General features: G+C 36.1%; 2 protein-coding genes and 1 long non-coding RNA gene across 6 annotated transcripts; 1 reads left to right on the top strand and 2 right to left on the bottom strand.

The window, feature by feature from the left end:
• Nucleotides 1-13,143: 13,143 nt before the first annotated feature.
• Nucleotides 13,144-15,711, top strand: LOC128216189 (sentrin-specific protease 1-like). Its single transcript, XM_052922762.1, has 5 exons — nucleotides 13,144-13,262; nucleotides 13,646-13,786; nucleotides 14,379-14,527; nucleotides 15,039-15,156; nucleotides 15,427-15,711. The coding sequence occupies exons 2-5, from the start codon at nucleotides 13,715-13,717 to the stop codon at nucleotides 15,709-15,711; spliced, it is 624 nt and encodes a 207-aa protein (XP_052778722.1). The 5' UTR covers nucleotides 13,144-13,262; nucleotides 13,646-13,714.
• A 5,046-nt stretch (nucleotides 15,712-20,757) lies between these two features.
• On the bottom strand, nucleotides 20,758-24,470 carry LOC128216783 (uncharacterized). 2 transcript variants are annotated; one of them, XM_052923446.1, is made up of 2 exons: nucleotides 22,423-24,470; nucleotides 20,758-21,271 (listed from the first exon to the last, which is right to left on the bottom strand). In XM_052923446.1, exons 1-2 carry the CDS (start codon nucleotides 22,428-22,430, stop codon nucleotides 20,878-20,880), a joined length of 402 nt encoding a protein of 133 aa, XP_052779406.1. In that variant the 5' UTR covers nucleotides 22,431-24,470; the 3' UTR covers nucleotides 20,758-20,877. The 2 variants fall into 2 exon arrangements, with proteins under 2 accessions (XP_052779406.1, XP_052779405.1); XM_052923445.1 differs by having other exon boundaries at nucleotides 23,324-24,470.
• A 21,276-nt stretch (nucleotides 24,471-45,746) lies between these two features.
• Nucleotides 45,747-51,181, bottom strand: LOC128218426 (uncharacterized). 3 transcript variants are annotated; one of them, XR_008258371.1, is made up of 5 exons: nucleotides 50,991-51,181; nucleotides 48,980-49,182; nucleotides 47,604-47,810; nucleotides 47,012-47,124; nucleotides 45,747-46,501 (listed from the first exon to the last, which is right to left on the bottom strand). It is a non-coding gene; the product is annotated as an uncharacterized LOC128218426 (long non-coding RNA). The 3 variants fall into 3 exon arrangements; XR_008258372.1 differs by having other exon boundaries at nucleotides 47,020-47,124; XR_008258373.1 differs by lacking the exon at nucleotides 47,012-47,124 and having other exon boundaries at nucleotides 45,747-46,942.
• Nucleotides 51,182-72,089: the final 20,908 nt, after the last annotated feature.

The raw sequence follows: 72,089 nt of genomic DNA, 5'->3' as shown, positions 1-72,089 counted from the left end.
TGTTAAACACCAATTCCTAGGGTAATGTTGAGTGCTATTCAACAACTCTCCATGATTTTATAACTGAAAATGTCTTGATATTCTATCTTTTAGTATTTGTTGAACATAAGATACACCAACACTAGGTCACAATGCCAGTTTCAGATAGTCTTACAATTATCACGGCCACTCTGATGTCCCTAATGTGGTCTCTGTTAAACACCAATTCCTGTGGTAATGTTGAGTGCTATTCAACAACTCTCCATGATTTTATTACTTAAAATGCCTTGATATTCTCTCTTTTAGTATTTGTTGAACATAAGATACACCAACACTAGGTCACAATGCCTGTTTCAGATAGTCTTACAATTATCACGGCCACTCTGATGTACCTAATGTGGTCTCAAACACCAATTCCTAGGGTAATGTTGAGTATTATTCAACAACTCTCCATGATTTAATTACTGAAAATGCCTTGTTATTCCATCTATTAGTATTTGTTGAACATTAGATACACCAACACTAGGTCACAATGCTAGTTTCAGATAGTCTTACAATTATCACGGCCACTCTGATGTACCTAATGTGGTCTCAAACACCAATTCCTAGGGTAATGTTGAGTATTATTCAACAACTCTCCATGATTTAATTACTGAAAATGCCTTGTTATTCCATCTATTAGTATTTGTTGAACATTAGATACACCAACACTAGGTCACAATGCCAGTTTCAGATAGTCTTACAATTATCACGGCCACTCTGATGTACCTAATGTGGTCTCAAACACCAATTCCTAGGGTAATGTTGAGTATTATTCAACAACTCTCCATGATTTAATTACTGAAAATGCCTTGTTATTCCATCTATTAGTATTTGTTGAACATTAGATACACCAACACTAGGTCACAATGCCAGTTTCAGATAGTCTTACAATTATCACGGCCACTCTGATGTCCCTAATGTGGTCTCTGTTAAACACCAATTCCTATGGTAATGTTGAGTGATATTCAACAACTCTCCATGATTTAATTACTGAAAATTCCTTGTTATTCCATCTATAAGTATTTGTTGAACATTAGATACACCAACACTAGGTCACAATGCCAGTTTCAGATAGTCTTACAATTATCACGGCCACTCTGATGTCCCTAATGTGGTCTCTGTTAAACACCAATTCCTAGGGTAATGTTGAGTGCTATTCAACAACTCTCCATGATTTAATTACTGAAAATGCCTTGATATTCTATCTTTTAGTATTTGTTGAACATTAGATACACCAACACTAGGTCACAATGCCAGTTTCAGATAGTCTTACAATTATCACGGCCACTCTGATGTCCCTAATGTGGTCTCTGTTAAACACCAATTCCTAGGGTAATGTTGAGTGATATTCAACAACTCTCCATGATTTAATTACTGACAATGCCTTGATATTCTATCTTTTAGTATTTGTTGAACATTAGATACACCAACACTAGGTCACAATGCTAGTTTCAGGTCGTCTTACAATTATCACGGCCACTCTGATGTCCCTAATGTGGTCTCTGTTAAACACCAATTCCTGTGGTAATGTTGAGTGATATTTAACAACTCTCCATGATTTAATTACTGAAAATGCCTTGGTATTCCATCTATTAGTATTTGTTGAACATTAGATACATAAACACTAGGTCACAATGCCAGTTTCAGATAGTCTTACAATTATCACGGCCACTCTGATGTCCCTAATGTGGTCTCTGTTAAACACCAATTCCTATGGTAATGTTGAGTGATATTCAACAACTCTCCATGATTTAATTACTGAAAATTCCTTGTTATTCCATCTATAAGTATTTGTTGAACATTAGATACACCAACACTAGGTCACAATGCCAGTTTCAGATAGTCTTACGATTATCACGGCCACTCTGATGTCCCTAATGTGGTCTCTGTTAAACACCAATTCCTAGAGTAATGTTGAGTGCTATTCAACAACTCTCCATGATTTAATTACTTACAATGCCTTGATATTCTATCTTTTAGTATTTGTTGAACATTAGATACACCAACACTAGGTCACAATGCCAGTTTCTGATAGTCTTACAATTATCACGGCCACTCTGATATCCCTAATGTGGTCTCTGTTAAACACCAATTCCTAGGGTAATGTTGAGTGATATTCAACAACTCTCCATGATTTAATTACTGACAATGCCTTGATATTCTATCTTTTAGTATTTGTTGAACATTAGATACACCAACACTAGGTCACAATGCTAGTTTCAGATTGTCTTACAATTATCACGGCCACTCTGATGTCCCTAATGTGGTCTCTGTTTTACACCAATTCCTGTGGTAATGTTGAGTGATATTCAACAACTCTCCATGATTTAATTACTGAAAATGCCTTGGTATTCCATCTATTAGTATTTGTTGAACATGAGATACACCAACACTAGGTCACAATGCCAGTTTCAGATAGTCTTACAATTATCACGGCCACTCTGATGTCCCTAATGTGGTCTCTGTTAAACACCAATTCCTGTGGTAATGTTGAGTGATATTCAACAACTCTCCATGATTTAATTACTGAAAATTCCTTGTTATTCCATCTATAAGTATTTGTTGAACATTAGATACACCAACACTAGGTCACAATGCCAGTTTCAGATAGTCTTACAATTATCACGGCCACTCTGATGTCCCTAATGTGGTCTCTGTTAAACACCAATTCCTAGGGTAATGTTGAGTGATATTCAACAACTCTCCATGATTTAATTACTGAAAATGCCTTGATATTCTATCTTTTAGTATTTGTTGAACATTAGATACACCAACACTAGGTCACAATGCCAGTTTCTGATAGTCTTACAATTATCACGGCCACTCTGATATCCCTAATGTGGTCTCTGTTAAACACCAATTCCTAGGGTAATGTTGAGTGATATTCAACAACTCTCCATGATTTAATTACTGACAATGCCTTGATATTCTATCTTTTAGTATTTGTTGAACATTAGATACACCAACACTAGGTCACAATGCTAGTTTCAGGTCGTCTTACAATTATCACGGCCACTCTGATGTCCCTAATGTGGTCTCTGTTTACACCAATTCCTGTGGTAATGTTGAGTGATATTCAACAACTCTCCATGATTTAATTACTGAAAATTCCTTGTTATTTCATCTATTAGTATTTGTTGAACATCAGATACACCAACAGTAGGTCACAACTGCCAGTTTCAGATAGTCTTACAATTATCACGGCCACTCTGATGTCCCTAATGTGATCTCTGTTAAACACCAATTCCTAGGGTAATGTTGAGTGATATTCAACAACTCTCCATGATTTAATTACTGAAAATGCCTTGGTATTCTCTCTTGAGTATTTGTTGAACCTGAGATACATAAACACTAGGTCACCATGCCAGTTTCAGATAGTCTTACAATTATCACGGCAACTCTGATATCCCTAATGTGGTTTCTGTTAAACACCAATTCCTAGGGTAATGTTGAGTGCTATTCAACAACTCTCCATGATTTTATAACTGAAAATGTCTTGATATTCTATCTTTTAGTAATTGTTGAACATTAGATACACCAACACTAGGTCACAATGCCAGTTTCAGATAGTCTTACAATTATCACGGCCACTCTGATATCCCTAATGTGGTCTCTGTTAAACACCAATTCCTAGGGTAATGTTGAGTGATATTCAACAACTCTCCATGATTTTATTACTTAAAATGCCTTGATATTCTATCTTTTAGTATTTGTTGAACATAAGATACACCAACACTAGGTCACAATGCCAGTTTCAGATAGTCTTACAATTATCACGGCCACTCTGATGTCCCTAATGTGGTCTCTGTTAAACACCAATTCCTAGGGTAATGTTGAGTGATATTCAACAACTCTCCATGATTTAATTACTGAAAATGCCTTGATATTCTCTCTTTTAGTATTTGTTGAACATAAGATACATAAACACTATGTCACAATGCCAGTTTCAGATAGTCTTACAATTATCACGGCCACTCTGATGTACCTAATGTGGTCTCAAACACCAATTCCTATGGTAATATTGAGTGATATTCAACAACTCTCCATGATTTAATTACTGAAAATTCCTTGTTATTCCATCTATTAGTATTTGTTGAACATTAGATACACCAACACTAGGTCACAATGCCAGTTTCAGAAAGTCTTACAATTATCACGGCCACTCTGATGTCCCTAATGTGGTCTCTGTTAAACACCAATTCCTATGGTAATGTTGAGTGCTATTCAACAACTCTCCATGATTTTATTACTGAAAATGTCTTGATATTCTATCTATTAGTATTTGTTGAACATTAGATACACCAACACTAGGTCACAATGCCAGTTTCAGATAGTCTTACAATTATCACGGCCACTCTGATGTCCCTAATGTGGTCTCTGTTAAACACCAATTCCTATGGTAATGTTGAGTGCTATTCAACAACTCTCCATGATTTAATTACTGAAAATGCCTTGATATTCTATCTTTTAGTATTTGTTGAACATTAGATACACCAACACTAGGTCACAATGCCAGCTTTCTGATAGTCTTACAATTATCACGGCCAATCTGATATCCCTAATGTGGTCTCTGTTAAACACCAATTCCTATGGTAATGTTGAGTGATATTTAACAACTCTCCATGATTTAATTACTGAAAATGCCTTGGTATTCTCTCTTTTAGTATTTGTTGAACATAAGATACTTAAATTCTAAGTCACAATGCCAGTTTCAGAAAGTCTTACAATTATCACGGCCACTCTGATGTCCCTAACGTGGTCTCTGTTAAACATCAATTCCTATGGTAATGTTGAGTGCTATTCAACAACTCTCCATAATTTTATTACTGAAAATGTCTTGATATTCTATCTATTAGTATTTGTTGAACATAAGATACTTAAATTCTAGGTCACAATGCCAGTTTCAGAAAGTCTTACAATTATCACGGCCACTCTGATGTCCCTAATGTGGTCTCTGTTAAACACCAATTCCTATGGTAATGTTGAGTGCTATTCAACAACTCTCCATGATTTTATTACTGAAAATGTCTTGATATTCTATCTATTAGTATTTGTTGAACATGAGATACACCAACAGTAGGTCACAATGCCAGTTACTGATAGTCTTACAATTATCACGGCCACTCTGATATCCCTAATGTGGTCTCTGTTAAACACCAATTCCTAGGGTAATGTTGAGTGCTATTCAACAACTCTCCATGATTTTATTACTTAAAATGCCTTGATATTCTATCTTTTAGTATTTGTTGAACATGAGATACACCAACACTAGGTCACAATGCCAGTTTCAGATAGTCTTACAATTATCACGGCCACTCTGATGTCCCTAATGTGGTCTCTGTTAAACACCAATTCCTATGGTAATGTTGAGTGATATTCAACAACTCTCCATGATTTAATTACTGAAAATTCCTTGTTATTCCATCTATTAGTATTTGTTGAACATAAGATACATAAACACTATGTCACAATGCCAGTTTCAGATAGTCTTACAATTATCACGGCCACTCTGATGTCCCTAATGTGGTCTCTGTTAAACACCAATTCCTAGGGTAATGTTGAGTGATATTCAACAACTCTCCATGATTTAATTACTGAAAATGCCTTGATATTCTCTTTAGTATTTGTTGAACATTAGATACACCAACACTAGGACACAATGCTAGTTTGAGGTCGTCTTACAATTATCACGGCCACTCTGATGTCCCTAATCTGGTCTCTGTTAAACACCAATTCCTAGGGTAATGTTGAGTGATATTCAACAACTCTCCATGATTTAATTACTGACAATGCCTTGATATTCTATCTTTTAGTATTTGTTGAACATTAGATACACCAACACTAGGTCACAATGCTAGTTTCAGGTCGTCTTACAATTATCACGGCCACTCTGATGTCCCTAATGTGGTCTCTGTTTTACACCAATTCCTGTGGTAATGTTGAGTGATATTCAACAACTCTCCATGATTTAATTACTGAAAATTCCTTGTTATTTCATCTATTAGTATTTGTTGAACATCAGATACACCAACAGTAGGTCACAACGCCAGTTTCAGATAGTCTTACAATTATCACGGCCACTCTGATGTCCCTAATGTGGTCTCTGTTAAACACCAATTCCTATGGTAATGTTGAGTGATATTCAACAACTCTCCATGATTTAATTACTGAAAATGCCTTGATATTCTCTCTTTTAGTATTTGTTGAACATGAGATACATAAACACTAGGTCACAATGCCAGTTTCAGATAGTCTTACAATTATCACGGCCACTCTGATATCCCTAATGTGGTTTCTGTTAAACACCAATTCCTAGGGTAATGTTGAGTGCTATTCAACAACTCTCCATGATTTTATAACTGAAAATGTCTTGATATTCTATCTTTTAGTATTTGTTGAACATTAGATACACCAACACTAGGTCACAATGCCAGTTTCAGATAGTCTTACAATTATCACGGCCACTCTGATATCCCTAATGTGGTCTCTGTTAAACACCAATTCCTAGGGTAATGTTGAGTGATATTCAACAACTCTCCATGATTTTATTACTTACAATGCCTTGATATTCTATCTTTTAGTATTTGTTGAACATAAGATACACCAACACTAGGTCACAATGCCAGTTTCAGATAGTCTTACAATTATCACGGCCACTCTGATGTCCCTAATGTGGTCTCTGTTAAACACCAATTCCTAGGGTAATGTTGAGTGATATTCAACAACTCTCCATGATTTAATTACTGAAAATTCCTTGTTATTCCATCTATTAGTATTTGTTGAACATAAGATACATAAACACTATGTCACAATGCCAGTTTCAGATAGTCTTACAATTATCACGGCTACTCTGATGTACCTAATGTGGTCTCAAACACCAATTCCTATGGTAATATTGAGTGATATTCAACAACTCTCCATGATTTAATTACTGAAAATTCCTTGTTATTCCATCTATTAGTATTTGTTGAACATTAGATACACCAACACTAGGTCACAATGCCAGTTTCAGATAGTCTTACAATTATCACGGCCACTCTGATGTCCCTAATGTGGTCTCTGTTAAACACCAATTCCTATGGTAATGTTGAGTGATATTCAACAACTCTCCATGATTTAATTACTGAAAATTCCTTGTTATTCCATCTATTAGTATTTGTTGAACATTAGATACACCAACACTAGGTCACAATGCCAGTTTCAGATAGTCTTACAATTATCACGGCCACTCTGATGTCCCTAATGTGGTCTCTGTTAAACACCAATTCCTATGGTAATGTTGAGTGCTATTCAACAACTCTCCATGATTTTATTACTGAAAATGTCTTGATATTCTATCTATTAGTATTTGTTGAACATTAGATACACCAACACTAGGTCACAATGCCAGTTTCAGATAGTCTTACAATTATCACGGCCACTCTGATGTCCCTAATGTGGTCTCTATTAAACACCAATTCCTAGGGTAATGTTGATTGATATTCAACAACTCTCCATGATTTAATTACTGAAAATGCCTTGATATTCTATCTTTTAGCATTTGTTGAACATTAGATACACCAACACTAGGTCACAATGCCAGTTTCTGATAGTCTTACAATTATCACGGCCACTCTGATATCCCTAATGTGGTCTCTGTTAAACACCAATTCCTATGGTAATGTTGAGTGATATTCAACAACTCTCCATGATTTAATTACTGAAAATGCCTTGGTATTCTCTCTTTTAGTATTTGTTGAACATAAGATACTTAAATTCTAGGTCACAATGCCAGTTTCAGATAGTCTTACAATTATCACGGCCACTCTGATGTCCCTAATGTGGTCTCTGTTAAACACCAATTCCTATGGTAATGTTGAGTGATATTCAACAACTCTCCATGATTTTATTACTGAAAATGTCTTGATATTCTATCTATTAGTATTTGTTGAACATGAGATACACCAACAGTAGGTCACAATGCCAGTTTCTGATAGTCTTAAAATTATCAAGGCCACTCTGATATCCCTAATGTGGTCTCTGTTAAACACCAATTCCTAGGGTAATGTTGAGTGCTATTCAACAACTCTCCATGATTTTATTACTTAAAATGCCTTGATATTCTATCTTTTAGTATTTGTTGAACATTAGATACACCAACACTAGGTCACAATGCCAGTTTCAGATAGTCTTACAATTATCACGGCCACTCTGATGTCCCTAATGTGGTCTCTGTTAAACACCAATTCCTGTGGTAATGTTGAGTGATATTTAACAACTCTCCATGATTTAATTACTGAAAATGCCTTGGTATTCTCTCTTTTAGTATTTGTTGAACATAAGATACATAAACACTATGTCACAATGCCAGTTTCAGATAGTCTTACAATTATCACGGCCACTCTGATGTCCCTAATGTGGTCTCTGTTAAACACCAATTCCTAGGGTAATGTTGAGTGATATTCAACAACTCTCCATGATTTAATTACTGAAAATGCCTTGGTATTCTCTCTTTTAGTATTTGTTGAACATAAGATACTTAAATTCTAGGTCACAATGCCAGTTTCAGATAGTCTTACAATTATCACGGCCACTCTGATGTCCCTAATGTGGTCTCTGTCACCTATGAGGCCGTTAACAAACACAGCATTTACAAATATCTTGAAACACTTGTTTATTCGTGCACATCTCCTTTCCAGATGATGTTCTGTACAAGGCCGTGCCTGGCCTCATGAATGGTGTTACTGTGGTAAAAGATGGTTCCAGTGATGCTATCATGAGAGAGTTCCATAGCAGTGCCATTGGTGGTCATAGTGGCTTCAACAAAACCAACAGTGCGATCAAAGTGCGCTACTGGTGGCCGCGGATGACTGAAGACATTAGAAAATATGTATGTAACAGCACAATCAGATAGATATATATTTTGTACTAGTAAAGAACAGTTTGACTGCATCATTGGTCAAAATGTTCTAATGATCTAATATCATTTAGGTTTGAAGCAAATCATACCCTTTACTTAAAAAAATCAAAGATGTAAATCAATAGTGTTCTTAAAGTTTTGCACCAAAAAATGTTATTTTAAATTTGTGGAAATTAAACTAAACAAGCTCTTTCATTTTGGTGCAATATTGTGCTTATATGTTTAGGAAGATCTATTGTGAAAGCAGTTTTTGTTCATAGGACATTAAATATGATCATTGAGAGATGGACGATCCCCAAATTCATGACCCAAATGTCATTTCATCTGCTTATGTTTCAAAAAATCAAAAATTAAAGTCCAAGGAAATGTTGATTGCACGAAAACCATGAATATTCATTCAAAGTCTTTTAAAAGATATAAATCTGTATTTTCTATCAATAGTTCTTTTTTTTTTTAAATTATTTCACTTGAACCTCAGCTCAGTTAAGTTAAAACAAGAACACATTTTATTTCTATATTTTTTGTAACATCTTTGTATTGTTCATACAGGTGAAACTATGTGTTCAGTGTCAGATGTCAGACCCTATGAAACCAGCTAAAAAGCCTGACTTACAGCAAATCCATGTAAGTGCTTGCAATGAAGCTTCGTATAAAAATCTTTTGGCATATAAACCTGTGTACAATAGCCTGTAAAAAAATAAGAAGCATCATGGTTCAGTGAGACCAAGTATAGTCATCACATATACAATTTAGCCTGTTATGTTGATAAGTTTCCAGGTTTTTGATGCCTTTTCATTAATGCTAAATTTTTTGTTGAATACTCATTGCATTATGGCAATTGTTCACTAAAACATGGAATCTTTTCAAGCACTTGAGATCTGTATCCCACCTTTCTGGTCAGTTTTCATTGACCATAAGCAATGTGCTACTTACCATGTCAAAATCCTCTCTTATATCATGTCAAGTTACTGAGCAAACATGAATAAATGGGATTATTCTATATATCAGCTGATGTAATCATACTTATATCCCCTAAAATGAAGTAATGGTTATTTCTCTAGGTCACACACCCATTTGAGCTGGTGGGTTGCGATCTCATGGGCCCTTTCCAAGAGACCGAGAATGGGTTTCGATACATTTTAACTGCAACAGATTACTATACTAAGTGGGTAGAGGCCTTCCCAATCCAGACAAAATCTGCCAAACATGTCTCTGCATGCATCAAAAAGCTGCTCTACAGACATGGTGCAATGAATGCAATTCTCACTGATCAAGGGAGAGAATTTATTAATGAGGTAATGACTTAAGGCTGTGATATCACTGTTCGCTGTGCTATTAAGTGTTAATCTGACATTTACAAAAAGATCTTCCATCACATGGGGATGGAACAAAAACGTGTTATACCGAATATGCACTTGAAACTGTTGTGAAATTATTGATGTAAGAATATAAAATATATAAGAACTACTGAATGCTCTTGACAGCTTAATATAAATAGATATAAATTAAACTAGTTTTATTAGTAATTTAGTAAAAAAACTGTCTTAATTAAGTTCTTGATAAGTTTGAAACAAATTGCCTTAAATTTAATATAATTTGGATCATTATTGAAATGTGAAAAATAATCTCTTAATGAAATCTTGATCAAGTTAATTCAACATCATCATGTTAATAAAGCTTCTCTCTTAAATTTAGATTAACAAAAATCTCTGTGCTGAATGGGACGTTGGTCACAGGGTTACTGCTGCCTACCATCCACAGACCAATGGGCTTGATGAAAGGACAAACCAGACCATTAAACGGTATGCAAAGTACATGTTTTACAGGGACAAAATCTGCCCCACATGACATTGACATAAAGATTTGCAATTGCGGCCATGTGTGAATGCTTGTTTAATGAATTTTGGTAATCATAGTGTGCCAGGAAAATATTCCTATCCTTACTTCAATTCTAGTAGACAAAGAATTATTAGATATTTGGGCAACACTATTGAGGTGTTCACCTGGTTGTTTGGTTTCAGCCGAAACTAGTATGCTGGGAGTATTAGCCAATGATAAAACCAAATAGGCAGGGTATAAGTACCTTGCGTTGCTTATCACATGCAAGCTAAAAGAGTACCCTCGTGTTGCTTATAACATGAAAGCTTGATGAGTACCCTTGCGTTGTTTATAACATGAAAGCTTAAAGGGTTACCTTGCGATGCTTATAACATGAAAGCTTGAAGGGTTACCTTGCGATGCTTATAACATGAAAGCTTGAAGGATTACATTGCATTGCATATAACATGAAAGCTTGAAGGAATGTTGTTTAGTGCAGATGGTAACTTTAGTTGAATCAGTTTGAAAGATAAGTCCATTGCAACCAATAGGCTTGAATTTTGCAACATAAAAAAGTATATCAAAACAAGCAATAAATACTGACACTGTGTGTGACAAATCTCTGTGAAAAGAGTCTAGAAAAAAGTTAACTTTAAATTTTTAGGGCATTGAGCAAGTGTGTCAACGGAGGCCAGACGGATTGGGACACTCGTTTAGACCAGGTCTTGTTTTCCCTCCGGACAAAACCCCAGGCTTCCACAAAATATAGCCCCTTCTTCCTGTTGTACGGGAGAGAGTCACAGTATCCAAGTCAACTGCCTGCAGACTTTGGGTCTGATGTAAGTGTTTTTAAGTTAAAGTTCTGGTAGAAATTTTGCATGTAACCACATTTATGTTAATATCTCAGCACATCATGTATTGCATTGAAATCTAATCCAACAGTGATCTATGCATGTTTTGCCAAAACTTGTCAATCCTTACACTGAAAATGGGCGGAATAGGCGAGCGCGCTGTCTTTGTGACAGCTCTTATAAAAATGATTTGGTTTCTGGGTAAAAAGGTTTTTTTTCTAAGCAGTATCAGAATCAAGGGGTAGATTTGCAATGGTCTGTTGATCTATGGACCCTCAATATTTAGAGTATTTATTAAAGTTGGGCAGCTCACCACTCCAGATCTATTGCAGCTAGAGTCCTTAAACTTGGTAGAATGATGTTAAAGATGCTTTCTTAGCAACCAGCAGTAGTGCATGTTCCCTGTTTTTGGTTCATATTCTAATTTCTGTGCTTATCACTACAAGTATATATCTTCACTTATTTCGTTTTTTTCCAGGAAATCTTCCCAACGTGTCCCCCTGAAGAATTGATCAACATAGGTGTACAGGAACGGGAAAGTCAGCAGGCTGAAACCACCGAAAAGGTTAAGATTAACACTGAAAAGGCCAAATTCAAACAGCAAAGAGACTTCAGAAATACACATGAAAAGAAGAAACGTAGATATACAGATATTAAAGTGGGTGATAAAGTGTTAAAATTTAACAGTGCACGAGCTGGACGGAAAAGCAAAGCCGACTTAGGTTATAACTATTCTGGGCCATATGTTGTTTTGGAAGTAGTTGGACACAGGGTTAAGTTAGAAAAGGATGGTAAAATTCTCAAAAGTCTTGTTTCAGTAAACAATGTAAAGCTAGTGCTTGACGAGACAAATGACAATAATAGCAATCTAGAACAACATGATATGCCTAACAACGCTATCCGTTTGTATATTGACAATCTAGATGCAAACAACAATGTAAATAGTCTCCTCCAAGAATGCGCCGCTATATGCAACACATCTAAATCGCCTGTCAGAATGTTTAGGATTAGCAAACAAGTGGAAACCTGTCCAGTTCTGTCCTTTGTAAAAGAGGTATGTACAATATATACACATTGATATATGTTAGTAACATTGAGCAGAAGAAGTACCCCGGTATACATTATCTGATGGTTGATGAAAATAATTATTTAATCATTCGGATTATTTACAATCTTTGTTCTGATGTTAAGCTCAATATATATATAGCTATATGTTATGTTTGTATGATGAAACCTTGAGTGTTGCATTACTACACATGTGTTTAATTTTATGGAGTTTTCAAGTGGTGAGGCCCCATTAAGGACTGCTATAGATGTACAATGACTGAAATTAGGTTAGTTTAAACCGAAGTAGTTAAATGAAAATGTAACATGTCTATCACTAGGTAACAGCCATGTATGGTGACCTGCTCCCTGATATGGAAGACGCTGTTCACAGAGTTAAAGAAAGTGGGGACCCTGGAACACTACTGCTCACTGTCCTAGCCAAGGCCTACATGGAGGACCTACCTCCTGTTGATGTTCTGGAGACACTGAAAAGTCGCCCAGCATTCCTGTCTGAGTGTCTAAAGCCTGAAGGATTGACAGGATCGGAGCGATTGACAGTTGCAGGAGATGGTTTGGAACAACAGGATCTGAACACACTTGAAGGAAATGAATGGCTGAATGACAAGGTATGATAATTGCTATAGTCAATTTTGACATTACCAGTCAGAGATGACACTTTTGTATTCTTATTTGTATGTGACATTTGAGAAACCCTTGAAAAATTGCGCAACAGTAAATGACGCAACAGTAAATGACGAATAAATGCTGTATGTAATAGTTGCATTTTGATATGATGTTTGCAATGTCCCTGCTTTCAAAACATATTGAGTATTCATTTGCTTTTCACAATGAATGGGTATGAGTTATTATGAAAACTGTTTTCTGTTCAATTTGCAGTTTAATTACTGAGAGCTTTTATGACTGTTTTGTGATATAAGATATAGTAGAATTTCTCACCAGTATTAGTCATTAGCTAAATTTGTCATATCAACCAATTTTTTCCCTTTAGGTGCTCAACAGTTACGCGAAGCTCCTAGCAAGAGAAGCAACTGACTCATCCGAACCCAGTGCGAAAAGGATGTTTGTGATCCCCTCGTATACAGCAGTGTTATGGGATGCTGGAATGTATGATAGATACATGTATACAAAGGTAGAGATTTGCATTAAAATAAGTTTTTATATCTTTGACTCTTCCCAGCAACTTTTATATAATTTATATAACTTTGAGAAAAGTCAATTTATATCTATCAGTCACTTGTTTATACCATGCTGCACATGAAAATTCATATGTAACGTCAAATCTACCATGTGGTATCAAAGATGGTTCCATAACAGCAAAAACCTGATCTGAACGAGTCAAATTTCAATTAAACTTTGTATGCATTGAAACAAAGCATTTCAATGGGAATTAATGTTCCTTTAAATTTTTTAAGTTAAATAACTTATCTTTACCTAAGATCTTTTGAATATCCTTTGCCATAACATGCAAGTCGGTACACACATTGCTTAAAAGGAATCATGTTTAAAATGACAATAAGTTTTACACTTTTGCCCCTTTGAAAGGAAAATGAATTGATTCAAGTTTCTTATGTTCCCGGAGCACACCTTTTTCTCTTAACAAGTTTTAGTCTTGATGTGTACATTTCTACTTCAATATGACATACAATTAGTTTAAGGCATATGATATGAAGCGAGCCAGTCAGCATGCAGCTTGGGTAATAGAATGTGTTTGTCTGTTTCAGGTTGATTTTACCCAGTTTGACTTTGTGGTAGTTCCATGGAACAAAAATGGCAACCACTGGGTAGTTCTTGTGGCTCGGCCTAAAGATTTGACTGTGGCAGTTTATGACTCCCTTGGTGCAGACAACCGTCCTCTCATTGACAGATTCTGGTAAGTTGATTACCACAACTATGATGATTTCAAAAAAGTTAAATCCTTTAAAACCATTGTAGTCACTTGTCATTATTGTGCAAATACTTACAGAATTTGAGTGTGCATTTTAATATGTTGCACTAGACATGATTTTACAATACACAGAAAAGTGTTAGGTGTGAAATGCATTAATAAAAACTAAGTCACGGTAAAGAAAGGAATAGTTTATTATTTGACTCAGTTCGATGAAGATGATTTACATGGTTTCAAGGTATCTTTTAATGAACAAAGATATCTTTGGCTCTTTATAAGTAAGCCATGTACATTTCATATACACTCATTTTATGATTTTATCATTTACTGATCATGAATTCATCAATTGTACAATAATTTACCAACTGTCAGGAATGTTATTATACCAGAGAAGGTCCTGGTCAGAATGCTTCAATACCAAATGAATTTTACATTCTCAAGTGAACATTAACCATTGCTCAAGGGATTATACAATCGGTTAATATTTTATTTTCAGCAATTTTATGAGTGAAAGGTTGAAGATAGTCAATGATGGCCTTCAGCATTGGGAACCAGTTTCTTCCACAACAAATCAACAAACTGATGGCTCGAGTTGTGGGTTGTTTGTTTTGATGGTAAGTGTATGTATAAATTGTCAGTGACATATCCATGGCATTTATTTCTATTAAGATTGCCAAAATTGAATTTAGATTTTTTTTCTTAAATGCACTTTGACTGGCCATGACTATAGCATCATTTCCAGTGATTAGGCCTTTCACTGGTTAGGTTGTTGCAATAGATGATGCTGAGAACCTAAAATGCTACATAAAAGATACTTAAAATGGTATTGTTTATTTTATTATGACATGTTTTTTTATTTCATGGAATCATTTTCCCCCCTTCAGACTCTTGAGTGCCTTGTCAAAGGAAAGGCATCATGGATCCTGCGCCAAGTGCATGTGCCATTGTTCAGACGTTACATCACTGACAGGTTACTATTTAAAGGTCAAAGAAACACATACCTGTGTGATTCTTTCTGGTGCAAGGACCCTAAAGGTAGAAAAGTAAAATGGGTTCAGTGTGATGTATGTTACCGCTGGTGGCACAGAACATGTTGCTCAAAGCCAGATGTGACAATCACCAACAACAATCAATTCCAGTGTGAAGTCTGTGATGCGCAGTATGGGTAATATAAAAAAGTGACAAGAAATTTGTGATAGTGATGGGGATAAAGAGTGTTGTATTGTGTAGAAAATGTGTAACAGTGACACTTATGGGGGTGGGGGGTAGGGAGTGCTGACATGTGAAGGAATTTTGTGACAGTGACACTTATTGGGGGGGGGGGGGTATAGAGTGCCAACGTGTGTAGGAAATGTGTGACAGTGACACTTATGGGGGTGTATAGAGTGGCAACATGTGTAGGAATATGTGACAGTGACACTTATGTAGGGTATAGAGTGCCAACATGTGGAGGAATTATGTGACAGTGATATTTTGGAGGGGGGGGGGGTTATAGAGTACTAGCATGTGTAGGAAATATGTGACAGTGACACTTATTTGGGGGGGGGGGTATAGAGTGCCAACATGTGTAGGAAATGTGTGACAGTGACACTTATGTGGGGGGTATAGAGTGCTAACATGTGTAGGAAATGGGTGACAGTGACACTTATGTGGGGGATGAAGAGTGCTAACATGTGTAGGAATTATGTGACAGTGACACTTATGGGGGGTAAAGTGTGCTAACATGTGTAGGAATTTAGTGACAGTGACACTTATTTGGGGGGGGGGGTATAGAGTGCTAACATGTGTAGGAATTGTGTGACAGTGACACTTATCGGGGGTATAGAGTGCTAACATGTGTAGGAATTGTGTGACAGTGACACTTATTGGGGGGGTATAGAGTGCCAACATGTGTAGGAAATGTGTGACAGTGACACTAATTTGGGGGGTATAGAGTGTTAACATGTGTAGGAAATGGGTGACAGTGACACTTTTGTGGGGGGTATAGAGTGCTAACATGTGTAGGAATTATGTGACAGTGACACTTATGGGGGGTATAGAGTGCTAACATGTGTAGGAGTTATGTGACAGTGACACTTATTTTGGGGTATAGAGTGCTAACATGTGTAGGAATTATGTGACAGTGACACTTATCGGGGGTATAGAGTGTGTAATTGTGTAGGAATTATGTGACAGTGACACTTATGTGATAATGACACTTATGTGGGGGTATAGAGTGCTAACCTGTGTAGGAATTATGTGACAGTGACACTTATGGGGGGTATAGAGTGCTAACATGTGTAGGAATTATGTGACAGTGACACTTATCGGGGGTATAGAGTGCTAACCTGTGTAGGAATTATGTGACAGTGACACTTATCGGGGGTATAGAGTGCTAACATGTGTAGGAATTGTGTGACAGTGACACTTATCGGGGGTATAGAGTGCTAACCTGTGTAGGAATTATGTGACAGTGTGACTTATAAGGGGTATAGAGTGCTAACATGTGTAGGAATTGTGTGACAGTGACACTTATGTGGGGGTATAAAGTGCTAACATGTGTAGGAATTATGTGACAGTGACACTTATCGTTGGTATAGAGTGCGCAATTGTGTAGGAATTATGTGACAGTGACACTTATCGGGGGTATAGAGTGCTAACCTGTGTAGGAATTATGTGACAGTGTGACTTATAAGGGGTATAGAGTGCTAACATGTGTAGGAATTGTGTGACAGTGACACTTATGTGGGGGTATAAAGTGCTAACATGTGTAGGAATTATGTGACAGTGACACTTATCGTTGGTATAGAGTGCGCAATTGTGTAGGAATTATGTGACAGTGACACTTATCAGGGGTATAGAGTGCTAACATGTGTAGGAATTGTGTGACAGTGACACTTATGTGGGGGTATAGAGTGCTAACATGTGTAGGAATTATGTGACAGTGACACTTATGGGGAGTTGTTGTGTGTTAACATGTGTAGGAATTATGTGACAGTGACACTAATTTGGGGGGTATAGAGTGCTAACTTGTGTAGGAATTGTGTGACAGTGACACTTATTGGGGGGGGGGGGGTAAAGTGTGCTAACATGTGTAGGAATTGTGTGACAGTGACACTTATGGGGGGGGGGGGTAAAGTGTGCTAACATGTGTAGGAATTGTGTGACAGTGACACTTATGGGGGGGGGGGGGGGTAAAGTGTGCTAACATGTGTAGGAATTGTGTGACAGTGACACTTATGTAGGGGTATAGAGTGCTAACATGTGTAGGAATTGTGTGACAGTGACACTTATGTAGGGTATAGAGTGTTAACATGTGGAGGAATTATGTGACAGTGACACTTATGTGGGGGGGGGTAAAGTGTGCTAACATGTGTAGGAATTGTGTGACAGAGACACTTTTGTGGGTTGGGGGGTAAAGTGTGCTAACGTGTGTAGGAATTGTGTGACAGTGACACTTATGTAGGAGTATTGAGTGCTAACATGTGTAGGAAATGTGTGACAGTGACACTTATGTGGGGGTATAGAGTGCTAACATGTGTAGGAAATGGGTGACAGTGACACTTATGGGGGGGTATAGAGTGCTAACATGTGTAGGAAATGGGTGACAGTGACACTTATGGGGGTATAGAGCGCCAACATGTGTAGGAATTATGTGACAGTGACACCTAGGGGGGGGGGGTATAGGGTGCTAACATGTGTAGGAATTATGTGACAGTGACACCTAGGAGGGGGGGGGGGTATAGAGCGCCAACATGTGTAGGAATTATGTGACAGTGACACCTTGGGGGTATAGAGTGCTAACATGGGTAGGAATTGTGTGACAGTGACACCTAGGGGGGTATAGAGTGCTAACATGTGTAGGAATTATGTGACAGTGACTCTTATGGGGGGTATAGAGTGCTAAAATGAGTAGGAAAGGTGTGCCAGTGACTCTTGTGGGGGTGTAGTGTGCTAACATGTGTAGGAATTATGTGCCAGTGACACTTATTGGGGGGTGGGTTGTAGAGTGCCAACATGTGTAGGAATTATGTGACAGTGACTCTTATGGGGGTATAGTGTGCTAACATGTGTAGCCATTATGCTACATATTCAATCATTCTTACAGTACAGTTAAGTTAGTCAGTCATTCAGTTAGTCTTGGTATTTATTTATTTATTTATTTACTCATTTATTCATTTATATATTTATTTATATAATTATTTATTTATTTATCTATTTATTTATATAATTATTTATTTATCTACTTATTTATACAACTATTTATTTATTTAGTTATTTATTTATTTATCAATTTATTTATTTATTCATTCATTCATTCATTTCATTCCTTCATTTCATTCATTCATTCATTCATTCATTCATTCATTCATTCATTCATTCATTCATTCATTCATTCATTCATTCATTCATTCATTCATTCATCCTTTCTTTCATTCATTCAATTATTCGTTCATTCATTAGTATTAGTCGGGAAGGGGGGCTTCGGCTTCACCGGGTGTCTTACACACCGACTAAACTTCACATTTTCATTCATTCATTAGTCGGGAAGGGGAGCTTCGGCTTCACCGGGTGTCTTACACACCGACTAAACTTCACATATTCATTCATTCATTAGTCGGGAAGGGGAGCTTCGGCTTCACCGGGTGTCTTACACACCGACTAAACTTCACATATTCATTCATTCGATCATTAGTCGAGAAAGGGGGGCTTCGGCTTCACCGGGTGTCTTACACACCGACTAGACTTCACATTTATTCGATAGGTCATTCATTCATTCATTCATTCATTACACGGGCCATGGCAAGAGCGCCTCCACGTGGTGTAGCCTGGATGTAGATGGATTATGTTCTACTACTTATGCTAAGAAAATTAATCCATCTACAACTAAACGCTCTTAGGTTTTCTTGCATACCGGACGTGTGTTTCTAGCACACCGGATAGGCATTTCCGGTGAATTCAGCCGTGCTGGAAAACTCCATCTGGCATCCCCCCTTGCCAGATGAGTCACGCGCTGTGTCGTAATAATTTCAATTTTTTTTATAATACACTTTATGTAATCATAATTATGAGATTTAAATAGATAAGTTCCATTAACATTAACTTTACAAAAATATACTTAAAACAAAAACAAAAAACATAATCACCCTTAAAAGACGTGATACTGTAGGAACTTCTTGACGTATGCAGTGAATACAAATTACTGCGCGTCATGAAGTCAGTAAACATCATCGCACGCGCTTTTTGGTGATACTTATAAAAATGCGCTTTTTTATGTATTTTCTCCATAAAATTTATGTATGCTAGAACAAATATTTATCATGTGTGTCCGTTCCGGATAGAAAAATCCGACCCTCGGGCACGCTGCGTGGCCGGTAACTCGGCAAGCCTCGTTACCTGGCAACGCGATGCCCTCGGGTCGGATTTTTCTATTCGGAACGGGAACACATGACAGATACTATCATTCCGGTCATGTGACCAGTGCTGGAAAACCCCATCTTACATACCCCATGTAAGATGAGTCACGCGTAACAACGCGCCACTTCTTATTTCATTTATTTCAGTATGGTTTATGAAAGATATAGTATGCCATTTCAATAAAGCGCAATCAAATATATATGTTTGCAAGACTTTTATTTAAAATAAAACATAATTCATCGTAAAAAACGCTATTTTTAGTTATTTAAAATTACTGCGCTCTATGACGCTCCTGGTAAATGATCAACTTACAAGGCAAAAATGGTCCCAGAATCGGCACTTGTCAATAAAAATACGCCATTTTGTTTGCCATGAAAATTTTCTCACTTAATGTTTGCCAGAAATCACATTACGTCCTCCCCCTTGAATATAATACATATATCTTAGTATATCTTAATGATTTCGTACCAAATAATAATTCTATTTTCACCAAAAAATAATAATATTTTCGCCCAAAGTAGCCTTATTTTCGATAAAATCATTAATTAATGCTAAATAACCGTCACCTGAATATAAGAATGATATAAACAAAGTTTTTATCTAAAAAAAAATCTACCTTATGACAAACATTTCTAATCTTATTTTCGTATTTTAGTCAACAAAGCTATTTTCGCGAAAATAGACTATTTCGTATTTTAGTCATACCCGGTATGACTAAAATACGAAAACAGTGAATAAGTATAAATGTGTTATATTTGAGTTGAGTTATGGCAATGATTTACTTAAACAATAAGTAGACCAGGAATCAAAGATTATTTTCATTATTTATTCATTCAATTTAAAGCACGTACATCACAATGAAACATATCATGGAGTACAAATAAAAACATTTATATAAAACTTAACATCAGTTTAAACTCACTACAAGTCTATTATCCTCATTCATGAGGACGTTTCGCTTGTCTGCCCTTTGCGTTTTTGCGAATGACCTTAGGACTGTTCCAAGAAACACGTCCATGCCACCTTCCCTTTTGCCCGGGTGAACCAATTAAGTCTCTATCATAATGTCTGGTGAATGTCAGACGCTTCCCCATGTCGACATAATCATCCACAAGAGCCTTTTTAAGTCTTTCATTTACTGATTTTCTGATTTTTGTTGGTGTCATGTTCGTATGTGCCGGAAATCTTCCTCTCTGGACGATGGCAGACACCCACACACGCTCTGTTCCACGCTGCTTCAATTCAGACACTAGCCTCATTATATTGGTAGCGATCTCTTCGGGTCGACACTGCCCATCGATGTCATTTCCTCCGGTGTTCATGAAGACATATCTGGAATAATAAAATAAATAATATTACCTATATAATATAACGAAAACCAGTGCATACTGTTGTATTTATGGTTTTATCAGCACTTCTTAGGGGAATAAAGTCTAATTCATAACTCGGCATTGTGTTCACAATCTCATTTATTTTCCTCCACATGTCCCTCTCCACGCATGCGCACGCATCAAAGGGAAACAACCTAACATTAAACGTATCCATTACAGCTTGAAGTACAGTAGAAAGTTAACTCCCTTCAACTGACAAAACCTGCCTGCTCGTTAAACCCTATATTCACAACATCCCCGCCAAAAAACTAAAATTGAAATGTCAATTTTAACACGAGCAGAAAAGTTTTGTCAGTAATCAACAGTGACTAAATAAGGGTTTAATCTAATTTAAACTACACAAAACAGTCATACACTGATGTATACCAGTCCCAGCTGGCCAGGCAAAGGACATCATTCACCCAAACAGGTATTCAGACAAACATACATACTCAACTAAAATAAACCTTCATCAAAGTCACTAAAGATTCATAACAAAGTTACTCAAATGTAGACCATAAAGCTAGATGATAGCATTTGCCATACTGTACTTATGAACACATTTACTTTTACTTGAGAACAAGAACTATAATTTATAAACTATAACAAAATTAGAAATGAAATAGTCTCGTACACAATGAGTATTTAAGAACAAATAAGTAAAGATCATGTTATAAGCCTATGCTAATGTATGAAAACTCTGTGTATAAATCTTAATATGGAAAACCTAACTGCATAGCACATTTGTAACTATCAAACTCATATCCACAGTAAGCCAATCTTTACCAGAATTATGCATTAATATGAAATTAAGTGCAGATGCTCTCAAGAGCAATCCCTGAATCCTGGAATTCCATTAGGCATGAACATGAATAATGCTGCAGTAAACAGGTTTTTTCCATATAAAGCTATTGAAAGTTAACAAGATGCACGCAGGCTAATACAAACAGACCTAAACTATGCACACAAAAATACTCCTTAAAATTTAAATCAAATCTCAATTAAACAACACCTTATGAAATTGTTTAATATCAAATCTCCATGTGAGATCCTTCAGAATCTTTCATATCAAGGTCCGTCTTGATATATACTAATACAAAAAGTATATCAAACCTTTTCATTTCAATCCAACCTTTGAAATATACCCCCAATTAATAAAACACTCATCTTGTTGACAAAACTGCATTTTGTCAACAAGTCTATGTGATAATATCCAAAAGTGATTTCAACCAAAATTGTCCTGTGCAAACAAAGTGTTAAATGTCTGTAAACATAGTGTTAAATGTCAACACTTTGTTAAATTGTATCTTTAATAGTATTCTGCACAAGGAAACGATGAGGAAATGCACCAGAGCAATTGGCTCCCCAATACATGAACAAATACTCTATATTATACATAATATCTCTATATAAAGCATGAATAACCTGGCAAGATTCTCATATTAAAGCATGTATGGCTTCTACAACATGTGTAAACATCAACTCTAATCAGAGAGCAAATAATACATGAATATTAAAAATAAAATGCACGTTTATATAGGATACACTGTAGAAATGTGTATGGACCCTGATCAAAACATGTATGCAAAAATCAGATCAAAGTATTATAAGTGCAATCTTTAAAATGCAATCACCTGCACAATAATTGCAAAGTCTCTGGCATGAAAATTGTCTTTCAAATTACAAACAGATTTCTATGGTTAATAGAATTATCATGTCTCTGCAAACAATTGTAAATTTCAGATAAAGTAAAGGCAAACAATGTAAACCCGAAGAAGACGGCATCTGGAGGTGTCATTTCCTCAGGATCTGCATACTTTACATAACTTTACGAGCAAAACAAACAAAAACACCAAGACATGGCTTATTTAAGTTTACAATAGCTTAATGTTATACAGATATCAATCAATCAAAATTCACAGAAAAAGAGTTGAAAATATGATGTTCAACTCTGTGAGAAAATACACATTCATGTTCTTGTATATCAATTCTGACTACTGCCAAGTTGCAATACTATATCAATGGTGGAGGGGCTCTGTCTACTCTAGACTGAATTTTGCCCTCCAGACTGGATGCTTGCACCCAAATTGCATTTTGTCCCATGAGAATTTTGTTCGTCATGTCCCTTTCCGTTTTGCCTAAACGGGACCCTTTCTCTAGCACTATGGAATGGAACTCCGCGATTGCTTGGTGAGATTGTAATCTAAGATTATCAAAAGCGGCCGTTTCAGAGATTAGTCGTGGATCATTCAGTACATCACAGTACTCATTACTAAAATCATGTTTTACTGATGTCCATGTTATTTTCATTGGTAGTGCATTGAACCATGTCAGGGCTGGACCCTGCAAATGAAGATGGAAAGCAGCGATTGCTCGGGCACTATCTATACTTGGGTCGATGCCTGACAGCATGAGGTACGATTCGAATTCACTGAGAAACTTGGATGCATTTTCATGCATATAGCCCGCAAACTTTTTTATTATTCTGTCCGACAATGATATAGGCTGAACAGCCGGAGTGTGAAGATACACAGTTGTCGGGCCTGGCTGCGGACTTGGCTGGGATAACACATTTGGCATCGGCTGCGATAACACATTTGGCGACGGCTGTGGCAACACATTTGGCATCGGTGTTAAAGGCGAATAAGTTACAGGACGAATCGGTGCAAATGGTGTACTAGACGACGCTGGTGCCATAAAGGATTGATTGAACATATCATTGTCCTGGTCGAGTTGACCATCCGCCAAAAATGGGTTTAAAGATGAATTCATATTTGCCGGAAATGTCTCAAAGGCATGAAAGAAAACCAATATGGCGGCGACTATCAACACTGTGCCGCACCGCGTGTAGGGGTAGAAATTCTTCTTTTCCGTCGAATACATTGAATGTCAAGCACATGTACTTAGCGTTTCAGATGGGATGTAATTTAGACCATGTTGTATTTATGGTTTTATCAGCACTTCTTAGGGGAATAAAGTCTAATTCATAACTCGGCATTGTGTTCACAATCTCATTTATTTTCCTCCACATGTCCCTCTCCACGCATGCGCACGCATCAAAGGGAAACAACCTAACATTAAACGTATCCATTACAGCTTGAAGTACAGTAGAAAGTTAACTCCCTTCAACTGACAAAACCTGCCTGCTCGTTAAACCCTATATTCACAACAATACTTAGGCGTGATTCAGATATAGGAGTTGAGAGTTTAGTAAATGGAGTAAAAAGGAAAAACTGTTTGTCAAAGACATACCTATTCAAACAAGACTTCATTCTGATTTTGAAACACACCAACAGGACGAAATAGCCAATACATACCTGCGGGAATATCAGGCGACCACCAAGATAGCTATCCGTAGCACCGGTAATGGCAATTGTTTATTCAACGCCGTTTTTACTCTGTTGGTTGGCAACGAGTCACGAAGCATTGAACTTCAAAACAGATGCTGTCTAGAAATGGTGGTCAATAAATACAAATTCCTCAATCATAAGAAAGCAAGATCATTCAAAGAAGTTAGTCCTTATTATATCCATACATACATTTACAAAAAGTAAGATGAATTTGAGCACTGAAAAGTGAACACAGTGATAACATTAATTGCTAATTATATTATTAAGGTTGACGAACTGTAAACTTGATATGTTGACGAAACAACTACCCATTCTGTAAAGTGCTGTGTTCTTTTATGAAAATAACTTAAAGGGTGATCGTAAACATTTCGTAAAACTGCGAGTAGCATTACAAACATCGGTATTACAACTGCTTCTGTACAGCGCCGTAGCCACACTGAGGCACACCGAGGCAGCAGCATCGGTTAAAATTTGCAATGCAAAAATAAAAAAGGTAATGAAAAGTAATAAATTTGCATCTGAATTCGAGACACCACCACAATATAACAGAACTAAGAACAATTATGCACAATGTCGTAGTAACAGCTATAGATGCTAAGGCAAGTTCAGGCACGATCCTCGCTGTTATTGAGCCTTGTCCGACTCCGTTCGACAGCAATTTTTGCGCGCTATTGTTCAAAAGATCCGCATGAATTTTACCCTACATTGGTAGACATCGCTTCGTACAGGTCAAGAATCGGGGTTTGTGATGGACCTGGACACATTTTGAGTGGTTGGCGCAGACGGTTTTATTGATATGATCCTCTGCATTGTCAAGATTTACGGTCATGAACGTAAGGGTTACAAAATCATTACGACTTGCACAAAGTGATACTAAGGTCCAGGTCCGACAATGATTCATTGAGAAGAACTGCATTTAACTAGTATGACCTATAAATAAAACGCCTGTGTGATGCAAAAAAGTCGAAAGCAAGCAGCACCGGTATTTATCACTTCATGTCGTAACTACTTTGCCTGCTCCAATGTTGTATTCCACATTCTTTACAGTTTGTCCGGATTTAGCAGTTTTGGTCATAAACAGTTTTCGTATGAAGAGATATTTAACATTCTTAACTTCAATGTTAAACTGTTCCAAGTAACCTGCAATTAAACAGAGAAAGTTCAACATTTCTAGGGAGACGCACTGTAACTGGCTACGGTATGCCGATAGTGAATTTGTGTTTGCACATGCAGATGTTAGGCACATAGAATTTAATTGTTGTCCATTTAAAGATTGGAAAATGCTGTTAAGGGTTAAAATAGGTATCTTACCAAGTCACAACAGTTCTAAAACACATGTGTATTAAAGAGGTAACCGCTAGTGTGATATTTATAAAAAGTTTGTACAGGAAAAACAGAATCGATAAATGCGTTGTTGAGCACAGCTTATTCCGATAAATTATTCGAAAACAGACATGTTCTTATTGCCATAGTTCACCAAGTTATTATAACACTTTCATCACGAGAAATTCCTCTTAGAGGGAGGTGGTTAAAAGATCAAAACCGCGAGGGTAGCAATTTTAACTTCTTTAACTGGATAAGCAGACATGATGAACAACTTTCTAACCATCTGAAAAGTAGTCTAAAGAAAGCGAAGTATACATCGCAATTCCAAATGGAAACATTACATGTATGGTTGACTATATACGTGAAAAGATTGTATGTGATGTTTCAAAATGCCAGTTTTTTGGCATCATAGTTGATGAAATGACTGATATTAGTGTAACAGAACAGATGAGTGTTTGTGTGCGGTATATTGTTGGTAAGGAAATAAATGTTTTTTTAGAACTGCCACGAAGTGATGCAAGGACCATTTCAAACAACCTTATTGAAAACCTACACAAATGGACTTAGATCTAACGAAGTGGCGAGGGAAAGGGAAAGGGATTGATGTTGCATAGATAAGGAGAGGCAAATCTAATTATGCACTCAGGTTCCACAAATTCACAATTGTATGAGCACCTTTCAACATCTTACTCACTAATCTTTAAAAAGGAAAACATAATCTTAACAGACACATGTCGGGTAAAAGCGCAGTGTCGACCTTTTTAGCCGATGCATCAGAGTGTGAGGAGGAAAACGGGGCTGTCATATTTCAATGTGCCTCGAAACGACAGACTCTCCCAACACTCAGTGTTTCATTAGTACCCTGTTGGTTCATTATGAGCATATGTACGACGCACTAAATGATACTGTTGAGGAATCGTCTGGCAAGTCAGCTATTGATGTGTCAAGTTATTTGTGGTCAATGGAAATAATCGAGTTTATTGTGGAGGCATTTTGACCCAATATATATTGGCATTCATAAGGCCACTACATGTCTGTTAAGCCTGTGACTTGTTACGGCCGGGCTCACATTGAAGCTAACAACCTTGATATCCGCAGAGGTATACGAGCCAAATCCGTCTATTTTAAAAATATCTATGACAGGTCAGTGAGAATAGCTGTACGAAAAATTATTGTGCAGTGTATGTTTATGAATTATAGTTTTGCTCCCCATAGCTTTACAGAGGAAAAAAGGTATATATAGATGAATTTATATAGATTTATCAATATATACTTCTTATTTCAAAATCATGTGGCACGACGGTTGTAAATATTTGAATCAGTTGCAGGCGTACTAATATATGTGAAAAAGAGTGCCGGTGTAACGTTGTAAAGTGACCCCCATAGAATAATGACCCCCCGGTCATTATTTTATATAAAATAATGACCATTTTCTATAAAATACTGACTCCCCTTATAAAATAATGACCCCCCGATTTTATCTGTAAAATATTGACCCCCCCCCCCCCACTTAGCCTGTTACTAACATATCTATATCAATTCAAGTCACTGTCGTGTTTCTATGGCTTTTATATTTGTTGTTGTTGTTTTTGCTTCTGGAGCCGCTGCATGTTACTGCTGCAGAAGCTGCTGTGTCTACATCTATTGAAATGAAATATAAAATTGCTTCCATTTGAATTTCATTTAAATTATCATCAATGTAATACAATATACATAAGTCGCTTTAACGTAGCTGTATATGATTCAACTTCAAAGACAACATTGTTCTACTTCATCTGACGTTAGATAGCCTTTGTTCATACCGTGGAGGCATTGCTTAAAACGAATGTGTTAAAAATGCAAGGCTTTGAGGAGCTATTTAAGCAGTCACTGTTCGTGCCATGACTTACATCAAAGTCCATGATGTCACTGAGCGGTGTTTTTTATGTTTTATGCAGACTGCATCATTTCTAAAAATAGTTCCTTTGATTTACCTCAGAAAAGCCGCTCGTTCAACATCAAAGAAAACGACAGCGACACCGAAAGCAGTTCTACGTAAACGCGTGTATATATAAAGGTCTGTGGTAAGCAGTCAGTCCAACCTTGCAGCATGGACGAGAAAGATTACACAGATGTTGTAGAGTTTGTAAAAAATGGGAAGTATCCCGTTTCTGTAAAAGACAAGAACAAAAAGAGGAATTTTCGTAGAAAGTGCAAACCTTTTATTTTTGATGACGGGTTGTATTATAAGAAAACCAGCTCATCAAAACGTTTGCAAGTTGTTAAGAAAGGGAAGACAGATGACATCATTCAGAGCATGCATGCATCAGATCACGGAGGACATTTGGGAGTTTCAAAAACGTAAGTTTGATATAATGATTTCATTATCATGACCAAAAAGGAACTTGTGATTCCTGTGAGCCTGTGTTAGATATGACATTTAAGATTATTTAAATTAGTACGAAAGCTGAATAACAAAAGCGTCAAAACGTGACTGAACTCGTAATAACGAGATAAATATCTCGTAAAAACGACTAAGTATCTCGTTATAACGAGACAACTATCTTGTTATTAGACTTGTACGGATTATGACGGACACGGACACTGAGAGCGAACAACCGACAGGCAGGGGATACTCTCAAAGTTATTTCATGCTTTAAAACAGTCATGTATGTATAAATAAGGCGTATCAGATGAGTCGTTTTACAAACTAACATTAAGCTCTAGATCTTTGTATCAGTTATGATTAATTTTCGATTATAATAACTGTAAATATATTGTGAGAACAGTCCGAACGCAATATTTTGGTTTTCGCTGACAAAACCATTATACTGAAAAAGGTAAAGAATATATAACGGTACTTGATTTTAAAGTTTATAATATAGGTGAACAGGTCTTTGGATCATTCCATTATTAGATAAAACTGAAATAAAGTGTTTTGTCTATATATTGTCCGCTTTTCATGCCAATAGTAAATGATACTGGTTTATTTTGATATGCAGTGTGCAATATTAAAGTATAGTCCGTTTTAAAAAAGCTGATTATGAGATACGAGTTTATTGTCAATAAATAGGGGTGTAATGATCGGATGACTCCAGGTAAATGTTATTGTTTTGATAAGTATTTTATTTACTTGATGCATTAGCATATTCACTTTAATTTAATTGTCCTCTAAAATGCTCTGTACTTAATGAAATTACAGATATTAATTTCTCATATAGAGTCGCTGGCCCAGTGGTATCGTTCAGATCTATGACGATAGCGGTTGTGGGTTCGAACCTCAAGTGAGGAAGTTTTTTTTATGCCCCCCCCCCCCCCACAAAGTGGGAGGCATATAGTGATTGCACTGTCTGTCCGTTCGTCCGTTCGTTCGTTCGTCCGTCCGTCCGTCCCGTTTCGTGTCTTCGTCATAACTTCTTAACTGTTGAATGGATTCGAATCAAACTTCACAGAATTGTAAAGCACCATGAGAAGGTGTGTCGCGTCCAACTCTCAGTTCCCCAGGTCCAAGGTCAAGGTCACACTTAAAGGTCAAAGTTCAAATCTTTCGTGTCTTGGCCATAACTTCTTTACTATTGAATGGATTTGAATCAAACTTCACAGAATTGTAAAGCACCATGAGACGGTGTGTCGCATCCAACTCTCGGGTCCCCCAGGTCCAAGGTCAAGGTCACACTTAAAGGTCAAAGTTCAATTTTTTCGTGTCTCAGCCATAACTTCTTTACTATTGAATGGATTTGAATCAAACTTCACAGAATTGCAAATTTTGAGTTCAAACATTTCAAGGTCAAGGTCATCCTTCAAGGTCAAAGGTCAAATTAAGGTCAATGTGCTAGGGGGGCATTTGTCTCTTACAGTGACAGCTCTTGTTATTTCATTTTTGGAAAGAATTACATAGTTTGTATTTAGTAATGTTATGTAAAAATCTAAATCACGAGAACCTCACTTATCTCGATTTTGCATGTATAATTCAAATAAGGTCCGAGTACACATAATAAGTAGACAGTATCCTCCAAGTAAACTATAAGAATGCCAGGAAAGTATTTGAATTCCGCCGAAAAGGAAAAGGTTGTATCTGTGCACTTATGAGGATCGAACCCATGATCATAACATGTGTAGTGTTCCGCATTCTTCCATTATACCACTACGCCACAGTCATTGAAAGTTGCTTATGTAAACTCAAAACTAATTCTAATAATTCTATCGTCATTTAGAACATTTAGAACAACATGTATTGGATTTCAACTTGTCTCAGGTGCATCCATGGCTAGCTTTATTTTTAGTAATGATACTACAGTGAAACTTGTAATAGGTGACTTTCCGTGAGACCTTAACAAAAAGGTCACGTATGACTGGGAGTCTTTTAATTCAGGTCCACTAACGTCAAGTGTTTCAATTTATTATTTGTTCTTGTAAATCCTGATGCCTGTCTTTTTCTTGGATTATGGTATTTAAATTGATATAAGATATTCCCTATTTAGAATATGTATACGTATTTGCATTATTATTTGTCTAATTCCTTTTTACTTGTTTTGCAAGCCATTTTGTCTGCCGTGATATCATATTACTGCACATCGGTTGAGTTTTCAAATCCCGCGTTTATTCATCGGGTAATGGATAGGTTTATATGAGATTATATTTCCATCATATTTTATTATTGTTTGGTAATACTAAAAGGAGCAGGGATTTTGAAATTTCGAAATTTTAATTAGGTTGGTAGCTCCAATTCGATTTTCTCACAAGAAAAGTTGTTCGTACGGATTATATAAAATGAACTCGTGCATCCACAGATCGTCCAATTTTGGACATATTAGAAGTTATGGTTAAATTGACTTAACTCAGATAATAAAAGAGAAAAATAAACATTTTTGCCATAGCACACAGTAAAGTTAACACGCTGGTAAGAAATCCAAGATCCGAAGCGCTATATGTTAATGACTGAAAAATGCATGAAATTCGTTTAATTAAGCCATATTATCATCACGGGGTGCAAACATTACGGTCGTTTGTGGCGTCAGACAGGGAGTCTTTTAATTCAGTCAGTGACTTTATATAGATTTTTTTACGTCAGGCGGTCGTAAACAGGGTCGTATACGGCAGGAAGTTGTCTAAATCAGTGAGTCGCTAAGGCAAGGTTGACTGTATTTTGGTAACTTATCTGGACTAATAGTTATGTTTGCTTTGTTTCAGATGGGAAAAGATTTCGACTAGGTTTTACTGGAAAGGATGTTTCGAAGATGTACACACGTTTATACAGAACTGCGACAACTGTCAAAGAAAGGTGAACCTGAAGAAAGCAAAGAAGCCACTGCGACCTATCACAGTTCCCGCCGAGGCTTTCAAGCAAGTGGGCATGGACCTTATAGGTCCTCTAGAAACCTCTTATCAGGGTAAGTTTTGTCTGTCGGTTTGTTGGGCTGCTTTGGTAGACCCTGGTGACTTTGACTCGTAGACAATATATGTCGGGGCATTGTGGTGCCGCATAGCGGTGTTGCTGCATAAAGATGGTCAAACAAAATTATGCGGCGATTTTCAACGCATGCAGAGGGCATGTTTAGGCGGCAGAAAGGCCCCCTTTCGCCGCATAAAGAAACCCATTAAAACATAAACGATAATTACTAGTTACTTCTATGAAGTTTCAACCAGACCAGGATCTAGTTTTATGTACTCACTCTCTCTTCCTCTGAAAAAGTCTTAAGTTCCGAAGGTCATTCCATCTTAAGTGGGGGCATATTTTATTCACTATACATTATATAGGGAAAAAAATTGTGAACGCAACTTCTCCTACACCGCTTGGTGGATTTTGTTCAAACTTTCACAGATGATCAACCTTAATGTGTAGATGATCGTAAAGACAGGAATTTTGGCTGTGATTGGTTTTAGCAAAATTATGGCCTTTTGATGTTTTATTCACTATACATTATATATGGAAAAAAAATTGTGAACGCAACTCCTCCTACACCGCTTGGGGGATTTTGTTCAAACTTTCACAGATGATCAACCTTAATATGTTGATGATCGTACAGACAGGAATTTTTGCTGCGTTTAGTCTTAGCAGAATTATGGCCCTTTGTTGTTTTATTCACTATACATTATATAAGGAAATATTTGTGAAGTAATAATTTTGGTATTAATATACTTATTAATTTCATATTTGAACACAACAAAGCTTTGAACTGGACCTTCAAAAAATTAATATGAAGATAACCTTGGCCTCTGAATGACCTTGACCTTCAAATTTAAAGCCTCATAAGGCCTTTGTGTTTGGAGTGGCTGCCACTATTTTTGTGACTAAAGTATACTAAAGAAATTATATATTTTTCAAGTTAAATTATATAAGAAATAACTGTTTTCTTAAAGCTTTTTAACAGATTTGTATATCCAATAAGCATTATAAGGAAAACAAAATATTTTATTACCTCCCTTAATTCTTTTTACTATATGTTTACATGTAGGATAATTAAAAGTGAGTGTTTCTTTACGTTTTATTGTTGACATTCCCTATTTAGACAAATGTTAAACCCATTTTTAACATAAAAATAAAAGCCTTATGGGACTTTAAAGTTTGAAATTTCCCAAAAGTGACTAAAACTTTGCTATTTATTTATTAGTTTTCTTCATGCTTGAGCACAACAACCTTTTTAAGACAAACTTAATATGCGCTAAAGATCAAATGATATAACATGTTACTAAGCATCATGTAGGGGTGCACCAGTGTCCTATGGACACATATCTAGTTGTTTTATGCGTGGCATGTCGCCGCATAAAGGTGGTCACCCTCTATATGCGTTGAAAATCACCGCATAAACGAGTCCGACCACCTTTATGCGGCAACACCGCTATGCGGCACCACAGGGCATAATAATGTTATGACCCCCGTAATAATACTATGACTGGGGGTCATAATACTATGACCGGGGGTCATAATACTATGACCGGGGGTCATAATACTGTGACCGGGGGTCATAATACTATGACCGGGGGGTCATAATACTGTGACCGGGGGTCATAATATTACGACTCCTCCACACATAGGAAAATGAGTCTCACACAAACCACTATATGAGGGTTATTTTCTGTGTGAGGCAGAGTCATAATATTGTGCCCCCGGTCATAAACTGTGACTGGGGGTCATAATTTTACATCTCCCCTACACATAGAAAACGCCCTTCACATAGTACCAACGGTTGCACTGCTCATTTTTAGTCACTATTATGCATAAAAGTAATGATGCGACTCATATTTCTATAAGGATCAGTTTGCTAAGTTACAATATACTTATATTGATAAAATCACCATGTCCAGTCTTCACGTGGTTTGACGGTGAAGTTAATGCTAAATGATGGTGGAAAACAACCTACTGGGTATTTCACCTCTGTACCACCGTACTCATTTGAAACGTTGTAATACATTGTAGTCAGTTTAACTTGAGATTTTTAGTTACTGGAGCGGTAGAGACGTATCGGTAATGCACCTGTTGAGTGGTGGTAAACTGAAATAGATTTTACGCAGTTTACGATTAGTTACAAGCAAAGCGACCGCCCATGTGAAACAGGGCCATGTGCGAAAGCAACTGCATTTCTTTTTAAGCACTGTAAATATATGTCGTATTTTTACGGGAAAACCATAGTTTATTAAATTAAATTTTGATAGTTCTGTATTTTTACGGGAAAACCATAGTTTATTAAATTAAATTTTGATAGTTCTGTAACTTAAACGCCGTCGACGGTTGCCAGCTGATATGTCAATGTACCAGCTGTTTATGACCTGTCAGTCAAATATGATCAGGCTTATTAGTCCCCTACGAGGACTATAGGAATGCCCTCCGTCAGTCTGTCCGTCCGTCCGTCTGTCCGTCCGTCCGTCCGAAAATCTGGATCCCGCGATATCTTCAAAATACTTAAAAAAAATTCATGAAACTTGGAATAGTGATAAAGGGCAATATGGAGATTATGCACGTCTTTTTATTTATTTATTTTTTTCGTTTTTTGCGTCCGTCTGTCTGTCTGCTTTAAAAAACATTCAACACATCTTTAACCTAACTGGATTCCACTATATCTCCAAAAGTACATTGAATTTTTTTATGGAACTCCCCTACCGGTGTAACCGAGATAGGATTGCCCTCCGTCCGTCTGTCCCGTCTGTCCGTCCGTCCAAATTTTGTTTCCGGGCTATTTCTTGAAGACTATTGGCCAGATTTCAATTATTTTTTTTAAGAGTTATAGCATTTGACTAGCAATTTGCAATTTTCAAGCGAAATGAATGGGGGATTTTTTTCTTAAAGTAGTTTGTATAGAACATATCAACTGTAAACTTGAGAAAGATATTATTAAGAAACAGAGTAGTGCTTTTTTATTTTCCTTCCATTTTTGTCGAGCCCACCTTCGGTGAACTCGACCCTTAGTCGCCAGGTTTTGATGTTCGCTATATGTGCGTGCATGTGTCCGTCCTGATTTTTACGGACCATAACTCCAATTTGAATGAAAATGGAGGAATTTCTGTAAAAACTTCACACAAGTGATCACCTCCATGAGTTCTAGTTCTGCGCGCATGAACTGGGTTTATGGGTCAAAGGTAAAGGTCTTCTTAGAGATCACTGATAAATGCTTGTGCAGGGCATATCTGGTAACTGCATGAAGAGATTTTTTTTACTATAACTTCACACAAATGTTAACTACCATGAGATCTAGTGTCGCACGCATCAACCAGGTCTCCAGTTAAAGGTAAAGATAACAGAGGTCATTAGAAGTGCTTTTCTAGAGGATATCCTATATGCATGAGGGAATTTTTATGCAACATCTTAAAACTGCGATGCTGGCCCGTAGACATGCAGAATGAAATTCTAGTTTCTATGCAAACTCAAACTTGAAAAGAAACATCTATCGGCTGGGGATATACTAGTATTGTCTTTGACAATGCATCGTTGATTAAAATAAGTATTGTAAAATGCTTACATTTATACATTTCAGGAAACAAGTACATTGTCGTTATAACAGAATATTTGACAAAATGGGTAGAGGCAGAAGGGATTCCAGACAAGTCATCTGAAACTGTACTATCAGTATTCACAAAGTTTGTCACGACACATGGTTGCCCCAGCGTATTAATAACGGATCAGGGGAGAGAATTCTGCAACGACTTGAATGAAAAGTTTTGCAAGCAGTTTGGGATAGAACATAGAATTGCATCAGCATATCACCCACAAACAGGAGGACATACTGAAAGATTTAACAGGACTTTGTGCGATATGCTTGTGCACAGTGTAGATTTGTCGCAGAAAAATTGGGACATTAAGTTACCATACGTACTGTTTGCCTATAGAACGTCTAAACATGAGTCGACGAAACAAACACCATTCTATCTTGTGTTTGGAAGGCACGCACGCTTACCAATAGAACTAGACTTAGCAATGCAATCGGATGATAACCAAGACTCTGAATTGTCACTAAAGGAAAGAATAGACTCGTTCATTAAACTGTCGTGCAACAGAAAAGAAGCATCGTCCAATATTAAAACGGCACAATCGAAGCAGAAGAAATATTACGATTCTTCACTACCTAAAGACGATACAGCAGGTTTTGAAGTCGGCGACCAAGTCCTTCTTCATAACACCAGAAAATTGACGAGAAAAGGAGGGAAATTGGGTCTAAAATGGAAAGGACCATTCAAAATAACAAAAGTAACTGGAAAAGGCACTTATTTCCTAGAAGGAATGAAAACAAGTGTAAGTGGGAACAGACTGAATCGCTATAGGCAGAGTAATGACGATGCTGCTACAGATAACACAGAAAAGCGACCAACTGAAGGTCCAAAAGATGACCACAGTCTAATAAACAAAGAAACAGGAACCCAAGCAAACGAGAAAGCGTTTGAAAGACCTGCAAAAAGAAACGATAAATCTGACGACTGCAATCTCCCTCCAAAAAAGAGAAGAGTATCGCGAGAAGATGTTGCAACACAACCTACCAATTCTACAGAATCTACTAATCAAGAACCCCAACCATTTCAATTCAGACCATCTAATCAAGAATGGCAGGAACAAATCTCGAGTGTATTTAAGTCGGCAGTCAAAAACACGTATGCATCCGGTCCAGACAAATATATACGACGAGACGCCAAACCTACTAAAACTGTAAACATGCGTGGGGATGGCAATTGTTTGTTTAGAACATTCAGTTATTTAGTTTTTGGCGTACAAACACACCATAGCTTGATAAGGCAAGCGATTGTTGACTTCATGAAAGAAAACGAAACTCTAATGAAAGGCATTACACGTGATTCGGTTTCCAGATATCTAGACACGTCAATGATGGCCTCCGAAAACACTTGGGGAACAGAAGTGGAGATATTTGCTTTTGCAACTCTCACCAGAAGCGTTGTGTATGTTTATTCACAGTATGGCAGTAAGGAACAGTGGCGTTGGTTAGAATACAAACCGTTAGGCCTCATTGGTGGTAATTTAAGGGGTCGAGCAGTGTACATTCAGAATTCCAGCGACCATTTTGTCCCGGTGCTAGAGGTAGATGGCGAAGAGTTCTCAAGAAAGCCATACAAACGAATTCGGAACCACATTCCAGAAAGATACCACGCCCTTATAAGTGATGACATATTAGATGCTGCTTTAGTGAATTGTTACGCAGACGAAGCCTTGCTATTAAAACTTGACAAAAGTGTAAAGACTGTATATGTGAAGGCTTTTACTAACACGCCTTACAATGTAGAAGGGCTGCGTGGGTTATCTGACGAGGTGGATGCAAATATTTTCAATATAGTATGTGACTGGAGCGATGTCGAAAACATACTTAATTGATAAGTGACACGTGCAAGAATAAATCAACAACTCAGTGGAGAACGATACAATTTATGCTAAATTTGGTTTAACATATTGCATCTGATGAGCATAACAATGCGTGCTAAATATACCTTGTGTGATTTACTAACTAAAATAATAGCTTAAGATATAAACATATGTGACATGTAGTTTTACCAAAGCACAGGTCAACACCCTGGGACGTTTTGTTGGATTCGCCTCTATATTCCATACAGTTTTAAATAAAAAGTCCTTTCGTTTATGAAATTGTCCTTATTATATACCGAACAACACTCCCGAACCACGGATATATAGGATCTCACATGAGTTGTCATATGATATAAGATTTTATTAAACGAGCTCAAGAAAATGTTACATAGCGAGCCTCGGGCGAGCTTTATAACATTTTCTTGAACGAGTTTAATAAAATATTATATTTTTTGACAACGAATGTGAGATTCGTTTTATCACATGACTTAAAACATAAAAATAAAACATATAAAATAAACCCTTTTTAACGCTATGAGTACGCACGCTTTTCACGCCTTTTTTCTATATGGAATGTATTGGCGGAAATGAGTCACGTCAAAGTTATATTACACGTGTTAAATATAAAGAAATTCGTAATGATTATATTACATGAAAAACAAGCGATGTCATGTGATAAAATCAGATCTAGCAAATTCAACGATAATGCTACCAAGACCCGTATCTATATTCACACAAAAGTAAAAACACTCTAGAGGCCACATTTTTATATGAATCTTTATAAAATTTGGTCAGAATGCTAGTTAATTCGAGTGAGTTTAAAACTGAGTCATATTAGGTCAAAATTAGAAGTATGTCCGTCCGTCTGTCCGTTTGTCCGTCCGTCCGTCTGTCTGTCTGTCTTCCGGTAATGTCAAACACCCCCGGGGACGTAGACATGGTTGCGCGTCAAAATCGCAAGAAGGTTTAAAGAGTAGTTTAAAAAGATTTAAAAGAATGTTTAAAAGGGTTAACTAGAAATACATTCTGCATGCCCACGGGCAGATGTCGAGCCCGCTTTGTAGGTTTAAATTTTCACAGAAAGATTCATAATGGACATTTGTGAAGATGAAAGAATGATAATGACCTTGACCTTTGATATTGTGACCCCAAAAACAATAGGGGTCATTTACTCAATATGGGTGATCATCCTATCAGGTTTGGCAGCTGAAGGTTGAACAATAATTAAGTTATTGAGCGGAAACCGTTTTCAGTTTTAAGGTCTATGTAACCTTGAACTTGTTATTTGACATTTGACCTCTAAGTGTGACCTTGACCTTTGCCACAGAGACATAATTTTTTCGCGCGACACACCGCCTTGCCATGGAGAACATTTATGCCAAATTATATTAAAATCCCTCCATCCATATAGAAGTTATGCTCCGGACACGGATTTTGCGCCGACTCCAAGTGTGACCTTGACCTTTGACGAGCGGATCTGGGTGGTGTGCGCGACACGTCTTCTAATTAAGGTTAAAATATATCTCAAGTTAATGTTAAATTCCTTCAAAAAATGAGCGAGATATTTCGTCACGCAATCTGATTGGCACATACGAAATAAACAAGTCTCCGTGACGTCATATGGGCTGGCCACCGCTCTTCCGAATAACGGACGCGATCGTCGTGTTAATAAGATGCAATCGATTTTCTTAGAAGATAATCCAATAAATCGACTATTATTCTTTTGATATAAGTAGAAATAATATAAATGATAATATAAATATAAGAAATGAACGCCTTCTCGCTATAGTTCAACGGGTATATGAATACAACAAGTAGCGTGCATAGTTAACGTAAACCCCTTCGGGGTTTACGAACTATGCACGAGACTTGTTGTATTCATATAATCGTGAACCGACGCGAGAAGGCGTTCATTTCTTAAATATAGCTGCACTGAACTGCTCAGGGGTAGGGAGGAGGGCAACAGTAAGTGGTAGGTTGTTCCAATGGTACACAGTCCTGGGGAAGAAAGAACATTTATGATAATAAGAGGTTGCTGTAATTAACCTGTAACTCAGATCTTTTGCATGAATTGCTTATCCTTTTTGTGCTAAATGATTTCTAAAACCACTTTTCGAATGGTCATGAAAAGAAAAAAGGGATAATATTTTTAAGTCATTCATCATTGCTAGTTCCATTAATCTGTGTGGGACGTTTAATCACTATACAACTTTGATGACTACGAAAATGATTCAAATCACTAACAAACACTTGTCACTTACAGTGCACTTACAGTGATTCTGCTTGTATAATTAATAATTATTTAATTTCAATCGCAGAGAGGTTTATATAGTTGACTCCTAATCCAGTTGCACAGATTCGATTCTTAGGCGAGGAAGCTATCGAAGTATGTTACATCAGATCAGGATTAGACGAGTTCTGGTAAGAAGTCCAACGATACTAGATTGAAATCCAGCCACCCTCGCCCCCTGAAAACTAGCTAGTTCTGTGATTATAAATATTTTTGATTGTTGATATTCAAACAGGCCGTAAATTACAACAAGTAGTTGCGTATTTTGTTGATGGAACGTTCCTATGCAGTCCATCGCCTATGTTTTAAATGATAAACTGAGCAGCGCACAGTTTGTATGCCTGTCACCCATACACGACCCTGGTAGGCGTCGAACTCACAACGGTGAGGGGCAAGTGATTCTCGGTCGGAGACTTTAACCATTTTTTCTTTCCACACAAATAGGCATCGGTAGTGGTAATCCCTGAAGCTTGGATCAATTCCATCTAACTGCGGTCAAAAAAAAACGTGCAGTATGGACGCATGCACGGACGGGTGCCATCTCTCCTCCGATGTCTATGGATGAAGATAATTATGTTGTGCAAGTGTACCTTAGATAGGTTAGGTCAAGGTTTGGATTGGGGGGGGGGGGGGTCCTTATTCTATAGGGGGTCACATTTCTACGTGAGGGGTCATTTTTCTACGTGTGAGGAGTCATAATATAATGACCCCCCAGTCATAATATAATGACCCCCCGGTCAATATTTTATATAAAATAATGACCGGGGGTCATTATTTTATATAAAATAATGACCGGGGGGTCATTATTCTATGGGGGTCACTTTACAACGTTACACCGGACGAGATCGTTGAGGATCTGCTTGAGATATATGGGCAGATCCGCCGTCTCGTCGGGAAGGCGGCACTTAGTAGTGTCGTCGAACTCCTGCCGAGACGTCACGCGTCAGCTGAAGAGCGGCGGCATGTCTTCCTGGTCGTCAATTCCCAGCGGATCAAGACGGCGGCAGTTGTGCCAACCAGGCACATTTCAAGCGACGGTGTACACCTCACGCACGAGGGTAATCGCGTTCTGCTCAGGTGTCTATATCATGCAGTACCGGTAGTTAAGGAATATAACGAAACGGCCCTTTTCATGGCCAATAAAACATTACGTCTAACAATAATGTCTTACAATTGTCAATCAAACACCACCAGTTTTCGTTCTATATTATGTTAATTAAGTCAAGTTTTATTAGATTTGTTCATACAAAATGACATTAAATGGCGATTAATTGGAATATATCAAAAACACTGTCTTTCATATTAATTATTTGTATCCCCTTTTTATACAAAACGGACAAACGCGGACATCATACAATATATACGTCTTCAATAATAATTCACCAAGTGCATTGGATGTGCACAGCGGTCTTACATTTCTCACGACTTACATTTCTCACACCGTAGTCTTGCAAATCTCACGGTCTGATAATTCTCACGCTACACCGTCACCAAGACTCAAGACATTTGTTTAAACAAAACGTAAGTCAATTTTGAAGTTTAAAAATCATATAAACGACTATGAATGCCTATCAATTATATATGTACAGCATGGTCACTAAAACAAAAGTTGTATGGGAAAACTATTTCTTAAGAATCTTAACCAATAAATATTTCAGAACCAGTTGTTTCGGTTTATGAGAAAATCTTCTTTTGTTTTTCAACACTTTGTTAAGAATATTCCTTCAGCCACAAATCTCAGATCATCTGTATACGAAGTTGATGAACAAGAAGGGTAAAAACATTTCACGTTCCCCTCTCAATCCCTGAGGTACCCCTGCCCTGGGGGGGGGGGGGGGGGGGGCGTTGTTACAATTGTCTGACTGGTACATTAACAACTAGAAAAGATATTTTTAAATGCAAACTTGAATCTTACGTTGCAGTTCTGCTAAACTTTAATAAAATGTTGAGGAACTTGACAAACAAACTTTCAAAGTTCATGAACTTAATCAAAAGTTCATCAACTTCAAATGTGGTTCATGAACTTTCAGTTAACTGGTCAAAAGTTCATGAACTAATAAATTATCACAATAATAGTTCATGAACTTCAATACTTGGTTCATGAACTTCACAAAAATTCTTTCAAAGTTCATGAACTTATTTTGAAGTTCATGAACTTATTTGGAAGTTCATGTACTTTTGGAATAGTTCATGAATTTTTGGAATAGTTCATGAACTTCATGAACCTTTTTCGCAGGGGATGGCTTGTTTTTATTGATCTTTTTTAGACATACATGTTTGATGCTTGATAGGCATACCAATGAGAATGATTTGCCCAAAATTGCAACAGAACAATTTCAGGGGCGTAGCCAGCGTTACACACTTATGCACATGCGTAACATCAATTTGAAAAATGAAAAAAATGGTCAAACATGGCATCAAAGTCGAGGGTTATGTTTTGACATCAGAATAAAACCTTAAAGGGAAGCAAAGGAAAGTCGATGGTAGCCGTCCAATGAAAACGCTTCGTGTATTTAAGTCCTAGCCGAGTGCGCGGTCAAGGTCAAAATTGCAAGAAGGTGATTCGAAGTGAAAGTAGAAATACTTTAATAAAAAACGTTCGATTTCGATAAATGCGCGTCTTACTCAACGAATTTTTAACGATAGGAATGATATTTTAAGCTTCTCTTTGTAATACATACGGAAAGTTTGCATGTCAGTCTGTTTTTAACGTGTTTTAGTGGGGGGATAATCAGTTGTTTTTCAACCTCCCGGTTCTTTCGTAATGGCAAATTTCAGCTTCTGGTCGGTGCATTTTGTTTGAATATGCGTAAAGGTCAATCTTACTAGCATAAAAGTTATATTTTTCCTGTAGATGGGAATCTTACCTTATCAGAGCAGTAATCAGTATTATATTATCTCAATTATTTTAGGAACTATGCTCTATTGATAAGGTCCGTATGGAATTGATGATTTTTTGCACATGTTAACCTTATATTTATTTATATATTATACTAATTTTCTTTCATGAAAAATTGCGGAATAATTTTTTAAATGACATGTATTCACTATCTTGACCGAAATGAATAAATAAAAAAAATATTTAAAAAAAGAATGTATTACTATATCCAGGCTATGTGACGAACACCTGTGATCGATAGCGCCAAATTTAAACGCTGTTTTTAGCAAAACAATCGTAATTTAAGAGTAAATAAACACAACATGGTTACAAAACGCTGCAGTTGGGGAACTTGCAAAAGTGACAGTCGGTATAAAGATTTGGAATTCCTACAACGAGTGTGTATATCTAGACAACAAGATATATGGACGACAGAAGTCTCATAATAATTGGAAAGTTATAGAAAAAACAACGGTGCGTCCTGCAAAATATTCCCGAGGGAATTCCCGAGGAATTAAAGGGGCTGTCTCACGTATGATAAAATAGCGATAAAAAAAATGTCGAAAACTAACATAAACTTGGCAATCGATGTGTACAATGCATTGAAACTTACTAACTGAAGTACCACAAAGTTTACAATTTATTTAAGGAATGAATTGCGGGCGTGATGTCATTATCGGGGTATGAACGCAATTGGGCTGGTCGAAGTGCGTGGAGTCCGAAGTTCATCGATTGATGAACGCAATTGCCGAAATGACGTTTATTTAAGGAATGGAAGTTGAGGTGTAAATATTTAAGTTTAGCAGTTACTTCGTATTTTTCCATTAAAAAAGATTACTGGGTATGTCTACCAGGTAGAATTCATTCCTTATGCTTGATTGGCTAGTCGGTGTTATCAGGTGATATTACCGAGGAAAGTGTGTATATCTTAATTATGTCACCCGATTAGAGTAAGCCTTTGTAGCTCAGTCAGTATGACGCTGGACTTCAATTTTGGCGACACGGGTTCGAACCCGGTCTCCGACACATTTTTGTTTACATTTTGGTAGTTTTTTTTTAACAATTATGATATCAAAGCGTAACACATTCTATTAGATTCTGAGATTCGTTACAGAAAAAAAAAACTTTTTTTGGTGCCAATACGTGAGAGAGCCCCTTTAAAAAAGGCGAAGTCGACGTTGAAGGTTTAAATTCTAAGTAAACGAAATTGAGAAAATAGAGGAAATACAGATGTAAACAAAAAATAAATATGCGCGGCCAAATAGTTTGTGCGGGCGCAAACAAGTGGGTTTTTTTTATTGTTTGTTTTTTCGTTTTCCGAATTTTAGTTGCGGCAAATCCGAAGAACAAATGATCAATTTGATGTGGACTACTTTTTTAAGATGCAAGTGTTGAATTTTTTTATTGCTTTTCTGAAAAAAATATGTGCTGGAAATCCGATGAACAAGTTATTAATTTGGTGAAAGCTTATTTCAATATTTGTAATTTAATACATAAGTTTAATAAAAAGTTTGACACTGTGCCTACTATTTAAAAATATCTAGTTTATAAAACCAGTATTTATGGACAGTAATTAAATGCACAAAGGAAAAGTATATACTTCATTACATATTAATGTCAAAATTTGCTTTAAAAAGGCTTGAATTATCTAAAGAAGCTAAAACAATGTTACTGAATGGACAAGAAAATACGAAAAATATAATCGTTTTACAACATTGAAAGCAGCACTCTCACTCATTTCAAGACAATTATTTTTTGCAATCGGTCTACTACAGTGACGAGAATATGCCGTTCCGGGTGTCGCAGGATGACATTGTTAACGAGACTTTAAATTGCAACGCAAATCAACGGGGACGACGAATAAATGCGGTGTCACAGATATTCAATGTTGACGGACATGGCGGGTGCATTCTGCCATGTTGTTTCCCAGACCATGAATGGCTAAGACCATTTCGTAGGCGGCCGACCTATTAGCCGCCTTAAACCAATATTTATTTACAGTAATTAAATGTACAAAGGAATAGCACATACTTTGTAACATATTAATGTCAAATTTTCCTTGGAGATGAAATTATTGCCGAATGATGAATTGCTTTCAAAATGCTTGACATAGCTTCAGAAACTAAAAATATGGTACTAAATGGACATGCAAATGCAAAAAAAATCTCGTTTTACAACCTATAAAGCTGCACTCTCACACATTGACCGATTGCAAAAAAAAAATTGTCTTGAAATGAGCAATAAACCTTTCTTTTCTAACATGACAACATACTACAGTGACAAGGATGTGCCGTTCCTGGTGGCACACGGACAAAGAATCAAAGCGCTGCAAGACTGTCGGTGACGTAACTGAAGCAAGCAAACACTACCGCAAAGTTCTTTCAAATGAAACGTGATCAAATGATTTCATACAAATGATGGACACTCTTTAAGGTAGATGAAGAAGGATAAATGTGATTATAATAAGCACAAATATATTGGCCTTACTTAATCATGTATCCAATGGCCTACAAGATTCTTAATTCAAATTATGTTAAAATTGCTTCAATTTATGACGTCGCTTATAACAGTTTCAGTAAGCAATTACATTCCTTCATTTCATTAGGGTCTGTTGAAGCCAATGTCTTTAAAATGCAAATACAATACAAACTATACCCAGGATTCAAGGGACATAATAAAAATATAACTTTAAAATGATGCTCTTTCAAGCCTAAAAATGCCTCCCAGAACTTCTATCAACAGAGTCCACATATCTACAAAATTTGTGCTCGAGTTACTTTCTTTGATATAAAAGTGAAAACAAATCTGCATGGTGCTGTGGCATCATACCATGAAAAAAACTAATATCTTTAAAATTTGTTTTCTAGTTTGTTTTTATTATAAAAGTGTTAATAAATCTGCATGGTGCTGAAGAAAAAAAACTAATGTCTTAAATTTCAAACCTGCAGCATTAATTAGCGCCATGTTGTCAAGAATATCTGGACAATTGAATGAAATATGCATGGACCGAAATGACAGCTGGTTTTTCATTGACAAAAGATGCCTTTGAGGCAGTTTTAAGATTATGCTATTCAAAGTATGAGGGTAGTTGGTACAGTTTTCACTCGTATTCAGATGATGGCTGATATTTGCTGATAAACATGTATCCTCTTAGCAGCAGGGAATAAGTAAATGACATAGTTTTAATGACCAATATTGGAGATGTGACCTTGACCTCCAAATCCAAAGGGGTCATCTGCTGGTCACCCCAAACCTAAATTTCAAGTTTGAAGGCCATGGGTGCAGACTTTGTCGAGTTGTCACACAGGCAAGCTTTTTGCGTTCAATGGTCTGTGACAAATCAATAGGGCTCACCTACTGGTCAGGCCCAACCCCAAAGTCAAGTTGTTCAAGGGCCATGGGTGCAGGCTTTGTCCAGTCATAATAAGTACAACCTTTTAACATTCAAGGTCACTGTGACCTTGACTTTTGACCCAATGACCCCTTAAATCAATAGGATCTTCTAATAGTCAGACTTAGCCGCCATGTTGAGTTTGAGAGCCATAGGTGCAGGCATTGTCAACTTATCAGTCAGATGTATGGTTTGACACCTTCCTATTCAAGGTCACTGTGACCTTTGACCATATTACCCCTAAAATCAAAAGGGGTCATCTACTGGTTAAACCAAACTTTCATGTCAAGTTTGACAATAGGTCTAGGAATTGTAGAGTTATCACCCAGAGAAGCTTTGGTCTACTGTCAGACAGACGGACGTAGCGGCCAACATGTGCAAAGCATTATACTCCTCTTCTTTGAAAGGGGCATAATAAATTGAAATTGATTAAATATTTTTGTTTATTATGTTAATTAACTTACACTACATACAACAAGTACCATTTTGATATTTTCGAATGCTCATTTGGGCATGTACATGGGTTTTGATCTGACTATGAACATGAAACTACATAGTGATGTTCCCTCCTATCAATTCTAAATTTAAATAACCATGAGAAAAAAAGAATGTTTTCACTGCACCATGAATAAATATGTCAAACAAAATAAATGTCAAGTTATTCAAGATTAATTTAACACTGTTCTTTTGATGATTTCCGTGCATTCCTGACTGCAGGTTTTTCCCATTTTCCCACACAGATATTTCATATTGGCCTTACAAGGTCAGATCTTGAGTTGGGTCTTCATTGCTGGACACTAGGCCATCCTTAAAAAATTGAATGTTTGCTGTAACGCGACCGACTCACGAAATTACCGCGACTCAACTTTTTTTTTAGGCCCTCCAGGACGAATTTTTATTTTTCGCATCTCCGAGCGTACGGAAAATAATCTTTCCGCTCATTATATTTTCTTTCCGCTCATTATTTTCCTTCGGCTCATTTATATTACGTCATGCGGTTGACTTTTGTTTTTATCGACAAAATGGCCGACGAACGAGCGTGTAACCTTTGCGGTTACAGTTATCGAGAAAAAGGGGCCTGAAACCATATTCCATGCTCGAAACTCCATTAGAAAATTCAGCACAAACGAGTCCTGGTTTGATGTCTTTTCCGCTTTAACTGAAAATGTCGCAATTGACCCTGAAATAGATGAACATTTTGAGAAAATTGCGTTCTCAGTTACTGATAGGAGTATGGGAACTTTATAGAACTGGTAAACAACTCAGGATGACTGAGATTGCCCAGGAACATTGTGAGTAGGTTTCTAAAAATGTTACTCAAACAAAGCCAATAAACAAAAATGATGCAATGCATTAGACTTTATTAACAGGAAACTTCTTTTGGATGTTCATTATAAATACCAAATTTATTATTATAATGTTCTGTAACTATTTTTATTGTAATCCTAAGAGTTTGTTGTACAATTATGTAGACACACTGATGAAGTATCTAAGTCTGTGTCCATGGGATCTGTCCAAATGAGGATGATGGAATGAGACATGTCTGATGATAGTCATCACACTGTACTACATGATAATGGATTAATGGATGAGGTCTGTCCAAAATGAAGTGTCAAGCAATCTGAAATGATAAGAAACTTATTTACTGAGTAATTTAAGGCACACAATGGGAAAAAAAATCCCTACCTACCTACTCACTGTAAAAATGATGGGTAGCGTTACAGCAAACATACAATTTTTTAAGGATGGCCCTATCTTTTTATCTCCACAGAAAACACACTGGTGCAAGTTTCACTGCAACAACTGCAAAAAAAGTTATATTATATTCTAACTGAACTCTGCATCAATATTCAATTTTTTTTTATTGGATTTAGGAAATGTCTTTGTTTTAAAGGGTTCATATAAATTAATGCATTTTTTTTCAATTTAATGCATTATCATGCTGGACTCTTTGACATTGATGGTTAAAACAAAGAAGGCATATGATTTGTGTGCAGATTAAACATTATTAATTATAAATGTGTTCTTTAATTAATAGACAAGTGGCAACAATTTCCCCAGTTAAAAAAGCTTACATTTGTATATCTGCAGATTAATCATTTGCATTTTTTTTGCTTTGATCATTTAAGTCAAATGAGTTAGACATGATAATGCATTAAAATAAGAAATATATTTTTGGGCATCAATCTATAGTGTGTGCCTTCAATCTAGAAATAAATTTCTTCTCAACAGATGCTAAATTATAAAAAAAAAAAAAAACCAAGATTTTGATTATGACATACCTGCATAGTTAGTGGTCTCCATAACTGCTCAGAAATGCTCCCTATGACAAACTTAGTGCTGGTGTATGGCTGGGTAATAGTGCTGCTCCAACCAATAGCGCAATTCTTCCTACAGGTGGACCAGCTCCTCAATATGGTTTCTGTCATGGCAGTGATAACAGTATGTAACATGCCCTTTTCTACTTTCCAGAGAATGAATCTTCCAATCTAAATTACAAATTTAAGAACAAATATATACATATGCACATGTAATGTTGTTAAAAACAAACCATTTAGATGCCACAAAACTATAAGATTTTAGGTGAAAATTGAGCCAAATCAAAACATTTAGTCATTTAAAGCTGCACTCTCACAGATTTACTGTTTTTACAACTTTTGTATTTTTTGTCTTGGAATGACCTATTTTTTTGCTAAAACATCTGCAAACCAGTGATATAAGACTACTGACAAAATATTAGATTGCAGACTTCCATATTTCAGGTCGAAAACAAAGGTTTTATGGCTTAAAGCGTTACTAAAGGTTTAAGAAAAATGCATAAAACATTTTGAACTTAAATATAAACATTTTCTGACAAATTTATTGTCAGCAATCTTATATGAATGGTTAACATGCATTTTCACATAAATTGGCCCGTTCCAAGACAAAAAATACAAAAGTTGTAAAAACAGTAAATCTGTAAGAGTGCTGCACTCTCAGTCACAGATTAAAGGTTTTGACAACTTCTTTTACTTTTTGGCTTGGAATAAGCTAATGAAAAGCAGTATGATTACTGATGAAATAAGACTGCTGACAAAAGATAAGATCATGTTTTTTATATTTACATTTGTAACTATTGGTTTTATGGTTAAAAGCATTACTAACGGTTTACTAATAATGAGATTTTTGGCACAGAACATCATTTTTTGACCGTATTAAAATAAGAAAACAGCGTTCCAATATTTTCAGTTGTCTTTTTTGACTGAATTAATATAAGAAAGCAGCGATCCCCTTTTTCCAGTTGTCTGTTATGTCCAGTGTTCAGAAATTCACATAAAATAATTCATTACAAGACCAAGAAATAAAAAAAGAGTTGGTAAAACACACAATCTGTGAGAGTGCAGCTTAAACATATGATATGCATTATCAGCCAAGTGCAGACCTACTCACATCCTGGCTACACAACCAGCACATTCATCAGCTTTACTGATTCGAACCAGGCACATTTATATTGGTAGACTAGCATTTTACCATTCTGTGCTGGCCAGTAAAGTTCTCATTTGAATTAGAATTCAAATTGTATATACCTTTGTTCATTTTTTTTGCCAACTCTGTTTCAACTGAACTTCCTAAATGAATGAGAAGTTTCAAAAAATAATTACAATATCTCAGTAAATACCTGCATTTATGTGTTTCTTGTGCAATCTGTCAGCTTTGGTAGGCTCAGGTTTCATTTTGTCCACCTCAATACTTGTAATCTTCTAGTCTGATGTACTGCCATCCAATTTTTAAGTCAGGTCAGGCAGCCATTTCAGCTTTGTTCCAGTTGATTGTATCAGATGATGTTAACAATACTAGCCTTGTATCCAGGCACTTCTCAATCTGAAAGTTTACAAAAGAACATGGCCTGTAATATTTAATAAAAAAATCATAATTGTTTACTCCTGGATGATGGGTTCTAAAGTAAACCTTTGAGAAAAGATGCTACTGGTATGGTGCTTGAACCCACGACCATGTGAACACTTGCATGGAGATCTGTCAAACTGAGCTAACTGGGTAACTGATTTTTAGGCAGCTCCCAGCTTGGCTCTACAATTGACAGGTGCATTATACATTATAGAGACAATAAATCAAATACTTGAAGCACTAGTCCAAATAATAGTAACTTAACTGATCTTTTTACAAATTTTGAAATGGCATATCCTTCACATACAATTTTTTTGTACCAAAAGTGGGTAGCTATTCCGATTGGGATTCCGGGTCAGATAATTATATATATCTAAAATATGAGTTATGTACACAAAAAATTAAAGCTGACGAATTATTATGAGTTTGATGAGTGTTTTTCTTCATTTCATACTGTCAAAACATAATGATATAAACTGTTATACATGAAGATCACCTGCAAGGCTGCGGTGCATAGATTTACATAGATGTAAAATGGTTGTGTTTAAATGCATTAAATGCTTGTTTTGTGAAAAAAATCTTTGCACTTACATGGTAATAACTAAAATACGAATATAAACCTTTAATATCTATATCAAACATATAATACTTATCTAACTACGATTTCAATATCTTTCAACCCCCACCCTGTTTTGCACAAACCCGATTAGACGTAAGGGATTGGAAGAATCCCATATAACACGTCTATTTTTTTAGACTATTGAAGCATATATGTTCTTTTTTGATGGTTGAGACGTTTCAGGTTAAACAACAATTAAAAATGCTAAATAATTTTAGTAAATTATCAACTCTGAATTGAAAGTAACATGAAGATGTTGTAGTGAAGGATTTGCCATATCTATATATATATACATTTTTTTTTAATCGTAAAAAGAGTCCGTCAACGTACAAATATTTAGACTAAGAGATGTAGATCAGCTAGATGTACCTTCAGGTCCAAATAATTGTACGTTGACAGATTTTTTTACGATTTTTGATACAGCAAATCCTTCACGTACAAATTGTTTTGTACGAAAAGTGGGTAGTTATTCCGATCGGGATTCCGGGTTAAAGCATATTGCATCTATAACATATCATAAAAACAAGAAATATTACCAGATAATGTTATTTTATATAAATTCCGTAACCAAAAAGTAATATCAAGCAAATAATTATGAGTTTGATGGTTTTTTCTTCATTTCATTCTGTCAAAACATAACAATATATACATGAAGGGCACCTGCAAGGCTGCAGTTCACAATTTTACAACAATCGGAACATTTCGGCCATCAATTGTAACAACTCGCCATCTTCGGTAAGCTTCGAGATAGTCAATCCCTGTTGGATACTGGCTGAGGTGTTCAGATTGTTCGGCCAAGGCCGAGTTGTTACGATTGTATTATCTCGAAGCTTGTCGGAGGTGGCCGAATTATTACGATTGGGTCAAGTTGTTCCACTTGGCATAATTGTTGTCTCTGTCAGTCAACTTTCCTTTTAATGAAAAGGTGAATAATGTGTTTTAATGCATTAAATGCTTGTTTTTTTGCAAAATAGCTTTGCACTGCCATGGTAAAATATGAATATAAATCTTTACTTTATTATCCATTTCAACCATAAAATACTTCACTTAATACAATTTCAATATTTTTCAAACACCCCCGCTTTCTGCACAAAACCGTTTAGACGTTAGGGATTGGAAGAATTCCGTATAACACGTCTATTATTTCAGACTAATGTACATGTACCTTCGTGTCCGAAATCGATCACTTCCTGGCAGCTCATTTCTGGATTGTCTCCATCTAAATTTAACATTTTTAGACGCATACATTGATGCCATTTTTGCTTCGATTGATGTTTAAGCAATAGCACTAAATACAGGTCAGTTATTTTGTAGAAGAACGTGTTCGAAGTAACATTCAATTTCATTTCCGCATAATCGCCGCCATATTGTGTATGACTTTAAAAACTACACCCTATAGTCCAAAATAACAATAGGCATAACGTTGACACACTGTGATAGGTATAATCAAATAATTTACTCAAACAAATACAATAGTTCGATTGCTGCTGAAAAAAATCATTTGAAACATAAAAGCTATTTCATAAATATATTACATGACATGAACTCTTTAACCGCGTATGATTTATTTCTTAATAGCTTTCATTCATAAAATAAGTTCTTTGCCGGGGTTTGCCGGGTCAGTCTTGAATGCCGGGATATGTGTGACGTCACATGGGGTGCAAACATGTGGTGTAGCTTACTATTGGATGTAGGGTAAAATGACTTCGTATGTAAATGCTATACTTTCATTATTTTTCATTATTTTGTTCAATAAAACTCACCGAATTGCAACGGTACAACTATACTAAGAGTAACACGCAATGTTTGTCATAAAAAGGCAATAACGCGTTAAATACACATAAGCAGATACTTGACGCCCCACATTCACGTAAGTTGTTCTGTTGCTACGCAGGTGGTGTGTATTAATATATTCATGTTCAATATGTCGTGTCAGGCGACTAGTCGCGTTTCTGAAATACCGCTCTCTAAAGGCACATACTTTGTAACATATTAATAACAAATTTTCGTTGAAGATGAAATTATAGCCGATTTATGAATTGATTTCAAAAGGCTTGACATTTCTTAAGAAACTTAAACAATATCACAGAAAGAAACAAAACAAAAAAGGGAACAAATTAGCGCTTTACAAACTTTAAAGCCTCACACATTGACCGATTGCAAAAATTAATTGTCTTGAAATGAGCAATTTGTGGATCCTTTCAATATAAACCTTTCTTTTCTAACATGACCACATACTACAGTGACAAGGATGTGCCGTACCGGGTGGCACAGGATAAAAAAAGTACATACTTTTTAACATATTAATGTCTAATTTTCCTTGGAGATGAAATTATTGCCGATTGATGAATTGCTTTTAAATGGCTTAAATTATCTTAAGAAACTTAACCAATATCACTAGAAGAAACAAGAAAATGCAAACAAAAAATTAAGCGTCCTGCAATCTTTAAAGCTGCACTCTCACACATTGACCGATAGCAAAAATTAGTCGTCTTGAAATAAGCCATTTGTACTTGATGAGAATTCAAATTGCAACGCAAATCAATGACCAATCCCTGGTCGTCCAATGATGACGGATGTGTGCTCTCCGCTAGGTGGTTTTCCAGCTCATGAATGGTTTCGACCATTTCGTAGGTGGCCGACCAATAAATATTGACATTAATAAAATGTACAACGGAAAAACACATATACTTATATAACATATTAATGTCAATCTGTTGGAGATGAAATTATTGCCGACTGATGAATTGATTTGAAAAGGCTTGAATTTACTTAAGAAACTTAAACAATATCACTGAAAGAAACAAAAACTGCGAACAAATTAAGCGTTTTACAACCTTTAAAGCTGCACTCTCACACATTGACCGATTGCAAAAAATTAATTGTCTTGAAATGAGCCATTTGTGCATTCTTTCAATATAAACCTTTCTTTTCTAACATGACCACATACTACAGTGACACGGATATGCCGTACCGGGTGGCACAGGATAAAAAAGCATGCTTGACTTAAAAAATATATGTGTTTTACAGCCATTAAAGCTGCACTCTCACACATTGACCGATTGCAAAAATTGATTGTCTTGAAATAAGCCATTTGTACCCGGGCCGTCCAATAATAACGGATGGGTGCCCTCCGCAAGGTGCTTTCCCAGCTCATGAATGGTTTCGACCATTTCGTAGGTGGCTGACCAATAAATATTGATATTAATAAAATGTAGAATGGAAAAGCACATAGTTTCATAACATATTTATGTCAATCTTTCGTTGGAGATGAAATTATTGCCGACTGCTGAATTGATTTCAAAAGGCTTGAATTATCTGAAGAAACTTAAAGAATATCACTGAAAGAAACAAAAACTGCGAACCAATTAGCGTTTTACAACCTTTAAAGCTGCACTCTCACACATTGACCGATTGCAAAAAAATAATTGTCTTGAAATGAGCCATTTGTGCATTCTTTCAATATAAACCTTTCTTTTCTAACATGACACATGACTTTACTACAGTGACACGGATATGCCGTACCGGGTGGCACAGGATAAAAAAGCATGATTGACTTAAAAAATATATGGGTTTTACAGCCATTAAAGCTGCACTCTCACACATTGACCGATTGCAAAAATTGATTGGCTTGAAATAAGCCATTTGTACCCGGGCCGTCCAATAATGACGGATGGGTGCTCTCCGCAAGGTTTTTTCCCAGCTCATGAATGGTTTCGACCATTTCGTAGGTGGCTGACCAATAAATATTGATGTTAATTAAATGTACAAAGGAAAACCACATAGTTTCATAACATATTTATGTCAATCTTTCGTTGGAGATGAAATTATTGCCGACTGATGAATTGATTTGAAAAACTGCGAACAAATTAAGCGTTTTACAACCTTTAAAGCTGCTTTCTCACACACTGACCAATTGCAAAAATTAATTGTTTGGAAATGAGCATTTTGTAAATCATTTCAATACAAACCTTACATGACCGACTACTACAGTAACGAGGATGTGCCGTTCCGTATGGCACAGGTAAAAGGAAAAGCTTTGTTGCATATTAATGTCAAATTTTCATTGGAGATGAAATTATTGCCGAATGATGAATCGCTTTCAGAAGGCTTGAATTATCTGAAGAAACTTAAAGAATATCACTGAAAGAAACAAAAATGCGAACCAATCAGCGTTTTACAACCTTTAAAGCTTCACTCTCACACATTGACCGATTGCAAAAAATTAATTGTCTTGAAATGAGCCATTTGTGCATTCTTTCAATATAAACCTTTCTTTTCTAACATGACCACATACTACAGTGACACGGATATGCCGTACCGGGTGGCACAGGATAAAAAAGCATGCTTGACTTAAAAAATATATGTGTTTTACAGCCATTAAAGCTGCACTCTCACACATTGACCGATTGCAAAAATTGATTGTCTTGAAATAAGCCATTTGTACCCGGGCCGTCCAATAATAACGGATGGGTGCCCTCCGCAAGGTGTTTTCCCAGCTCATGAATGGTTTCGACCATTTCGTAGGTGGCTGACCAATAAATATTGATATTAATAAAATGTAGAAAGGAAAAGCACATAGTTTCATAACATATTTATGTCAATCTTTCGTTGGAGATGAAATTATTGCCGACTGCTGAATTGTTTCAAAAGGCTTGAATTATCTGAAGAAACTTAAAGAATATCACTGAAAGAAACAAAAACTGCGAACCAATTAGCGTTTTACAACCTTTAAAGCTGCACTCTCACACATTGACCGATTGCAAAAAATTAATTGTCTTGAAATGAGCCATTTGTGCATTCTTTCAATATAAACCTTTCTTTTCTAACATGACACATGACTTTACTACAGTGACACGGATATGCCGTACCGGGTGGCACAGGATAAAAAAGCATGCTTGACTTAAAAAATATATGGGTTTTACAGCCATTAAAGCTGCACTCTCACACATTGACCGATTGCAAAAATTGATTGGCTTGAAATAAGCCATTTGTACCCGGGCCGTCCAATAATGACGGATGGGTGCTCTCGGCAAGGTTTTTTCCCAGCTCATGAATGGTTTCGACCATTTCGTAGGTGGCTGACCAATAAATATTGATATTAATAAAATGTAGAATGGAAAAGCACATAGTTTCATAACATATTTATGTCAATCTTTCGTTGGAGATGAAATTATTGCCGACTGCTGAATTGATTTCAGAAGGCTTGAATTATCTGAAGAAACTTAAACAATATCACTGAAAGAAACAAAAACTGCGAACAAATTAAGCGTTTTACAACCTTTAAAGCTGCACTCTCACACACTGACCGATTGCAAAATTAATTGTTTTGAAAGGAGCATTTTGTAAGTCATTTCAATATAAACCTTTCTTGTCTAACATGACCGCCTACTACAGTGACGAGGATGTACCATTCTGAGTGACCATTTCGTAGGTTTGTGACCAATAAATATTGACATTAATTAAAAGTACAAAGGAAAAGCACATACTTCGCATACATCAGTCAATCTTTCGTTGGAGATGAAATTATTGCCGGCTGCTGAATTGAAGAATATCACTAAAAGAAACAAAAACATGGAGATGAACTTATTGTCGACTGATGAATTGCTTTCAAAATTCTTGACTAATCTTTAGAACCTAAAAACTGTGTTACCGAATTGACATGAAAATGCAAAAATTATAAGGGTTTTACAACCTTTAAAGCAGCGCTTTAATTGCAATTGACCGATTGCAAAAATTAATTGTCTTGAAATGAGCCAATTATAGTTGATTAGAATACATATTGCAACGCAATTGAACGACGAATCCCGGGCCGTCCAATGATGACGGCGAGGTGGTTCCCAGCTCATGAATGGTTTCGACCATTTCGTAAGTGTCTGACCAATAAATATTGACATTAATTAAACGTACAAATGCGAACACATTTAGCGTTTTACAACCTTTAAAGCTGCTCTCTCACACACTGACACGGATATGCCGTACCGGGTGGCACAGGATAAAAAAGCATGCTTGACTTAAAAAATATATGGGTTTTACAAGCTTTAAAACTGCACTCTCATACATTGACCGATTGCAAAAATTAATTACCTTGAAATAAGCCATTTGTACCCGGGCCGTCCAATGATGACGGATGGGTGCTCTCCGCAAGGTGGTTCATGAATGGTTTCGACCATTTCGTAGGTGGCTGGCCAATAAATATTGATGTTAATTAAATGTAGAAAGGAAAAGCACATAGTTTCATTACATATTTATGTCAATCTTTCGTTGGAGATGAAATTATTGCCGACTGATGAATTGATTTGAGAAGGCTTGCATTTACTTAAGAAACTTAATCAATATCACTGAAAGAAACAAAAACTGCGAACAAATTAAGCGCTCAACAACCTTTAAAGCTGCACTCTCACACACTGATCGATTGCAAAAATTAATTGTTTTGAAATGAGCATTTTGTAAGTCATTTCAATATAAACCTTTCTTGTCTAACATGACCGCCTACTACAGTGACGAGGATGTACCATTCCGGGTGACCATTTCGTAGGTTTGTGACCAATAAATATTGACATTAATTAAATGTACAAAGGAAAAGCACATACTTCGCATACTAATGTCAATCTTTCGTTGGAGATGAAATTATTGCCGACTGATGAATTGATTTCAAAAGGCTTGAATTAAAAACTTTGTTACTGAATGGACATGAAAATGCAAAAATCATAAGAATTCAAACTGCAACGGGTGAACATTTCGTAGGTGGCTGACCAATAAATATTGATATTAAGTAAATGTACAAAGGAAAAGCACATACTTCGTAACATATTTATTTTAATCTATCTTTGGAGTTGAAATTTTGCCGACTGATGAATTGATTTCAAAAGGCTTGAATTATCTGAAGAAACTTAAAGAATATCACTAAAAGAAACAAAAAATGCGAAAAAAATAAGCGTTTTAAAACCTTTAAAGCTGCACTCTCACACATTGACCGATTGCAAAAATTATTTGTTTTGAAATGAGCCATTTGTGCATCCTTTCAATATAAACCTTTCTTTTCTAACATGACCACATACTACAGTGACACGGATATGCCGTACCGAGTGGCACAGGATAAAACAAGCATGCTTGACTTATATTTAGAACCTAAAACAACGTTACTGAATGGATATGAAAATGCGAAAAATATCAGCGTTTACATCTTTAAAGCTGCAATCTCACACATTGACCGATTGCATTTGTTTTTTGTTTTGAAATGAGCCATTTGTGCATCCTTTCAATATAAACCTTACTTTTATAACATGACCACATATTACAGTGACACGGATGTGCCGTACCGAGTGGCAAAGGATAAAAAAGCATGCTTGACTTATCTTTAGAACCTAAAAACTATATTTCTGAATGGACATGAAAATGCCAAAAAATATATGGGTTTTACAACCTCTAAAGCTGCACTCTCACACATTGACCGATTGCAAAAATTAATTGTCTTAAAATAAGCCATTTGTACCCGGGCCATCCAATAATGACGGATGGGTGCTCTCCGCAAGGTGGTTCCCCAGCTCATGAATGGTTTCGACCATTTCGTAGGTGGCTGACCAATAAATATTGATGTTAATAAAATGTAGAAAGGAAAAGCACATAGTTTCATAACATATTTATGTCAATCTTTCGTTGGAGATGAAATTATTGCCGACTGCTGAATTGATTTCAAAAGGCTTGAATTATCTGAAGAAACTTAAAGAATATAACTGAAAGAAACAAAAATTGCGAACCAATTAGCGTTTTACAACCTTTAAAGCTGTACTCTCACACATTGACCGATTGCAAAAAATTAATTGTTTTGAAATGAGCCATTTGTGCATTCTTTCAATATAAACCTTTCTTTTTTAACATGACACATGACTTTACTACAGTGACACGGATATGCCGTACCGGGTGGCACAGGATAAAACTTAAAAAATATATGTGTTTTACAGCCATTAAAGCTGCACTCTCACACATTGACAGATTGCAAAAATTGATTGGCTTGAAATAAGCCATTTGTACCCGGGCCGTTCAATAATGACGGATGGGTGCTCTCCGCAAGGTTTTTTCCCAGCTCATGAATGGTTTCGACCATTTCGTAGGTGGCTGACCAATAAATATTGATATTAATAAAATGTAGAAAGGAAAAGCACATAGTTTCATAACATATTTATGTCAATCTTTCGTTGGAGATGAAATTATTGCCGACTGCTGAATTCATTTCAAAAGGCTTGAATTATCTGAAGAAACTTAAACAATATCACTGAAAGAAACAAAAACGGCAAACAAATTAAGCGTTTTACAGCCTTTAAAGCTGCACTCTCACACACTGACCGATTGCAAAATTAATTGTTTTGAAATGAGCATTTTGTAAGTCATTTCAATATAAACCTTTCTTGTCTAACATGACCGCCTACTACAGTGACGAGGATGTACCATTCTGAGTGACCATTTCGTAGGTTTGTGACCAATAAATATTGACATTAATTAAAAGTACAAAGGAAAAGCACATACTTCGCATACATTAGTCAATCTTTCGTTGGAGATGAAATTATTGCCGGCTGCTGAATTGAAGAATATCACTAAAAGAAACAAAAACATGGAGATGAACTTATTGTCGACTGATGAATTGCTTTCAAAATTCTTGACTGATCTTTAGAACCTAAAAACTATGTTACCGAATTGACATGAAAATGCAAAAATTATAAGGGTTTTACAACCTTTAAAGCAGCGCTTTTATAGCAATTGACCGATTGCAAAAATTAATTGTCTTGAAATGAGCCATTTATAGTTGATTAGAATACATATTGCAACGCAATTGAACGGCGAATCCCGGGCCGTCCAATGATGACGGCGAGGTGGTTCCCAGCTCATGAATGGTTTCGACCATTTCGTAAGTGTCTGACCAATAAATATTGACATTAATTAAACGTACAAATGCGAACACATTAAGCGTTTAACAACCTTTAAAGCTGCTCTCTCACACATCGACCAATTGCAAAAATTAATTGTTTTGAAATGAGCATTTTGTAAATCATTTCAATACAAACCTTACATGACCGACTACTACAGTAACGAGGATGTGCCGTTCCGTATGGCACAGGGAAAAGGAAAAGCTTTGTAACATATTAATGTCAAGTTTTCATTGGAGATGAAATTATTGCCGAATGATGAATCGCTTTCAAAAGGCTTGAATTATCTGAAGAAACTTAAAGAATATCAATAAAAGAAACAAAAAATGCGAAAAAATTAAGTGCTTTAAAACCTTTAAAGCTGCACTTGCACACATTGACTTATTGCAAAAATTAATTGTCTTGAAATGAGCCATTTGTGCATCCTTTCAATATAAACCTTTCTTTTCTAACATGACCACATACTACAGTGACACGGATATGCCGTACCGGGTGGCACAGGATAAAAAAGCATGCTTGACTTAAAAAATATATGGGTTTTACAACCTTTAAAGCTGCACTCTCACACATTGACCGATTGCAAAAATTAATTGTCTTGAAATAAGCCATTTGTACCCGGGCCGTCCAATGATGACGGATGGGTGCTCTCCGCAAGGTGGTTCCCCAGCTCATGAATGGTTTCGTCCATTTCGTAGGTGGCTGACCAATAAATATTGATGTTAATTAAAGGTACAAACGAAAAGCACATAGTTTCATAACATTTTTATGTCAATCTTTCGTTGGAGATGAAATTATTGCCGAATGATGAATTGATTTGAGAAGGCTTGCATTTACTTAAGAAACTTAATCAATATCACTGAAAGAAACAAAAACTGCGAACAAATTAAGCGCTCAACAACCTTTAAAGCTGCACTCTCACACACTGATCGATTGCAAAAATTAATTGTTTTGAAATGAGCATTTTGTAAGTCATTTCAATATAAACCTTTCTTGTCTAACATGACCGCCTACTACAGTGACGAGGATGTACCATTCCGGGTGACCATTTCGTAGGTTTGTGACCAATAAATATTGACATTAATTAAATGTACAAAGGAAAAGCACATACTTCGCATACTAATGTCAATCTTTCGTTGGAGATGAAATTATTGCCCATTGATGAATTGATTTCAAAAGGCTTGAATTAAAAACTTTGTTACTGAATGGACATGAAAATGCAAAAATCATAAGAATTCAAACTGCAACGGGTGACCATTTCGTAGGTGGCTGACCAATAAATATTGATATTAAGTAAATGTACAAAGGAAAAGCACATACTTCGTAACATATTTATTTTAATCTATCTTTGGAGTTGAAATTTTGCCGACTGATGAATTGATTTCAAAAGGCTTGAATTATCTGAAGAAACTTAAAGAATATCACTAAAAGAAACAAAAAATGCGAAAAAAATAAGCGTTTTAAAACCTTTAAAGCTGCACTCTCACACATTGACCGATTGCAAAAATTATTTGTTTTGAAATGAGCCATTTGTGCATCCTTTCAATATAAACCTTTCTTTTCTAACATGACCACATACTACAGTGACACGGATATGCCGTACCGAGTGGCAAAGGATAAAAAAGCATGCTTGACTTATCTTTAGAACCTAAAAACTATATTTCTGAATGGACATGAAAATGCAAAAAAATATATGGGTTTTACAACCTCTAAAGCTGCACTCTCACACATTGACCGATTGCAAAAATTAATTGTCTTGAAATAAGCCATTTGTACCCGGGCCGTCCAATGATGACGGATGGGTGCCCTCCGCAAGGTGGTTCCCCAGCTCATGAATGGTGTCGTCCATTTCGTAGGTGGCTGACCAATAAATATTGATGTTAATTAAATGTACAAAGGAAAAGCACATAGTTTCATAACATTTTTATGTCAATCTTTCGTTGGAGATGAAATTATTGCCGAATGATGAATTGATTTGAGAAGGCTTGCATTTACTTAAGAAACTTAATCAATATCACTGAAAGAAACAAAAACTGCGAACAAATTAAGCGCTTTACAACCTTTAAAGCTGCACTCTCACACACTGATCGATTGCAAAAATTAATTGTTTTGAAATGAGCATTTTGTAAGTCATTTCAATATAAACCTTTCTTGTCTAACATGACCGCCTACTACAGTGACGAGGATGTACCATTCCGGGTGACCATTTCGTAGGTTTGTGACCAATAAATATTGACATTAATTAAATGTACAAAGGAAAAGCACATACTTCGCATACTAATGTCAATCTTTCGTTGGAGATGAAATTATTGCCCATTGATGAATTGATTTCAAAAGGCTTGAATTAAAAACTTTGTTACTGAATGGACATGAAAATGCAAAAATCATAAGAATTCAAACTGCAACGGGTGACCATTTCGTAGGTGGCTGACCAATAAATATTGATATTAAGTAAATGTACAAAGGAAAAGCACATACTTCGTAACATATTTATTTTAATCTATCTTTGGAGTTGAAATTTTGCCGACTGATGAATTGATTTCAAAAGGCTTGAATTATCTGAAGAAACTTAAAGAATATCACTAAAAGAAACAAAAAATGCGAAAAAAATAAGCGTTTTAAAACCTTTAAAGCTGCACTCTCACACATTGACCGATTGCAAAAATTATTTGTTTTGAAATGAGCCATTTGTGCATCCTTTCAATATAAACCTTTCTTTTCTAACATGACCACATACTACAGTGACACGGATATGCCGTACCGAGTGGCAAAGGATAAAAAAGCATGCTTGACTTATCTTTAGAACCTAAAAACTATATTTCTGAATGGACATGAAAATGCAAAAAAATATATGGGTTTTACAACCTCTAAAGCTGCACTCTCACACATTGACCGATTGCAAAAATTAATTGTCTTAAAATAAGCCATTTGTACCCGGGCCATCCAATAATGACGGATGGGTGCTCTCCGCAAGATGGTTCCCCAGCTCATGAATGGTTTCGACCATTTCGTAGGTGGCTGACCAATAAATATTGATGTTAATTAAATGTACAAAGGAAAAGCACATAGTTTCATAACATATTTATGTCAATCTTTCATTGGAGATGAAATTATTGCCGACTGATGAATTGATTTGAAAAACTGCGAACGAATTAAGCGTTTAACAACCTTTAAAGCTGCTCTCTCACACACTGACCAATTGCAAAAATTAATTGTTTTGAAATGAGCATTTTGTAAATCATTTCAATACAAACCTTACATGACCGACTACTACAGTAACGAGGATGTGCCGTTCCGTATGGCACAGGAAAAAAGGAAAAGCTTTGTAACATATTAATGTCAAATTTTCATTGGAGATGAAATTATTGCCGAATGATGAATCGCTTTCAAAAGGCTTGAATTAAAAACTTTGTTACTGAATGGACATGAAAATGCAAAAATCATAAGAATTCAAACTGCAACGGGTGACCATTTCGTAGGTGGCTGACCAATAAATATTGATATTAAGTAAATGTACAAAGGAAAAGCACATACTTCGTAACATATTTATTTTAATCTATCTTTGGAGTTGAAATTTTGCCGACTGATGAATTGATTTCAAAAGGCTTGAATTATCTGAAGAAACTTAAAGAATATCACTAAAAGAAACAAAAAATACGAAAAAAATAAGCGTTTTAAAACCTTTAAATCTGCACTCTCACACATTGACCGATTGCAAAAATTATTTGTTTTGAAATGAGCCATTTGTGCATCCTTTCAATATAAACCTTTCTTTTCTAACATGACCACATACTACAGTGACACGGATATGCCGTACCGAGTGGCACAGGATAAAACAAGCATGCTGGACTTATATTTAGAACCTAAAAACAATGTTACTGAATGGATATGAAAATGCAAAAAAAAATCAGCGTTTACATCTTTATAGCTGCAATCTCACACATTGGCCGATTGCATTTGTTTTTGTTTTGAAATGAGCCATTTGTGCATCCTTTCAATATAAACTTTTCTTTTATAACATGACCACATATTACAGTGACACGGATGTGCCGTACCGAGTGGCAAAGGATAAAAAAGCATGCTTGACTTATCTTTAGAACCTAAAAACTATATTTCTGAATGGACATGAAAATGCAAAAAAATATATGGGTTTTACAACCTCTATTTGTGCAACCTTTCAATATAAACCTTTCTTTTCTAACATGACCACATACTACAGTGACACGGATATGCCGTACAGGGTGGCACAGGATAAAAAAGCATGCTTGACTTAAAAAATATATGGGTTTTACAACCTTTAAAGCTGCACTCTCACACATTGACCGATTTCAAAAATTAATTGTCTTGAAATAAGCCATTTGTACCCGAGCCGTCCAATGATGACGGATGGGTGCTCTCCGCAAGGTGGTTCCCCAGCTCATGAATGGTTTCGTCCATTTCGTAGGTGGCTGACCAATAAATATTGATGTTAAATAAATGTACAAACGAAAAGCACATAGTTTCATAACATTTTTATGTCAATCTTTCGTTGGAGATGAAATTATTGCCGAATGATGAATTGATTTGAAAAACTGCGAACAAATTAAGCGTTTTACAACCTTTAAAGCTGCTCTCTCACACACTGACCAATTGCAAAAATAATTGTTTTGAAATGAGCATTTTGTAAATCATTTCAATACAAACCTTACATGACCGACTACTGCAGTAACGAGGATGTGCCGTTCCGTATGGCACAGGAAAAAGGAAAAGCTTTGTAACATATTAATGTCAAATTTTCATTGGAGATGAAATTATTGCCGAATGATGAGTCGCTTTCAAAAGGCTTGAATTATCTGAAGAAAGTTAAAGAATATCAATAAAAGAAACAAAAACTGCGAACAAATTAAGCGCTTTACAACCTTTAAAGCTGCACTCTCGCACACTGATCGATTGCAAAAATTAATTGTTTTGAAATGAGCATTTTGTAAGTCATTTCAATATAAACCTTCTTGTCTAACATGACAGCCTACTACAGTGACGAGGATGTACCATTCCGGGTGACCATTTCGTAGGTTTGTGACCAATAAATATTGACATATATTAAATGTAAAAAGGAAAAGCACATACTTCGCATACTAATGTCAATCTTTCGTTGGAGATGAAATTATTGCCCATTGATAAATTGATTTCAAAAGGCTTGAATTAAAAACTTTGTTACTGAATGGACATGAAAATGCAAAAATCATAAGAATTCAAACTGCAACGGGTGACCATTTCGTAGGTGGCTGACCAATAAATATTGATATTTAGTAAATGTACAAAGGAAAAGCACATACTTCGTAACATATTTATTTTAATCTATCTTTGGAGTTGGAATTTTGCCGACTGATGAATTGATTTCGAAAGGCTTGAACTATCTGAAGAAACTTAAAGAATATCACTAAAAGAAACAAAAAATACGAAAAAAATAAGCGTTTTAAAACCTTTAAAGCTGCACTCTCACACATTGACCGATTGCAAAAATTATTTGTTTTGAAATGAGCCGTTTGTGCATCCTTTCAATATAAACCTTTCTTTTCTAACATGACCAAATACTACAGTGACACGGATATGCCGTACAGGGTGGCACAGGATAAAAAAGCATGCTTGACTTAAAAAATATATGGGTTTTACAACCTTTAAAGCTGCACTCTCACACATTGACCGATTGCAAAAATTAATTGTCTTGAAATAAGCCATTTGTACCCGGGCCATCCAATGATGACGGATGGGTGCTCTCCGCAAGATGGTTCCCCAGCCCATGAATGGTTTCGTCCATTTCGTAGGTGGCTGACCAATAAATATTGATGTTAATTAAATGTACAAAGGAAAACCACATAGTTTCATAACATTTTTATGTCAATCTTTCGTTGGAGATGAAATTATTGCCGAATGATGAATTGATTTGAAAAACTGCGAACAAATTAAGCGTTTTACAACCTTTAAAGCTGCTTTCTCACACACTGACCAATTGCAAAAATTAATTGTTTGGAAATGAGCATTTTGTAAATCATTTCAATACAAACCTTACATGACCGACTACTACAGTAACGAGGATGTGCCGTTCCGTATGGCACAGGAAAAAGGATAAGCTTTGTAACATATTAATGTCAATTTTTTATTGGAGATGAAATCATTGCCGAATGATGAATCGCTTTCAGAAGGCTTGAATTATCTGAAGAATCATAAAGAATATCACTGAAAGAAACAAAAACTGCGAACCAATTAGCGTTTTACAACCTTTAAAGCTGCACTCCCACACATTGACCGATTGCAAAAAATTAATTGTCTTGAAATGAGCCATTTGTGCATTCTTTCAATATAAACCTTTCTCTTCTAACATGAAACATGACTTTACTACAGTGACACGGATATGCCGTACCGGGTGGCACAGGATAAAAAAGCATGCTTGACTTAAAAAATATATGGGTTTTACAGCCATTAAAGCTGCACTCTCACACATTGACCGATTGCAAAAATTGATTGGCTTGAAATAAGCCATTTGTACCCGGGCCGTCCAATAATGACGGATGGGTGCTCTCCGCAAGGTTTTTTCCCAGCTCATGAATGGTTTCGACCATTTCGTAGGTGGCTGACCAATAAATATTGATATTAATAAAATGTAGAAAGGAATAGCACGTAGTTTCATAACATATTTATGTCAATCTTTCGTTGGAGATGAAATTATTGCCGACTGCTGAATTGATTTCAAAAGGCTTGAATTATTTGAAGAAACTTAAACAATATCACTGAAAGAAACAAAAACGGCGAACAAATTAAGCATTTTACAACCTTTAAAGCTGCACTCTCACACACTTAACGATTGCAAAATTAATTGTTTTGAAATGAGCATTTTGTAAGTCATTTCAATATAAACCTTTCTTGTCTAACATGACCGCCTACTACAGTGACGAGGATGTACCATTCTGAGTGACCATTTCGTAGGTTTGTGACCAATAAATATTGACATTAATTAAAAGTACAAAGGAAAAGCACATACTTCGCATACATCAGTCAATCTTTCGTTGGAGATGAAATTATTGCCGGCTGCTGAATTGAAGAATATCACTAAAAGAAACAAAAACATGGAGATGAACTTATTGTCGACTGATGAATTGCTTTCAAAATTCTTGACTAATCTTTAGAACCTAAAAACTATGTTACCGAATTGACATGAAAATGCAAAAATTATAAGGGTTTTACAACCTTTAAAGCAGCGCTTTAATTGCAATTGACCGATTGCAAAAATTAATTGTCTTGAAATGAGCCATTTATAGTTGATTAGAATACATATTGCAACGCAATTGAACGACGAATCCCGGGCCGTCCAATGATGACGGCGAGGTGGTTCCCATCTCATGAATGGTTTCGACCATTTCGTAAGTGTCTGACCAATAAATATTGACATTAATTAAACGTACAAATGCGAACACATTAAGCGTTTTACAACCTTTAAAGCTGCTCTCTCACACACTGACCAATTGCAAAAATTAATTGTTTTGAAATGAGCATTTTGTAAATCATTTCAATACAAACCTTACATGACCGACTACTACAGTAACGAGGATGTGCCGTTCCGTATGGCACAGGAAAAAGGAAAAGCTTTGTAACATATTAATGTCAAATTTTCATTGGAGATGAAATTATTGCCGAATGATGAATCGCTTTCAAAAGGCTTGAATTATCTGAAGAAACTTAAAGAGTATCAATAAAAGAAACAAAAAATGCGAAAAAATTAAGTGCTTTAAAACCTTTAAAGCTGCACTTGCACACATTGACTGATTGCAAAAATTAATTGTCTTGAAATGAGCCATTTGTGCATCCTTTCAATATAAACCTTTCTTTTCTAACATGACCACATACTACAGTGACACGGAGATGCCGTACCGAGTGGCACAGGATAAAAAAGCATGCTTGACTTAAAAAATATATGGGTTTTACAACCTTTAAAGCTGCACTCTCAAACATTGACCGATTGCAAAAATTAATTGTCTTGAAATAAGCCATTTGTACCCGGGCCGTCCAATGATGACGGATGGGTGCTCTCCGCAAGGTTGTTCTCCAGCTCATGAATGGTTTCGACCATTTCGTAGGTGGCTGACCAATAAATATTGATGTTAATTAAATGTACAAACGAAAAGCACATAGTTTCATAACATTTTTATGTCAATCTTTCGTTGGAGATGAAATTATTGCCGAATGATGAATTGATTTGAGAAGGCTTGCATTTACTTAAGAAACTTAATCAATATCACTGAAAGAAACAAAAACTGCGAACAAATGAAGCGCTTTACAACCTTTAAAGCTGCACTCTCACACACTGATCGATTGCAAAAATTAATTGTTTTGAAATGAGCATTTTGTAAGTCATTTCAATATAAACCTTTCTTGTCTAACATGACCGCCTACTACAGTGACGAGGATGTACCATTCCGGGTGACCATTTCGTAGGTTTGTGACCAATAAATATTGAAATGTACAAAGGAAAAGCACATACTTCGCATACTAATGTCAATCTTTCGTTGGAGATGAAATTATTGCCCATTGATGAATTGATTTCAAAAGGCTTGAATTATCTGAAGAAACTTAAAGAATATCACTAAAAGAAACAAAAAATACGAAAAAAATAAGCGTTTTAAAACCTTTAAAGCTACACTCTCACACATTGACCGATTACAAAAATTATTTGTTTTGAAATGAGCCATTTGTGCATCCTTTCAATATAAACCTTTCTTTTCTAACATGACCACATACTACAGTGACACGGATACGCCGTACCGAGTGGCACAGGATTAAACAAGCATGCTTGACTTATATTTAGAACCTAAAAACAATGTTACTGAATGGATATGAAAATGCGAAAAATATCAGCGTTTACATCTTTAAAGCTGCAATCTCACACATTGGCCGATTGCATTTGTTTTTGTTTTGAAATGAGCCATTTGTGCATCCTTTCAATATAAACTTTTCTTTTATAACATGACCACATATTACAGTGACACGGTTGTGCCGTACCGAGTGGCAAAGGATTAAAAAGCATGCTTGACTTATCTTTAGAACCTAAAAACTATATTTCTGAATGGACATGAAAATGCAAAAAATATATGGGTTTTACAGCCATTAAAGCTGCACTCTCACACATTGACCGATTGCAAAAATTGATTGGCTTGAAATAAGCCATTTGTACCCGGGCCGTCCAATAATGACGGATGGGTGCTCTCCGCAAGGTTTTTTCCCAGCTCATGAATGGTTTCGACCATTTCGTGGGTGGCTGACCAATAAATATTGATATTAATAAAATGTAGAAAGGAATAGCACATAGTTTCATAACATATTTATGTCAATCTTTCGTTGGAGATGAAATTATTGCCGACTGCTGAATTGATTTCAAAAGGCTTGAATTATTTGAAGAAACTTAAACAATATCACTGAAAGAAACAAAAACGGCGAACAAATTAAGCGTTTTACAACCTTTAAAGCTGCACTCTCACACACTGACCGATTGCAAAATTAATTGTTTTGAAATGAGCATTTTGTAAGTCATTTCAATATAAACCTTTCTTGTCTAACATGACCGCCTACTACAGTGACGAGGATGTACCATTCTGAGTGACCATTTCGTAGGTTTGTGACCAATAAATATTGACATTAATTAAAAGTACAAAGGAAAAGCACATACTTCGCATACATCAGTCAATCTTTCGTTGGAGATGAAATTATTGCCGGCTGCTGAATTGAAGAATATCACTAAAAGAAACAAAAACATGGAGATGAACTTATTGTCGACTGATGAATTGCTTTCAAAATTCTTGACTAATCTTTAGAACCTAAAAACTATGTTACCGAATTGACATGAAAATGCAAAATTTATAAGGGTTTTACAACCTTTAAAGCAGCGCTTTAATTGCAATTGACCGATTGCAAAAATTAATTGTCTTGAAATGAGCCATTTATAGTTGATTAGAATACATATTGCAACGCAATTGAACGACGAATCCCGGGCCGTCCAATGATGACGGCGAGGTGGTTCCCATCTCATGAATGGTTTCGACCATTTCGTAAGTGTCTGACCAATAAATATTGACATTAATTAAACGTACAAATGCGAACACATTAAGCGTTTTACAACCTTTAAAGCTGCTCTCTCACACACTGACCAATTGCAAAAATTAAATGTTTTGAAATGAGCATTTTGTAAATCATTTCAATACAAACCTTACATGACCGATAACTACAGTAACGAGGATGTGCCGTTCCGTATGGCACAGGAAAAAGGAAAAGCTTTGTAACATATTAATGTCAAATTTTCGTTGGAGATGAAATTATTGCCGAATGATGAATCGCTTTCAAAAGGCTTGAATTATCTGAAGAAACTTAAAGAATATCACTAAAAGAAACAAAAAATACGAAAAAAATAAGCGTTTTAAAACCTTTAAAGCTGCACTCTCACACATGAACGATTGCAAAAATTATTTGTTTTGAAATGAGCCATTTGTGCATCCTTTCAATATAAACCTTTCTTTTCTAACATGACCACATACTACAGTGACACGGATATGCCGTACAGGGTGGCACAGGATAAAAAAGCATGCTTGACTTAAAAAATATATGGGTTTTACAACCTTTAAAGCTGCACTCTCACACATTGACCGATTGCAAAAATTAATTGTCTTGAAATAAGCCATTTGTACCCGGGCCATCCAATGATGACGGATGGGTGCTCTCCGCAAGGTGGTTCCCCAGCTCATGAATGGTTTCATCCATTTCGTAGGTGGCTGACCAACAAATATTGATGTTAATTAAATGTACAAACGAAAAGCATATAGTTTCATAACATTTTTATGTCAATCTTTCGTTGGAGATGAAATTATTGCCGAATGAGGAATTGATTTGAGAAGGCTTGCATTTACTTAAGAAACTTAATCAATATCACTGAAAGAAACAAAAACTGCGAACAAATTAAGCGCTTTACAACCTTTAAAGCTGCACTCTCACACACTGATCGATTGCAAAAATTAATTGTTTTGAAATGAGCAATTGTAAGTCATTTCAATATAAACCTTTCTTGTCTTACATGATAGCCTACTACAGTGACGAGGATGTACCATTCCGGGTGACCATTTCGTAGGTTTGTGACCAATAAATATTGAAATGTACAAAGGAAAAGCACATACTTCGCATACTAATGTCAATCTTTCGTTGGAGATGAAATTATTGCCCATTGATGAATTGATTTCAAAAGGCTTGAATTAAAAACTTTGTTACTGAATGGACATGAATATGCAAAAATCATAAGAATTCAAACTGCAACGGGTGACCATTTCGTAGGTGGCTGACCAATAAATATTGATATTAAGTAAATGTACAAAGGAAAAGCACATACTTCGTAACATATTTATTTTAATCTATCTTTTGAGTTGAAATTTTGCCGACTGATGAATTGATTTCAAAAGGCTTGAACTATCTGAAGAAACTTAAAGAATATCACTAAAAGAAATAAAAAATACGAAAAAAATAAGCGTTTTAAAACCTTTAAAGCTGCACTCTCACACATTGACCGATTGCAAAAATTATTTGTTTTGAAATGAGCCATTTGTGCATCCTTTCAATATAAACCTTTCTTTTCTAACATGACCACATACTACAGTGACACGGATATGCCGTACCGAGTGGCACAGGATAAAACAAGCATGCTTGACTTATATTTAGAACCTAAAAACAATGTTACTGAATGGAAATGAAAATGCAAAAAAAAATCAGCGTTTACATCTTTAAAGCTGCAATCTCACACATTGGCCGATTGCATTTGTTTTTGTTTTGAAATGAGCCATTTGTGCATCCTTTCAATATAAACCTTTCTTTTATAACATGACCACATATTACAAGTGACACGGATGTGCCGTACCGAGTGGCAAAGGATAAAAAAGCATGCTTGACTTATCTTTAGAACCTAAAAACTATATTTCTGAATGGACATGAAAATGCAAAAAAATATATGGGTTTTACAACCTCTAAAGCTGCACTCTCACACATTGACCGATTGCAAAAATTAATTGTCTTAAAATAAGCCATTTGTACCCGGGTCGTCCAATAATGACGGATGGGTGCTCTCCGCAAGGTAATTACCCAGCTCATGAATGGTTTCGACCATTTCGTAGGTGGCTGACCAATAAATATTGATGTTAATTAAATGTACAAAGGAAAAGCACATAGTTTCATAACATTTTTATGTCAATCTTTCGTTGGAGATGAAATTATTGCCGAATGATGAATTTATTTGAAAAACTGCGAACAAATTAAGCGTTTTACAACCTTTAAAGCTGCTTTCTCACACACTGACCAATTGCAAAAATTAATTGTTTGGAAATGAGCATTTTGTAAATCATTTCAATACAAACCTTACATGACCGACTACTACAGTAACGAGGATGTGCCGTTCCGTATGGCACAGGAAAAGGGAAAAGCTTTGTAACATATTAATGTCAAATTTTCATTGGAGATGAAATTATTGCCGAATGATGAATCGCTTTCAAAAGGCTTGAATTATCTGAAGAAACTTAAAGAGTATCAATAAAAGAAACAAAAAATGCGAAAAAATTAAGTGCTTTAAAACCTTTAAAGCTGCACTTGCACACATTGACTGATTGCAAAAATTAATTGTCTTGAAATGAGCCATTTGTGCATCCTTTCAATATAAACCTTTCTTTTCTAACATGACCACATACTACAGTGACACGGATATGCCGTATAGGGTGGCACAGGATAAAAAAGCATGCTTGACTTAAAAAATATATGGGTTTTACAACCTTTAAAGCTGCACTCTCACACATTGACCGATTGCAAAAATTAATTGTCTTGAAATAAGCCATTTGTACCCGGGCCGTCCAATGATGACGGATGGGTGCTCTCCGCAAGGTGGTTCCCCAGCTCATGAATGGTTTCGTCCATTTCGTAGGTGGCTGACCAATAAATATTGATGTTAATTAAATGTACAAAGGAAAAGCACATAGTTTCATAACATTTTTATGTCAATCTTTCGTTGGAGATGAAATTATTGCCGAATGATGAATTGATTTGAGAAGGCTTGCATTTACTTAAGAAACTTAATCAATATCACTGAAAGAAACAGAAACTGCGAACAAATTAAGCGCTTTACAACCTTTAAAGCTGCACTCTCACACACTGATCGATTGCAAAAATTAATTGTTTTGAAATGAGCATTTTGTAAGTCATTTCAATATAAACCTTCAATATAAACATGACCGCCTACTACAGTGACGAGGATGTACCATTCCGGGTGACCATTTCGTAGGTTTGTGACCAAT

This window comes from Mya arenaria, chromosome 14 (genome assembly GCF_026914265.1).
Source record: "Mya arenaria isolate MELC-2E11 chromosome 14, ASM2691426v1".
In the NCBI taxonomy this organism is placed as follows: domain Eukaryota; kingdom Metazoa; phylum Mollusca; class Bivalvia; order Myida; family Myidae; genus Mya; species Mya arenaria.
This window is presented reverse-complemented; position numbering and strand designations above follow the sequence as displayed.

Coding starts and splice junctions, on each gene's coding strand:
- LOC128216783 (XM_052923445.1), bottom strand. CDS start 24,192: ATGTATTCGACGGAAAAGAAGAATTTCTACCCCTACACGCGGTGCGGC.
- LOC128216189 (XM_052922762.1), top strand. CDS start 13,715: ATGTTTGTGATCCCCTCGTATACAGCAGTGTTATGGGATGCTGGAATG. Junction 13,787..14,378: donor ATAGATACATGTATACAAAG/GTAGAGATTTGC, acceptor TGTCTGTTTCAG/GTTGATTTTACCCAGTTTGA. Junction 14,528..15,038: donor CCTCTCATTGACAGATTCTG/GTAAGTTGATTA, acceptor TTTTATTTTCAG/CAATTTTATGAGTGAAAGGT.